This window comes from Muscardinus avellanarius, assembly GCF_963383645.1.
Source record: "Muscardinus avellanarius genome assembly, chromosome: 1".
Lineage (NCBI taxonomy): Eukaryota > Metazoa > Chordata > Mammalia > Rodentia > Gliridae > Muscardinus > Muscardinus avellanarius.
Window position 1 is genome coordinate 65,098,249 of NC_137786.1, and position 72,089 is coordinate 65,170,337.

At 38.8% G+C, this 72,089-nt stretch overlaps 1 pseudogene across 1 annotated transcript; it reads left to right on the forward strand.

Moving 5' to 3' along the window:
• The first annotated feature begins 22,704 nt into the window (after positions 1–22,704).
• Positions 22,705–54,759, forward strand: LOC308270037 (programmed cell death protein 7-like; annotated as a pseudogene). The gene is made up of 2 exons: positions 22,705–22,842; positions 53,886–54,759. The product of its transcript is annotated as a programmed cell death protein 7-like (transcript).
• Positions 54,760–72,089: the final 17,330 nt, after the last annotated feature.

The following is a 72,089-nucleotide window of genomic DNA, read 5'->3' on the forward strand; positions in this document are numbered from 1 at the left end:
GGGTTCCACACCCAGTACCATAAAAATAAATAAATAAATAAATAAACTAAAAAAAATAAGGCTGGGGGTGTAGCTCAGAGGTGCAATGCCCCTGAGTTCCATACCCAGTATCACACACAAAAAAATTATTGTCCAAATAGGAAATTTTTAAGACTAAAAAGTGACACTAGGGCAGATGTGGTGGAGCATACTTGTAATCCCAGCATTCGAGAGGTGGAGACCTGAGGATCACAGTGTGCAGACAGCCTCAGCTACTTAGTAAGACCTTCTGCCACTCAGTGAGACCCTGTTTCAAAAATAAAGAATAAAAAATTAGGGCTGGGAGTGTCACTCAGAGGTAGAATGCCCCTGGGTTCCATACCCAGTACTGCAAAAAAAAAAAAAAAAAAAAAAAAGTGACACTAGTTATATATTTGCTGGAGAAACACCCACAGAAATAAACAACATGATTACTTTAAGCTATCTCTAGATTACTTATAATACCTAATTCAAGTGCAATGTATTAGTTGTTATACTGTACTGTTTATGGAATGATAAGAAATAAGTAAGCATGTTCAATATAGATACCATTTTTCTTTTACTATTTCTACCCATAGTTGACTGAATTTATAGGTGTGGAACCCATGGTTATGAAGGGCCACTTGTATTCTTATCATTATTACATACATATAAATAGATATATGTATAGGTTACACGAAAATCCCTCCACAAAATATACAGAATAAAAACATACATATTTAATTGTGAGATATCAAAATTATTCCCACTAAAGTCAGAAAAAAGACAAATATTCCTATTAGTACCATTACCATTAAACTTTGTTCTATGGATTTGAATTAATTCAATAAGACAAGAAAAAGAAATACAAAAATAAATAGTAGGGGAGATTATAGTATTTATGAGTGGTATAATTATCTCATTAGAAAATCTCAGAGAAAGCCATTAGACTTTAAGTCTATTTGGCAGAGGGGCCAAATTTAAAATCTAATAGCAATCTTACACAGCAATAGGATCTAATTAAAAATGTAATTTTAAAGAGATTTATTCTTTGAGAGTTGTAGCATGGCAATCATCAAGAATACAAACAACAATATACTCTGGTGAGAATGTGGAGAAATAGAAACCTTTATACATTTTTTATGGGATTGCAAATTAGTGTAGCTATTATGGAGATTAGTGTGAAGATTCCTCAGAAATCTGGGACTGGAACCATAGGATCCAGCTATACCACTCCTAGGTATCTTTCCAAAGGAATCAAATCAGAACATTACAGTGATATATGCATGTCCATGTTAATAGCAGCACAATCCATAGTAGCTAAACCATGGATTTGGACATCAGCCTAGGAGTCCATCAACAGATGAGTGGATTATAAAATTATGAGATATACACATAATGAAATTTTACTCAGCCATAAAGAACAAAATTATGTCATTTGCAGGGAAAATGATGGGTCTAGAGAACATTATGCTAAGTGAGATTAGCCAATCACAGAAAGTGAAGGTTCATATGTTTTCTCTCATATATGGAAGCTAGGGAGAAATCAAGATGCGAGGGAATCCAGATAAAGGAGGAGAAAGCCCAGTGGAGCAATGAAGGGCATCTAGATGAGGGGGGATTAATGAAGGAAATACTTCCATTAACTCTATGTGCGTATACAAAAGTATCAATGCCAATCTTAAACATGTACAGGGAGAGAAGGAAGAAGGGTGGGAGCCAGGATGTAGCTCCCCACGTTCTGTGTATATGTATGACCCTATCACTCTGAACTTCATTAAGATGTGAAATTTCAATGCACCACTAAAAGTATATACTTTTTTAAAAAAGCTGGAGGTAGAGTTTGGAGGTTGGACATCCCTGGGTTCTATCTCCTGTACCACCAAGAAAGAAAGAAAGAAAAAGGAAGGAAGGAAGGAAGGAAGGAAGGAAGGAAGGAAGGAAGGAAGGAAGGTCAGTCAAGAAAAAGAACAATTAACGTAATAATAACAATCCTTAACAATAACATGACAAACAATCTTTAAGAAATTAGCCCTAAGAAGTCAGGTGTGGTGGTACATGCTTGTAATCCCAGCATTCGGGAGGCTGAGATGAGAGGATCGCAGTTCGCATGCAGCCTCAGCTACTTAGTGAGGCCCTCCGCAACTTAGTGAGACCCTGTTTCAAAATAAACAATAAAAGCCGGGCGTGGCGGCACACACTTGTAATCCCCGCACTTGGGTGGCTGGGACAGGAGGATCGCGCAGGTTCGAAGCCAGCCTCAGCTACTGAGTGAGGTTCTTAGCAACTTAGTGAGACCCTGTTTCCAAATAAAATATACAATAGGTCTGGGACTATAGCCCAAAAGTAAAAGGCCTCTGGGTTCCACCCCCAGCACCACAAAATAAAAAAACAAAACAAAATACACAATAAAAAAAATAGGGCAGGGGGTGTAGCTCGGAAATTGAATGCCCCTGGGTTCCATTCCCAGACCCACAAAAGAAGAAAGAAGAGGAGGAGGAGGAGGAGGAGGAGGAGGAGGAGGAGGAGGAGGAGGAGGAGAGAGGAGGGGGAGGAGGAGGAGGAGGAGAGAGGAGGGGGAGGCGGAGGAGGAGGAGAGAGGAGGAGGAGGAGGAGGAGGGGGAGAGAGGAGGGGGAGGCAGAGGAGAAGGAGGAGGAGGAGGAGGAGGAGGAGAGAGGAGGAGGAGGAGAGAGGAGGGGGAGGTAGAGGAGAAGGAGGAGGAGGAGGAGAGAGGAGGGGGAGGTAGAGGAGAAGGAGGAGGAGGAGGAGGAGGAGGGGGAGAGAGGAGGGGGAGGCAGAGGAGAAGGAGGAGGAGGAGGAGAGAGGATGAGGAGGAGAGAGGAGGGGGAGGCGGAGGAGAAGGAGGAGGAGGAGGAAGAAGAGGAGGAGAAGGAGAAGGAGAAGGAGAAGGAGAAGAAGAAGAAGAAGAAGAAGAAGAAGAAGAAGAAGAAGAAGAAGAAGAAGAAGAAGAAAAAGAAGAAGAAGGTGAAGAAGAAGAAGAAATTATCTTAAGAATTGCATGAGACAAGAGAAAAAAAAAAACCTATAACATTTTATCAAAAGATAAGGGGTAGGGAAAGACCTGAAAATGAGGTCTCTGCTTCTGAACAGGAATTTTTAAATGAATCTTTATATCAGTTCAAAAATTCAATTTTCTATGTCTATAGACACAGCTACTCAGGACTGATCCTAAAGTTCATCTGAAAAAAATAAATACAGTGACAGCAAGAAATATTGTCGAGAGTGTATGTGTAAAAGACTTACCCTAACATACCCTTAAATGGACAATAAAGTTGCTGTAACTTAAAAGTTTGGTATTGACCCAAGAATAAATAAATCAGTTGGTAGAAAGAATAGAGGCAGAGTCAGCTTCATGTAGGTATTGACATTATGGTAAAGTTAGCATCTCAGATCAGTTAGGAAGGAATTTAAAATTTAATGTGCATTAAATGGTCCTGGGACAATTAGGAGAGAAGCCTTTGCTTTGCTTTTCTGGCTTTTAGAGCTGGGTTCCTTGCCTTATGGTGTCTTCCTCCTCTCTTAAGATAGCAACATGATGTCTTCCTCTCTCTGCTCTGTCTTCCCTGTCTTCCTCCTCTCCTGTGTCAGATCTCCCTCTGCTTTCCTCATGTAAGAACACTTGCGATGACATTGAAGTCCCATTCAGATAATCCAGGGTAACCTTCCCATCTCAAACTCCTTAATTTAATCACATCTGCAAAGTCACATTCTCATTCACGTAAGGCGACATTGACATTTTCTGAGAATTAGGATTTAAACATACTTAGAGGCCATTTGTTCCATATTATAATCTCTAACTCACATAGTGCCAAAACTAAATTCTAAGTTGATTAAAAGTAAGCTATAAAAAATGGTTGAGTTTTAGGAAAACATTTCCTGGTTGAGGGGATCTCATGCTTGAGAATTAGAGTGAGAGAATCTCTCAGCATAATCCTAGGCTAAAAACAATAAACAAATATTTAGAACACAACACATTTCACATACTCAATTTTAGTTCCTTTACAGTTATGGAAATTATCTTCCTATATTTTAAATCTTAAAATAATTAAATTTTAAACTTTAAAATAAATTTAAATTCTATAGGTTAGTGAATCAGTAAAAACAAGAGGTTCGATTTTACACGCATTTTCTAAGTGTTCGTTTAATTTTATTATTTTTATTTATTTATTTTTTTTTTGCAGTACTAGGGATTGAATCCAGGGGCATTCTACCTCTGAGCTACACCCTCAGCTTTATTTTTTTTTTATTTGAAACAGGGTCTCACTAAGTTGCAAAGGGCCTCACGAAGTAGCTGAGGCTGTCTGCCAACCAAGATCCTCCTTTCTCAGCCTCCCAAATACTGGGATTACAAGCATGCACCACACGCCTGGCTAGTGTTCATTTTAATTTATAATAAGGAATAAAGCCACTCATATTTTTTAAAAAATATTTAAATTAGAGAGGTCAAGAAAAGAATACTGTAACCTCTAATAACAAGATTTTCTAACTTAATGAGATCTTAAAAAGTTTCATACTTCAAACAAGGTAGTTCAGTTGTGCTTACCACGATCTTACTGTCCATGACTCATACATCGGACTTCAAATTTGCCAAAATGGCCCACAACCACACAGTTGCATCCTTTATTTGTCCTGAGTTATTGCTTGACTTCATTTGCTCCTCTTCCTCTAGTTTATACCCTGCCCTACATTCTAGAGCCTCACCTTCCTGATGCTTATCCATCAAGCTCATTCCAACATGAGAGACCTTACATGCTAAAGTCTTTTCCAGGAACATTCTACAGATTGGGTCTTTAAAACTTTGGTCCCTTTAGTTTGATTGAAGCTTCATTCTATTCAGGCTTTAGCTCATATCTCACATCTTCAGAGAAATCTTCCTTGACCACCCAATCTAATGTGCCACCCCTTCCTGATTGAACCATACATTTGATTAGAAGAACAGCTTATCTTAGCCAGGTGTGGTGGCACACTCTTGTAATCCCAGCATTCAGGAGGCTGAGACAGGAGGATCATGATTTGTGGACAGCCTCAGCTACTTAGTGATGCCCTCCGCAACTTAGTGAGACCCTGTTTCAAAATAAAAATTAAAAAAAAAAGAGCAGCTTATCTGTCTTCTAGCTATGCATCACTCTCTGATACACATCACTCTGGAAGCTTTGCATTGCGTTAAAAAGGTTGATTTTCCCAGATAAAATATGAAGTTTATTTTACCAAATGAATATGGGTAACATGAATGTGTGCTTCCAATAAGAAACCCCATGATTTATAATTCTGGAATATGGACAACTATTCTGTAATGTAATTTATGCAATTATCCAAGCATTTAGAGATATTCATGCTTCAGGTTTTCTGAAATGGTATATGTCTATAAACTCACATTTAAAATGCCATGACTTAGCCAGGTGTGGTGGTACATGACTATAATCCTAGTATTGGGGAGGCTGAAATAGGGAGAATGGAAAGTTTTGAAAGTAGCATCAGCAATTCAGTAAAACCTTGTTTCTAAGTAAAAAAATAAAACAGGACTGGGGATATAAGTTGGAGGTCGGCCCTGGGTTCAAGTCCCATCAACACACACACACACACACACAAAAAGTCATGACTATGTTATTATATTTTATAATAATTGATGCAGATAAGGCAATGTGATCAACTCTACCTTAGGTCATGACTAATATTTATGTTAAATTAGGATTTACAATTATAGAGAGACTATCACTAAATATTACAAAGGAAACCATTTAGGCCATTGACAGTTCTCTTATTTAGGAACTTGGCCTTAATCTCCAAGGCAAAGACTGAAGTCATACAAAATGGTCTGGTCACACTTTTCTTCATATTCCTAATATTCTGAATATTTTTTTCAGTTCTCGGGTTTTGGAGAAGTTGAAATATCTAGGTAATGTGCCCAGTACAGTGAGATGCTGCTGAAGCATGGCCCTACTAGACACCTCATTTAGATTCATTTAGATCATTTAGATGATTAATTAATTAATTAATTAAATGATTATTTCATTTAGATGATTTTTTTTTTGCAGGTCTGGGGATGGAACCCAGGGGCATTTGACCTCCGAGCTACACCCCCTGCCCAATTTTTTATTCTTTATTTTGAAACCGGGTCTCACTGAGTTGCGGAGGGCCTAAGTAGCTGAGGCTGTCCACGAACTGCGATCCTCAGGTCTCAGCCTCCCGAATGCTGGGATTACAAGCGTGCGCCACCAAGCCCAGCTTAGATGATTCATTTAGATCATCTCTCCAGGTACATTATGACATCAGCAGAGACAGTTTTTATGTCCACCTTTCTTCTGCAGCAAGAATACCATCAGCCAGACTCAGGTCCAAACCAACCCCAGCATTATGCATGACATGGGCACGTATGACATTTCTGAGATGCAGAGGTTCAAAACAAAATTACTTGTTCTTGTGCTCACTGAAATACAACTCTTAGAGAAGAAAATAACACTTTTAGGATATTGCTCCAGGTAGAAATAAATGTTGTACTTCCATTTAATAAAATCTCTGGACTTACCCCCTAATTGCTGAAATTATAAAATCAGCCCTTGTAAATACCTCAGGAATCCAAAGTATGAGTGCGTGTGTGCATGTGAGAGAGAGGGGGAGGGGGAGGGAGGGAGGGAGGGGGGAGGGAAGAGAGAGGGGGGAGGGAGGGAGGGAGGGGGGAGGGAAGAGAGAGGGGGGGAGGGAGGGAGGGAGGGGGGAGGGAAGAGAGAGGGGGAGGGGGGGAGGGAGGGAAGAGAGAGAGAGAGAGAGGGAGGGGGAGAGGGGGAGGGAAGAGAAAGAGAGAGAGAGAGAGAGAGAGAGAGAGAGAGAGAGAGAGAATGAATGAGAATAGAATTCAGGGCCATTCTCCCTCTTAGCTACACCTCCAGCCCTATTTTATTTTGAACTAGGTCTCACTAAGTTGCTGCGGAATTCACTAAACTGCTGAGGCTGGCTATGAACTTATATTCCTCCTGTCTCAGGCTTCCAAATACTGAGATTACAGGAGTGTGTCACCATGCCCAGCTAGGAATCTGAATTACTAATTCAGTCAGCAAATACATAATGGCACTTGTTCCCTTTATGACACGTGCTGGAGATCATGCAGGTCACAAACTTGATGAAAACCCAGCTTTATCCTCAAACAGGATACAATAGTAAAGGATAATAATAAAAGAGATAGCCTTGTACATAAATAGGCACAACACTACCACAAGAGGCAGAAATGGTTGAAATATTTAAGGGCAATATATTAAAATGATTTTTTTCATTTTTCATGGATTATGTTAAATGATCCAAATATCATTTACTCATGTTCCATTGTTATTGCTCAATTATTTTTATCGGTGTCAGATACTCTTCTAACTGCACTGTATATATTAACTCAGTTAATCCTTTTTTTTTTTTTTTTTTTGGTACTGGGGATGGAACCGAGGAGTATTCTACCTCCAACCTACACCCCCAGCCCTATTTTTTATTTTGAAACAGGGTCTCACTGAGTTACAGAGGGCCTCACTAAGTAGCTGAGGCTGTCCGGGAACCGCGATCCTCTGGTCTCAGCCTCCAGAATGCTGGGATTACAAGCCTGCGCCACCACGCCCGGCTTGTTGCCGCGAGTCTTGCTGAGTTACTGAGACTGTCCTCAACTCTGTGCTGCTCCTGCCTCAGCCTCCCAAGTACTGGGATTCCAGGCATCTGCCGCCATGTATGGCTCTCTAGGCCTTCTCTTGCTTCCCTAGTAGCTGGGATTACAGGCATGTACTGCCTTGCTTGGCCAATGAAATACTTTAAAGATGTAAAATATGAGGGTTTTCATGTAATTGTACTTTTATTGCTTAACATTACCTTGATTAAAATTGTGTGACTAAAGAAAGAAATAAAGATGACATAGAAGGCAGTAACATTTGAGCTAGGTCTTAAAATATGGAAATGTTCATTGAAACAGGTAAATGAGGTGCATATAGACTGTAGACTAATGAGACAAGCGTAAGCATTTCTCACAGATTAGGAGACTGGAGTAATCCTCTATCTTAAGTGAATGTACATGTCTGAGGACTTAAAATTGAACAATATTGTTTTTGAGGTTACTAGCTAGAGAGAATCATAAAGCAGGTTCTATAAGAGTTAGAAATAAATCTTCATGGTACAATAAAAAAAAGTCCTAAGTCACTGGCACAGCACACTAATGTATTCAAATGTGCCCATGCAGCTGGAGCGGTTACTGCCACAACAGTTGGGATAATCACAGATGGAGAGATTATAATGGAAGTATAAAAGCAAAAGGGGATAAAGCAAAACTGAATGGCCTTAAATTAGGTGGTAAATCATTCCATTTTAAATCTTGTAGTTCAGAAAGGGCCTATGTTTGAGGAAACTAATAGAAAATTTAGTAGAAGTCATTCAAAAGGCACTGAAAAAGAACACTGCTTTTATAATGGGAAAATATTTCAAATCAGCTTAAAGTTCAATGTGTGCTATAAAGTTCAATGTGTGTTAGCAGAACAGTTCAGGAAATCATGGCACTTGAGGAAACATGAGTCATTAAATATTATAAACATGAAACATTTTTTGCTACTAGGGATTGAAACTGGGGGTGGGGAGTCCTACTTCTGAGCTACATTTCCAGTTCATTCTATTCTATTTATTTATTTATTTATCCATTTATTTATTTATTTGCAGTACTAGAGATGGAACTCAGAGCATTCTTCCTCCAAGCTACACCCCCAGCCCTATTTTTCTTCTTCTTCTTCTTTTTTTTTTTGAATCAGGGTCTCACTGAATTGCAAAGGGCCTCACTAAGTAGCTGAGGCTGTCTACAAACAACCGCGATCCTCCTGTCTCAGCCTCTCCAGTGCTGGGATTACAAGCATGCACCACCATGCCTGGCTTTTATTTTTTGTTTTGAAACAGGCTCTCATTAAGTTACTACTTGTTGAGGCTATCCTGGAACCTATGATCTTCCGGTCTCAGTTCCCCAAGTACTGAGATTACAGTTGTGTACCACCGCGCCTGCGTACATGAACATTATTTTATTAATCAGGACCCTTTTTGCTGCAAATGAAATAAAATTTCAAACCAACTTAGTGAACACTACATTAAAATAAAAAGTGTGAGGAAAGAGATTCACTTCATATGTGAGAGACAAAGGTCATGCTGCCCCCAGGGATGAAAGGACCAGAGCTGTTGGAGGATACCAGCAGGGTTTGCTCTCCATCTCTCAGATCTGCTTTCTACTATGTTGGTTTCATTTTCTTCAACTGCAGACAAGCTGAGGATATAGCTACAGGGAGTTTCAACCTTTTAACATCACAGTTTAGCAATCCTAATGAAGTGAAGTCTTTCTTCTAGCAAATTCCCAGGAAAAAGCTCTGACTGGTCCAACTTGGGTCACGTGCTTCACACTCAGACCAATCATTGTGCCTTCAGAGACAGACAATTATGCCCAGTCAGGCCTGGGTGGCTTATCCACACCTCTCGCAGAAGGAAGTTCTCCCAAATTAAATGATTAGGAAAAAGAAGACACCGTTCCTTAATGCAAAGTGTTCTGTTACTGAAAGGGGAAAGCAGGAATGCTAAGTAGGAAAAATTAATAGATGAATAGATGCCCATGTTACACAGCAGTGGTTCAAGTGCTTCTTAAAAGATTTCAAGTAAAAAGGAAAGAATAGAAATTGTAGTTATGCTGTGATTACAACTACATAAAAGTTTGAGTTCAAATTGACCTGAAGTAAAAGGAAAGCTAAAGCCAAGGGTGGTGGCACACACCTATAAAGTACTGAGACAGGAGGATGGCAGGTTTGAGGCCAGCCTCAACAACTTATCAAGAACGTCTTTCAAGATAAGCAACAACAACGACACCAATAACAACAACAACAACAACTACTACTACTACTACTACTACTACTACTACTACTACTACTACAAAATAGCTAGGGGTATGACTCAGAAGTAGAATCCCCCTAGACAAAAACAAAAACAAACACACAAAAAAAGGGAAAGCTAATAAATGAAAGAAGATTCACTACCAAAATAAAAATCATTTTTGCCATCCCACCAGGAACATTTGACATCTGGTGACATTTTTGGTTGTCACAAATGGAATGCTACTGGCATCTAATGGGTAGAATATAGTGATGCTGCCAAAATTCTACAATGTACAGGACAGCACCCCACCCTTGCAATTAAAAAAAAACTTACAAAGAATTAACTAGCCCAAAATGTCAGTAATACTGCTATTAAGAAACCCTGGCAGATAGGTAACAGGTATGAATTGTTTTCCTTAAGAAAAATCATAGGTTTAAGGGCAGCCTCAGCAACTAAGAGAGATCCTTAGCAACTTAATAAGATACTGTTTTAAAATAAAAAGATACTGTTTTAAAATAAAAAATAAAAAAGGGCTGGGGTATGGCTCAAGTATCATGAAAAAAAGTACAAAGAGTCTGTTAGCTTGGTGCAGTGGTGTATACCTATAGTCACAGTATTTGGGAGGCTCAGATAGGAAGATCGCAGGTTCAAGGCCGGCCTCAGCTACTTAGTGAGGCTCTCAGCAACTTAGTGAGACCCTGTTTCCAAATAAAATATAAAAAAGGTCTGGGAGTATAGCCCGGAGGTAGAAAGCCTCTGGGTTCTACCCCCAGTACCACCAAAAAAAAAAAAAAAAGAAGTAGATGCCTCTGAGTTCAATCCCCGGTAACACACACCACACACAAAATTATGCTGTGCCCCTATATGAAAGTATCACTGGCAATCCAGGTGTTATGTATGGGGAAGGGTGTGTAGCGGGATGATACCTGAATGGAATCATACCAAGACCTGTGTGCACATCTATTTGTATGAATGTGAACCTCATTAAGATGTATGGTTCCGTCGGGCGTAGTGGTGCACGCTTGTAATCCTAGCATTTGGGAGGCTGATACCTGAGGATCACAGTTCACGGATAGCCTCAGCTACTTAAAAATTAGGGCAAGGGGTATAGCTTGGAGGTCAAATGCCTCTGGGTTCCATCCCCAGACCCGCCAAAAAAAAAAAAAAAGGAAAAAAGAAAAGAAAAGAAAAAGGTCTACATACTGTATGATTCCAATTGCCTAAGATTCTTGAAAAGATAGTATAGAAATCAGTGGTTTCCAGGGTTAAGAGGGAAGGAAATATAAATAGGTGAAGAAGAGATTTCTAGGGTAGTGAAAATACTCTAGCTAATTCTACAATGACAGATACATTCCATTATACACTGCCTAAGCCCAAAGAATACAAAGCCAAGAATGAACCATAATATAAACTCTGAATTTTAGGTGATAATGATGTGTCCATGCAAGACCATCAGTTATAACAAATGTACATTTGTTATAACAAATAGTAGTAGTAGGGGAAGGTTTGTGCAGGGGGTGGGGACAGGGAGTATGGAACTCTCTGTACTTTCTATTTAATTTTAGACCTAAAACCGCTCTAAAAATTAAGTTACATGGCCAGGCATGGTGACGAACACTTGAGATCCCTGTGCTTGGGAGGCTGAGACAGGAGGATCGTGCAGGTTCGAAGCCAGCCTCAGCTACTTAGTGAGGCTCTCAGCAACTTAGTGAGACCCTGTTTCCAAGTAAAATATAAAATAGGTCTGGAGGTGTAGCATGGAGGTAGAAGGCCCCTGCGTTCCATTCCCAGTACCACAAAAAAAAGTAAAGTTAAATATACATATCAATACATGTAATTCACCACCTAATTTTTTTCAGAACTAAAATCATATAATTTTCTCAGGAAAAGTCTTTGACAACATTCAGCACTCATTAATAATAAAAAGGTCAAGAAATGAGGGGTTAAAAACTTACCCCAACATCATCAAATCTATACACGACAAACTCAAAGCCCTTCTTAAAGAGAAAACTGAAAGCATTTCCTCTAAAACCAGGAAAGATGTCAACTCTTACCATACTCCAATACTCCAATACAATGCTCCACAATACAATATTTGAAATTTTATCCAGAACAATTAGGCAAAAGAAGGAATAAAAAGGGTTACAAATAGGAAAGAAAAAAGTCTAATTATGCTTGTTTTTAGGTTATGTGATCTCATAAGAGCCTAAAAAGCCTCATCAGAAGACTTCTAGAGCTAATAAACTAGCAGAGTAGCAGGATACAAAATAAACATACAATAAAACAAAAGCTTTCCTATACATCAATAATAAATCTGCTGAAAAAGAAATCAGAAAAACAAATCCATTTACAATAGCCTCAAAAACATAAAAAATGCCTAAGAATAAATCTAACCAAGGAGGGGAAGAGATCTCTACAATAAAAATTAGAGAGCACTGAAGAAAAATATTAAAGATGACACTAGAAAATGGGAAGATTTTTCATGTTCATGGATAGGAAATAATACCCATATCACTAAAAGCAATCTACAGAGTCAATGCAGTCTATATCAAACTAACAATGACATTCTTTACAGAACTAGAAAAAGTCCTGAAATTCATATAGAAGAATAAGAGACTCACATACCAAAGCAATTATAAGTCAAAAGCAATGCTGGAGGCATCATAATACCTGATTTTAAATTTTTAAATTGTACTATCAAGCTATAGTAACACACACACACACAGAGGGAGAGAGGGAGGGAGAGAAAGAGAGAGAGAGAGAGAAAGAGAGAGAGAGAAAGAGAGAGAAAGAGAGAGAGAGAGAGAGAGAGAGAGAGAGAGAGAGAGAGAGAGAGAAAGGCAGTGCACAATGGAATAGAAGACACACAGACAAACCCATACAAATATAGTTATCTGATCCTTGACAAAAGTGCCCAAAATACATTGGAGAAATTCCATATGTAGAAGAATTCCATATGTAGAAGAATTCCATATGTAGAAATTCCATATGTAGAAATTCCATATGTAGAATTCCATATGTAGAAATTCCATATGTAGAAGAATAATACTACATCCCATCTTTCACCCTGCACAAAAGTCAACTCAAAATGGATGAAAGAAAACTAGGAATTAGAGTAAAAACATTGAAAGTGCTAAAAGAAAACATAGGAGCAACATTCCAACATATAGGCACAGGCAATGCCTTCCTCAATAGTACCTCTAGAGCTGGGGAAATAAATAAAGAATTAATAAACAGAATGACATCAAATGTAAAAGTTCCTGCAGAGCAAAGAATGATAAAGAGAGTGAAAGAGAAGCAGGTGATGGCACACATGTTCCAGGCCAGCCTCAGCAATTTAGCAAGATCCCTTTGTCTCAAAAATAAATAATAAATAAATATGACTGAGGGTGTAGCTCAGAGGTAGAATGCTTCTGGCTTCAATCACTAGTAGAAAGAAGAAGAAGAAGGAGAAAAAGGAGGAGGAGGAGGAGAATCACCTACAGAATGGGAGAAATTCTTTACCAGCTACTCTTCTGACAGAGGATTAATATCCAAAATATAAAATAATTTTAAAAAGCACAAATAACCCAATAGACAAATGGGCAAATGAACTAAATAGACATTTCGCAAAGAAAGAAATTCCAACGACCAGGAAAACATGAAAAATGTTCAATATCTTTGGTAATCAGGAAAATGCAAATCAAAACTAAGCTGAGATTTCATCTTACTCCAGTTAGAATGGCAACCATCAAGAATATAAATAATAATAAATGCTAGTGAGGGAGTGGGGCTAGGAATAATAATAATACACTGTTGATGAAATTCTAAATTAGTACAATCACTATGGAGATCAATATGAAGTTTCCTCAAAAGACTAGGAATGAGCCGGGCGTGGTGGCGCACGCTTGTAATCCCCACGCTTGGGAGGCGGAGACAGGAGGATCACTCAGGTTCGCAGCCCGCTGCGCTGGCTTAAGAGACCCTGTTTCCAAATAAAAATATAAAAATAGGTCTGGGAGTATAGCCCGGAGGTAGAAGATTTTTCCAGGAACTCCAGTACCACCAAAAAAAAAAAAAAAAAAAAAGACCAGGAAGACCAGGAATGAAACCACAATATGATCCAGTTATACCACTCCTCAGTATTTACCCAAAAGAAATAAAGTCAGCCGACGGAAGCAATATATGCATACCCATTGTCTAAAGCAGTATAACTCACGATAGCCAGATTATGGAACCAGCCTATGTGTTCATCAACAGATGACTGTATAAAGAAAATGTACTGTATTTACACAATGGAGTTTTATTTAGCCATAATGAAGAATGAAATTATGCCATCTGCAGGAAAATGGGTAGAACTAGAGAGCATTGTGTTAAGTGAAATAAGTCAGACTTAAAACATCAAGGGTGGCATTTTTTCTTAAATGTGGAACCTAGAGAGAAACAGGGGTTAGAAAGGGAGGGACCTCATAAAAGGGGAGAGACCAGTGGAGTAGAAGCAGGAGACTATGGGAAGAGAAGGAAAGGGGAGGTACTGGGGAATGAAATAGACCAAATAGCCAGGCGTAGTGGTACAAGCTTGTAATCCCAGCATTTGGGAGGCGGAGACCAGAGGATTGCAGTTTGTGACAGTCTCAGCTACTTAGCGAGGCTCTTTCCAACTCAGTGAGACCCTGTTTGAAAAAGTAAAAAGACTAAAAAATAGGACTGGGAGTGTAGCTCAGAGGTACAATGCCCCTGAGTTCTATCCCCAGTATGGCAAAAAAAAGAAAAAAGAAAGAAATAGACCAAATTATGTTGTATGTGTACAAATATGTAATAACAAATTGCATTATTATATATAATCATAGTGCACCAAAATTTAGTAGGTCATAAAAATAAATAAAAATAAAAAGTAAATTTTATTAAATTATTAAGACATATTTATATGTATGTAATGAAAATATGTTTCTGTGTTTATAAGAAAATGTCTAGCATAGGATTTTTTATCCATCTAAGGTATATGTGTATACTGCATATTTGTGGAAAACTTCTAGAACCATAAATGTTAAATGACTCAGTGTTTTCTCTGTGGCTGGATTTAGGAATAGAGTAGACTTACTTCCATGAGATACGTTGTTATATTTTTTTGCATTTCTGGTGTGTGAAAATATTAATTTCTAATAAAAATTTTGTGGCACTGGAAATTGAACCCAAGGGCAATCTACTCTGAGCTGCACCCTCAGTCTTTTTTACTTTTTGTTTTTGGTGTGTGTGTGTGTGTGTGTGTGTGTGTGTGTGTTACTGGGGGTGGAACCCAGGGGCTTTCTACCTCCAGGCTATACTCCCAGACCTATTTTATACTTTATTTGGAAACAGGGTCTCACTAAGTTGCTGAGAGCCTCACTAAGTAGCTGAGGCTGGCTTCGAACCTGCTCCATCCTCCTGTCTCAGCCTCCCAAGCGCGGGGATTACAAGCGTGCGCCACCACGCCCAGCTTTTACTTTGTGTTTTGAAACATGGTCTTGCTAGGGTGCTGAGAGTCTCCTACATTGCTGAAATTGTCCTTAAACCTGGGATCCTTTTGTCTCCTCACAAATACAGAAATTACAGCCATGTGCCACTCTGCCCAGCTAAAAATGCTAATGTTTTTAAAAAGTTAAAAAAAAAATAAGTTATCTTTGGAATATTATAGAAATCTGAATGTGGCTGGTATTTTAGGTGATAATACTAAATGTAAAGTCTAAAATATGTGGGAAGAGAGAGAAATTATGATAAATATTAATATTTGGTGAATGTAGGTGAAGAGTATACATGCTTTGTTTTCTTTTTTCAACTTTTCTATGTTTGAATTTTTTTATTTTTTATTTTTTATTTTTGGTGGTACCGGGGTTCCTGGAAGCCCTTCTACCTCTGGGATACACTCCCATGGGCTACACTCCCAGACCTATTTTTTACTTTTTTATGTGGAAACAGGGTCTCTTAAGCCAGCACAGCTAGCTTCGAACCTACGCAATCCTCCTGTCTCCGTCTCCCAAGCGCGGGGATTACAAGCGTGCGCCACCACGCCTGGCGCTTTTGAAATTTTATTTTAAAAAGCATTTTTAAAAGCCACATGCAAGCTGGGCATGGTGACACACACTTGTAATCCCAGCATTCGGGAGGCTGAGACAGGAGGATCACAGTTCACAGACAGCCTCAGCTGCTTAGTGAGGCCCTTTGCAACTCAGTGAGACCCTGTTTCAAAATAAAGAATAAAAAATAGGGCTGCGGGTGTAGCTCAGAGGTAAATGCCCCTGGGTTCCATCCCCAGTACCACACACAATAAATAAATAAATAAATAAGTAAATAAGTAAATAAATAAATAAACAAAAGCCACATGCAACATCCATCTCTAAGCTCAAGACTGTTAAGACTCTTAATGTTCTAAGCAACTTCTATGTTTCTCATTGCGATGAGACCGCAGTGTGAACATGGAGAGCTTCAGATGACCTTATTAACCCACGTAAACTGCTGATGCATGTGACCGCACATTACTTTGTAGAAGCCAGGCTCTAATAACATACATAAAGGAAATGGACTATTAACTTTCAATTAATGTGATAATAAAGGAAAGTTGGTAATTATGTAAGGCCTGATTACCAAGCAAACAAAAGAAACCAGAATGATACAGTTATAGCATATTTTCAGGAAATGATCTTACCCAATTATTTCCATGACTGATTTGGAAGGGAAAAAAAATCCTGCCTCCACACACCTCTCCCAAATTCAAGCGTTGAAAATCAAATGTCAAATGTCTTGGTTTAAGACAAGAAAGAAGGTAGGACAAATTTAAAAAAAAATTAATATAAAGATGTCATGATATTAACTACTTTCTTTATGTTAATATACAAAGATTATATCATTTTATAGTGTATCAAAATAATACTTTTTTATGGTACTGGGGGTGGAACCCAGAGGCTTTCTACCTCCGGGCTATACTCCCAGACCTTTTCTATATTTTATTTGGGAACAGGGTCTCACTAAGTTGCTGAAAGCCTCACTGAGTAGCTGAGGCTGGCTTCGAACCCGTGTGATCCTCCTGTCTCAGCCTCCCAAGCGTGGGGATTAAAAGCGTGTGCCACCACACCCGGCAAAAGAATACTTTTTTTTGTACATCATAGAAATACTAAGTTTTCCACATACAAGGCTGATAGGACAGTACATCAGCAGCACAGCATCCACTACTGTTTCAGCATTATTTGTTGTTCAGTATTATTATGAAGGAAGAAGCTGAGATTCTTGTGGTCCACGGATTCATATACCCCATCCTATTCAATTATATTAGATTTCTGCCAAGTCAAAGACATTGAGAGGCTAGACCTTAGCATAGCAGCTACAGCAATAAGTTGCAGCAAGTGGTAATCACACTACCATTTGAAATTCCATTTCAAACAGGATTTAAAATGATTTTTCAAGTTGCCCAAGTAAAGTATTCAGATAATTAGTTTTCACCTCTGGGAATCATTGGATTTTATTCTCCCTGCCAAAAGGTAACTAATATCACCTGCATTATTTTTTTTTAAAACAGGTATGTATCTCTTTACAAAGGTAAGAGATAGGGTGATTTTTAACATAACTCCAATACCACCCCCACCCACCCCACTGAATGAGTTTAATAAATTACAGGATCAAATGAATTCTATTGAGTCAATTTTAGCCCATCTACATCTAAATGTCTCAATTTAGATTACAACTTTTTCAAGGGTGGGGACTGTACCTTACACCTCAGTGATGTTTCTCTCTACCTAGTACAATGTCCTTCAGATTCAATAAAAAGATACTGGTGGGCCGGCATGGTGGTGCATGCTTGTAATCCCATTGCTTAGGAGGCTGAGACAGGAGGATCACACAGGTTAGAAGCCAGCCTCAGCTACTTAGTGAGACTCTTTCTAAATAAAGTGTAAAAAAATAGGTCTAGGAGTATAGCCCAGAGGTAGAAAAGCCCCTGGGTTCCACCCTCAGTACCACTGGAAAAAAAAAAAAAAAGCCAGGTGTGGTGGCACACACTTGTAATCCCCACACTTGGGAGGCAGAGACAGGAGGATCGCGCAGGTTCAAAACCAGCCTCGCTGGCTTAAGAGACCCTGTTTCCAAATATACATATATACATATATACATATATACATATATACATATATACATATATACATATATACATATATACATATATACATATATACATATATATATACATACACACACACACACACACACACACACACACACACATATATATATATATATATATATATATATATATATATATATATATCTGGGAGTGTAGCCAGAGGTAGAAGGTTTTCCAGGAACTCCAGTACCACCAAAAAAAAAAAAAAAAAAAAAAAGATACTGGTGGGACTGGATGCATGAGGGCCTGGGTTTTATCCCCACACCACCCATAAAAAAAAATCAACTTACTACTACAAATAAAAATATAAAATGTTAATGACAACTTCTTGGAATGAAAATAAAGAAACCTGCTCAATCGCTCACCCCCCAACAGAGATTTGGGAAGCTAATAAAATTCTTTGTAGTATTTTTTATATCGCCTGAATAAGATTCTATTGTCTGAAGAGTTTAACAAAGGTTATAACATTTAATTAACTCAGAAAGAGTGAAGAATACTTGAGATGATTTTATTTTCCTTTCATAATTGCAATCGATAGGATGAAATTTTCCTCAAGCAGTCTTTCCTGTCACATTAGCATATACAGTTAGTTTGAAGTCCCCAATGATATATTCTCCTGTAGACTGACTGTTAAGGTTAATAGAAAGGGCCTTCATTCATTAGAATAAAATTGTACTAAAAATATAATCTGACCCAATTAGTAAAAGAAGCTCTTGTCTGGTGTGAGTGGTAATTCCAGTTACAGGCAGCAGAGGTAGTTGTTTTCATAGAAAAACATAAAATATTCCTCATATTTGAGTTTTTCTCCTAATTTCGATTTTAAATGTTAAAATCTTGTAAATTATTGATCTTTTGTGTTCTAATTCTTTCCTACTCTCCTCTTCCCTTTCTTTAGCGAATATGTTTGAATATGGTTCACTCTACAGGGCTAACACTGTTGATTCTTCTGGGTCCGCTCAGTCTTTAACTCTCTCTCTCATAGTAACTGAGTCCTCAATTACTATGACAAACATAAATATCCCAGAGTGGACACTCCTATAATTATTCAATCTGAATAATCGGAATGTACTGTGGAAGGCCATATGGGAAAAATAAAGATGAACAAGTGTGTACGCAAGCAGAAGAGGTTTAAAACAAGAACCTGTGGATAATTAATACAAAAAACATTCACACCTGGAAACGATTTAATTCCAAATCCTCTAATGTACCTTTCTTAGAGCCGTGGTGTCCTGAGATGAGACTCCAGTGTGAAGATTCCAAAATAAAAGCACCGAGTCTGTGTTGACCTATTTGGTCTCTTCTTTCTCCCCTACTAATATGCCTGCTAGAGCGATCAGCTCTGTCTACTGCATGGGACTCTGGGTGAGTCACCTAACTACACTCAACTTTAGAATCTCTACCAGCAAAACAAAGATAATGGCACACACGTTAGAAGATTATAGTGATGACCAGATGAGGTACAGAATGTCAAACCATCGCTACAGTGCCTGGCACGTATGAGTGCTCAGTAAATATTAATTCTTTTTTTCTCTTTCTGACGGTCTCCCAGAGGCACATCTACTCATTTGGAATATCTAGACATTCTGGACCACAGGGGAATGCGGCAAAGATAACATCAAGCTGATGCCAGTGATAATTCTGGCGACTACGGTTATGATGCTGACTTCAAAGCTTGTGTCTATGTGCTGGGTAATTTCTTTTTCTATTTAATTCAAGTCCCCTGCTTCCCTCACTCCTCAACTCCTACGAACACTCTGAGACTCCCGACACCCTGAGGCACATTTCCCACTGACTACCCTCCATTTTCAAAGTTCAGCTGCCAGCTAAACCCAGGGGATATAACTTAGCAAAGGAGATACAAGATAGTAGCTGTTAGGAGACAGAACATAGCAAAGCATGCAACTATTAATAGAGGAGTAAAGAGCCTGAGAGCAAAAGCAGGAATAATAAGAACAATTTAGAACATTTCACTTTTCTGATATGTGAAAAATTGGACAAGATTCCTAAGAGAGAAGTCATTTTAATCACTTTAATTATAGTAAAGTATATATTAGGTGCTACTGGGGATATATTACATATTATATATATTAATATATAATATCTATTCTAGTCCATTTTTTAGTTTGAAACATCATCTCACTAAGTTGCTGAGGCTGGCTATGAACCTGCCATCCTTCTGTCTCAGCCTCCCAAGTACTGAGATTATAGGCATGTGCCACTGTGTCTGGTGTAAAAATCATTTTAACAAATTGACAAAGATGGTTATTGTGTCCTACTGAACTAAGATATATTTTTGTCATATCCAGGATAAAGTATAACACTTTTCTGCAATTAAATAGATATTAGTGTGTACTCTCTGTATATGTTTGAAGTCCTAAGTAATAAGAGTCAATTTTTATATACTTTTTAGTCAGAGGGAGAAAATAAATAATTAAATAATTCAACCAAAAACATGTCTGTTAGTTACACTAATTATGCACTCAGTTAAAAATAAATCTAGAAAAATCTCTGGAATATACAACACAAAAGCTCTATAGGGGCTAATATAAAGAAAACATGTTTTACTTTAAGAAAAAGAATTCTACAAAAATTGAAGTAGCAACTGCTAACATAACTATAATACTTTGGAATGTGTTTGCCAAAAAAAACATACTTTCCTTGGGTTTTTTCATTAAGTGTTTTTTTTTTTACTAGTAAGATAATATTTTACAATGCAAATATATTAAATTTTTTATTTTTGCTGCTGAACTCAAAGAATACAATTAAACCTATAAATTACTAGAGTTCAACAATATTAAAAGAGCTAAGAGAAAGTGATTTTGATTACTTATTCATGAACATTTAATTCTGATGATAAATTAACATTATTTAGCAAAGGACTTAATTTCATACAGAATAAAACTATCGTTTCCAATTATAAAGTCTTACTCCAAATAATTTTGTGTTTTGCTATATAGTAGCAGAAATTTATTTTCAAACGGTTAGAGGCAAAAAGTGAGGAACTAACTGTGCCCAGGAAGCCATAACATTTCAATATAATCTGATGAGCAGAGTGAATTGGTAATGCAGAATCATCGTCAAATGTCTGTTCTTCTCCCTGCTCCACAGTCAAGCACAGAGGTTGGAATCCTGAACATTTCAGGCAATGCCAAGGCAATTTAAATTTTTATTGCTACACTGAGTCCTTGGCTTTAAACAAGCCAAAAAGAGAACCCTCAGAAAAAGTAATTTACTAAATCATGATACCAATCGAATCATGAACAACCAAATTGCAATGTTTGGCTCTTCTTTTGGTTCATTTTGTGTTGCTAAGACATTAGGTAAGTCTGAGTGACAAGCAACATGTTGCAGAAAAGGAGTTCACGGCGCTCTCGGCAGGGCTCCGGGTAGGGTGTAGAGACAGGCTGTCTTCTGATTTTTTAACTAAGATGACTTTGCAGTGTTTCTTTCTTGCTTAAATTGCCCTTGGAGAGGTTGGCATGGGTTCCAATCTCCCAGTCCATGGGTGGATCAATTTGCTGAGGCTCCAGTAAACTTGTGAAGTAGCTTAGATCAATGACTGTCAAGAATTCTATGATTCCTTACATGAGCTATCATGAAACAAAATGTTGGTCATTACAGTAAAACACACACACACACACACACACACACACACACACACACAAGGAATATTCCTTAAGGGGTAGGGTCACACCTTACTCTTTCTTGTAGGGGTAGGGTGTATATAAAGATTAAATGGGTTGATGTAGACAAATAGCAAAATAGAACTTGGCACAGGGTAATACTCAGTAAATATTTTGCTATTGCTCCTCTTGTCTATATCCACTGTGTCTCTTATATAGCAAAGCAGAAAAGTAACTGTTATATAGTAAAGCAATATGTAGTAAAGCAATAAATACCTTTAATGAATTTTGAATGATTATAAATTTATTATTTTCTATCATATGTTAGATACTCATAGAAGATAAATATTTAAGATTTCAACTAAAAAAGGTTAAGCTATGTTTTATTTACAAATGTGTGTGTGTGTGTGTGTGTGTGTGTGTGTGTGTGTTTTGTGGTACTGGGGATGGGACCTAGAGACATTTTACCTCCAACCTATACCCCCTAGCCCTATTTTATTATTATTATTATTATTATTATTATTATTATTATTATTATTATTTGGTGATACTGGGGTTCCTGGAAGCCCTTCTACCTCCAGGCTACACTCCCAGACCTATTTTTACATTTTTATTTGGAAACAGGGTCTCCTAAGCCAGCGTGCACGGCTAGCTTCGAACCTGCACGATGCTCCTGTCTCTGCCTCCCAAGCGCGGGATTACAAGCGTGCGCCACCACACCCGGCCTATTTTATTTTTTTATTTTGAAACAAGGTCTCACTAAGTTCCTGAGGTTGGCCATGAACCTGTGATCCTCCTATCTCAGCCTCTCAAGTACTGGGATTACAAATGTGTGCCACCATGCCCAGCTTTATGCTATGTTTTAAAAAATGAAAATCCATTGCTGCAGAGGATGGAGAGTCAGCAAAGAGTACTGAAAAGAGAATAGTATAATTATATTTCATCTTAAAAAGGTATTTAAAATTATAGGTGATTTGAAAGAGTTAGACTTAAAGTAGAGAAACCAAATAGGAAACTCCAATGTCCAAGTAATGGGGACTAAAATGAGGTGAGATTAGAGAGATATCTGGAGCATGGATGTTAGGGAATTTAGTAATCAATTCTTTAGTGAGAGTGAAAAAGTCACAGAAGATAAATCACCTGTTTGTGATTTAGGGAACAGAATAGAGGATACCCTTAACCAAAATCGTCTGTCCATGATGAAGAGCAAGGTTAGTGAGAATAAAAGTTATATTTTATTCATGTTAAGTTAGAAATGCTGGTGGAACATTCAGGTACAATCTCTTCAAGGCAATAGGGTATAATAATCTGAAGATCAAGTTTGAGGTATGAGATGGGGGTAGATATTTAGAAATCATTGGCAAAAAGGTTGAAGCCAGAGATTAATGAGATCAACCAGGATTAAGGAAAATATACAATTAAAAGAGGCTTAGGGCATAGGCAGAGAAAGGCCGGGGATATAGCTCTGTGGTAAAGCTCCTGCTTAACAAGTGCAAGGCCCTAGATGTGATTTTTAGCAAAAACAAAAAAACAAAAAAACAACAAACAAACAAACAAACAACTTCCAAAAAATATAAAAAGAAAGTGAAGGGGGGTCGGGGGTCTTCGGGACCAATGAAGGGGGGTCGGCGCAGGAAAGACCCAAGGCCAGCCGTCGGAGATAAGCAAGCAAGCAAGCAAGCAAGCAAAATCTTTATCAAGACAGCCCAGCTCCCTTTTATGTCAGGCAGCTGGGAGGAGGGAGCTTCCGCTCACAGCGGAAGATCGCACAAAGTACCGGGCGTTTACTGATTGGGTAGCTCATACCCCAGTGGGTGTGTTATCAGGGGACTGATTGTTGGGCATCCCGTGGCCCCTTTGGCAAGCTATGAGGTAATCAGCACAATCTGGAAGAGGAGCCGGAGAGGCGCCATCTTTGGCATGACTGGGCTGCGTATCCTAACAGAAAGGAGTAGGGGGAGGAGAAGGGGATAGAAAAGACACTGCAAAACAAAAAGACAAAAATCGATAATGTTGCCAGGCATGGTGGCACACGCTTGTAATTCCAGAATTTAGGAGGCTGAGACAGAAAGATCACAGGTTCAAGGTCACAGAGCAGTAGCGAGACCTTGTTTCAAAATAAAAAATAAAATAAAATAGGGCTAGGGTGTAGCTCAAAGGCAGAATGCCCTAAATTCAATCCCCAGCACCAAAAAAGAAAAAGAAAGAAAGAAAGAACAAAAGGAAGAAAGAAAAGAAGAAAGAAAGGAAAAGAAACCCTGTGGAGGGAGGGAGAGAACAAAAAGAACAAGACCAAGAGAGCAAGAGATTCAGGAGAGAAATTTTCAAGAGGAAAAGAGAGATCAGTAGTATAAAATGCTACAAAGATCAAATAAACCATGAAACGAAGATAAACGTTATCAATTGGGCAGAGTAGGAATTTAATGATATTTGATAAATTGGATGCATAGCTACCATATATTAAAGCAGACCAGCTCTAATCTTGCCTCCAACCCAACTTCTTAGTGATCTATAACTAAGTATTTTCCCCCTAAATTTTTGTCCCTTGAAGATGAGAAATACACTGATATACTCACTTCCACAGGAATACCTTGGACCGTCCAAATCCTTGTGTTTTGTCTTACATCATTTCTCTGCTAGGCTACAACTAACGTTTTTCTCTGCTTGCTCCTAGCCCTCTGATCCCTTACCCCTAGATCAGATTCTAACTCCCCCATTCAGTATCCCATGATTTCCCCAAACAAGTGATCAACACCCCCATAAAGGACCACTTATTATCTAATGGTAATTTGTTAAGTGAATCATTTTTATTTATAACATTACAATGTTCTATTTGTTCTTGCTCATTGAACAAAACTTTTTGTCTTGTGTTACAATTTAAATTGGTAGGTGCCTGTATCTTTTCTGTTATCTAGATAGTACATTCATAGATAACAGGGATAATATAAATTTTCTGTTTCAAATATTTACCTAGTGCCAACAGCATATGAAGCTTTGATAAAATGATATTATTGTGCACGAGACAGGCTACATCCCACTCTCATGGAGTCTACATTCTGGCAAACTCCCTCAGCCTTCCTACCTATACTGCCAGACTAATATATCTTACTGTCCTTGGGCTTGGGAACCCAACATTCTTTATAACATCCTTTATAAATATTCCTTAATGTTACCTTTTCAACAGGACATATACTGAATTAAATCAAGGAAAATCTAATTGAGTTATAAGGAACATTATGACATGGGAGAAAAATGAGATAAGAATTTACAAATAGAGAAAAGACTGAGTCTCAAAAAAATAATAAACCACTGGAAGGCAGAAAAAAACAATTCATGTGCGTGTGTGCGTGTGTGTGTGTGTGTGTGTGTGTGTGTGTGTGTGTGTGTGTTACTGGGTATTGAACCCAGGGATATTCTATCTCTGAGATACATTCCTAGCCCTATTTTATTTTTAATATTTTGAAACAGAGTCTCACAATGTTACTTCACTGGCCTCAAGCCTGCAGTCATCCAGTCTCAGCTTCCCAAGTACAAGGATCATGGGCGTACGCCCCCTTGACCCTTGGCAGGACAAACAATTCTTGAGCAACCCAGCTCATATCCTTGCAACCCTGACCTGACCTGCAGCTTGCTATTGGCTGACAGAAAAGAATCAGAGGCACAAGATAACCACCAGGCATGGAGGAACTGCTCCTTTGGAGAGCATTCTCCTTAGAGACTGGAGACAGAGGAGTGGTCCTAGACTCATTCTAATAGTAAAATGGCACACCCTTGGTTGGAGATGTAAGGTGCTAATCAGACATGTGATGTATAAAGCAGCATAATTAGAACGCAAAAGGGTAACGTGCAAGTGCAAGGAAAACAGATGGAAAAGTGCATAACCCTGCCCTGACTGTACTTCTAGTTCAGCCCCCCAGCTACTATTCCTCTAAACAAGTTGGAAACCCAGACCAAGGGGGGTGACCTGCTCTCTGAGGTCACTCACACTCTCTTTTTCTTCAATGTGTACTTTTTACTTTCCAACAAAGTGTTCCCTTTTTGATCTTCTATCTCTTGCTTAATTTTTTTTTTTTCTGTGATGGAGTCAGGCTTTTGGAATCTGATAGATTTTAATTCAAGTCGTAGATCTGCCATTTACTAAATGGGTGACTTTTAACACAATCTTTAACTTTCCTGAACTTCAATTCTCTTGTTATTTGAATTATAATACCTATTGCCAGTGATTGTTGTAAACATCAAATTAAGTAATAGCTTAACTATTAAAAATATATGCTAAATCCGGGCATGGTGGCGCATGCTTGTAATCCCCTCACTTGGGAGGCGGAGACAGAAGGATCGCGAAGGTTCGAAGCCAGCTGCGCTAGCTTAAGAGACCCTGTTTCCAAAAATTAAAAAAAAAGTATGAAATAGGTCTAGTAGTATAGCCTGGAGGTAGAAGGGTGGAGGAACCCCAGTACCACCAAAAAAACAAAAAAACCCTCCCCCCCAAAAAATTTTTTTAAGTATAAAATAGGTCTGGGAGTGTAGCCCAGAGGTAGAAGGGTCTCCAGGAACCCCAGTACCATAATACCATAATATATATATATATATATATATATATATATATATATATATATACACACACACACACACATCTTGTTTAAGCTCCAATTAAGCATCTTGTTTTAAGCTCCAATTAGTACCTGATACAGGTTCCCAATCACTTTTTATCCTGAAATCCTCCTATGATTTGTAAGTTTACACAAGGAAAAACCAGTAAAATCTCCTCCTCTAGAAGAGAATAGAGTTTTCCTGAGGGAGAGGCCAGTGGTATAGGATTGGAGAAGAGGCTGTGTAGAAGCAGAAGTTATCATACCCATGTTAGAAGGAGAAAGAGTGAGTCCTCACGAAATTCCATCTAAGAAGTCCAGAGAAGGTTGTCTTGTGGCCAGACAAAACTCACAATGAGAAAAAAAATAATAATTTGGAGACTTTATTTGCAAAGGAGAAGTTGGGTTATAGAAGAATCACAAATACAGTGCAAGAAGCCCAGGTCTAGAAGCAACAGCATCTGTCATTTCTTCCCCAACAGCATGAGAGAAGAAAGTGAAAACTAGAACCTAGAAGAGAGATGCACTTAGACTCAGAATGAGTAGTGATATACAGTGCAGTGAAACACCCCCAGGCAAACTCCTGGAAAGGAAGCTGGGAAATAAATACTCTGACCTTGAGTTCCTCTCTTCTTCCTTCTTTTCCTGGGACTCCTCATGAGCCAAACCCAACAGGAAGCCAGAAAGCACACGAGTCCAATGATATAGTCCATGCAGATCATCTTTCTCAGGCAGAGGGCCATGATGATTAGATCTCCCACACAAAAGCTCACACTGGAAAGATTAAACTTATGCTGGTAAGACTTCTCTTTCTGACTGTTGGCCTGGTTGGCCAATTAGTAGAGGCAGCCAGAAAGGGAGAGAAAGAGGATAATAAAAACCTGGATGGCAAATCAATAATGACCCAAACAAGGACAAATAATAGAATTGCTATATAGTATCAAGACCTGAGCTTAAATCAGATGGAGAAAGAGGAAGGTAGGTAGGGGTCCTGGTGCAGGTTGAGTTCTTCAAGCAAAAAGAAGCCACCTGGAAAGCGAAGGCCTCAAAAGCAGCACTTAAGAGCCGGGTGTGTTGGCTCACACTTGTAATCCCAGCATTCAGGAGGCTGAGACAGGAGGATTGTGGTCCTCAGCTACTTATTGAGGCCCTTTGCAACTCTGTGAGACTCTTTCAAAATAAAGAACAAAAAATAGGGTAAGGGTATAGTTTGGAGGTAGGATGCCCCTGGGTTCCATCCCCAGTACCACAAAAAGAAAAAGAAAAGAAAAAAAGCAACACTTAGGAGACCACTTAAGACCAGGTATGCTTAGTCTGGAGGACATGAGACACTGCTGATGGGATAATAGTGTCTTTAGAGATCGTCAAAGGCTTCCAGGTTGAAAAAGGATTCTGACTTTTATCCATGGCTACAGTCAGGAGAATTAGGGCAAGTGAGTGAGATTTGAAAGAGAAAGGGATGCAATACTGAGAGCTCTCTAGCTATCGCAGGACTGGCTTGCCTTGACAAAGAGCTAAAGCCCTGGCACTTGCCTGTGGCAGTGGGCTGGGGTTAGGGGAGAGAGGAATCACATGAAGATGATAAGCATCAGAAGCACAATCCAACTATACAATGCTTGAGTCTACTCTAGTTGGGGGAATCTAAGATTAATTTTTACCTTAATAAAAATAACCATGATAGTCATCACAACCCAGAAGAGAAAATTAAATCTGGCTTATGATAAGTGAAATCCAATGAGAATGCAAAAATTTTGTCATTGCTTTAACATTCACTTTCTTTTTTCTGTCCTCTTTCATTTTCAGAAATGAATTCATATGAAGCAAATCTATAAAGGAGAGCAAGAGAGGTGAAAATATCACAGAAAAAGGCAAGCGGTCTGACTAGTAAACTCATTGGGCTGAGACAAGTGTGAAAACTCATTACAACTGAATTTCTCACACAGCTCAGTTTCTCCTTTCTCTTAAACTTTCTAATAGAAAAAGTTGAAATCACATTATTGGCACCTTCACCATTTGCCCTCATTTCTATCAATCAATAAATAAATTAGAGATACCTCCTTTTTTGGAGATACCTCCTTTTCCACATTTATTTTAATCTAAAATATTGTAGCCGGGTGTGGTGGCGCACACTTGTAATCCCTATGCTTGGGAGGCTGAGACAGGAGAATTGCACAGGTTCAAAGCCAGCCTCAGCTACTTAGTGAGGCTCTCAGCAACTTAGTGAGACCCTGCTTCCAAATAAAATATAAAATGGGTCTGGGAGTATAGCCCAGAAGTAGAAAGCCTCTGGGTTCCACCCCCAGTACCATAAAAAAAATCATAAATAAATAAAATATTGTGATCCCTCGGGATTTTTTTTTTTTTTCAGTACTGGTAATGGAACCTAGGAGCATTTTAACTTTGAGAAACACCCCAGCCCTATATTTATTTTCTTTCTTTCTTTCTTTCTTTCTTTCTTTCTTTCTTTCTTTCTTTCTTTCTTCCTTTTTGGTGGTACTGGGGTTCCTGGAAACCCTTCTACCTCCAGGCTACACCCCCAGACCTATTTTTCTACTTTTTTTAAACTTGGAAACAGGGTCTCTGAAGCCTGCACAGCTGGCTTTGAACCTGCACAATCCTCCTGTCTCCGCCTCCCAAGCACGGGGATTACAAGCGTGCACCACCATGTCTAGTTTATTCTTTATTTTGAAACAGGGTCTCTCACTGAGTTGCAAAGGACCTAAGTAGTAGCTGAGGCTGTCTACGAATCGCAATCCTCCTATCTCAGCCTCTCAAGTGCTGGGATTACAAGCGTACACCATCATGCCTGGTAGGATTTTTTTATGGTCTCTCAAAAGACCAAGTCCTGGAAATGACATTCTTAAACCCATGGAGAATATGTCTATTTCTACTTGATTTGGGCAGGTAAATTGAGAAGGAATGGGATTTGATTTAACACCTGTTAAATTTTGTAGACTATGTATTAAAGGTGTCGCAGAAACATAAATACTGCAATAAAGTTCTTTATTTCATATTGGAAGATAATGTTGCTGACTACTGTATTACTTATATACTAATGAAACTGAAAAAATTGTAAATGTATGCTTTCATCAATAGTATATTTTTCTTTCTCTAGTATAACAGTTTGCTAACTCCTTCAGGACAGATAAAGTCTTTTTTAAATCACTAAATCTCTAACAAATAATAGTGTCACTTGAGCACCTCTTTTGTGCCAGGCTCTTTACAGATATTTTCCCCCCTCTTCCTCCTCCTCCTCCTCCTCCTCCTCCTCCTCCTCCTCCTCCTCCTCCTCCTCCTCCTCCCCCCATACTGGGGATCTAACCCAGCGATGCTCTGCAACTGAACTACTTCCTCAGCACTTTGGTTTATTTTGAGTCAGGGTTTTACTAAATTGAGGAGGCTGACCTAACTCTTGTGATCCTCCTGCCTCAGCTTCCCGAGTAGCTGGCATTATAGGCATGTGTCACTGCACCCTGCTACACACATTTTCCTAACACCCCTTTTTATTTATAGATGAAAAATCTGATGCTTAGATAGTTTTACTTATTATCTTTCACAGTCTCACACTAATAGGTTTCAGGGGCTAGTCTGTATTTTGAAACAGGGTCTTGTGAAGTTATTGAGGTTCTCTCTAAGTTGCCGAGATTGGCCACTAACTGGAAATCCTCCTATTTCAGCCTACCAAGTACTAGGGTTACAGGCATGCAGCATCATGCCTAGCTATCATCGACAAAATTTTTTAAATTTTGAATTGATAACATATTCACCTGGTTCTGAAATTAAAACAATATTAAAAGATACATTTGCACAAATGGCATAATTTTGTTCTTTATGGCTGAGTAAAATTCCATTGTATGCATTTACCACAGTTTCACAATCTATGCATTAGTTGACAAACACCTAGGCTGGTTCCATAGTTTGACTACTGTGAATTGTGCTGCTAAAAACATGAATATGCATGTGTCCCTATAGTACTCTGATTTCAGTTCCTTTGGAAAGATCCCCAAGAGTGGTATAGCTGAGTCATATGTTGATATCATTCCCAGTCTGTTGCGGAACCTCCACATTAATTTCCATTTCAGAATCAGAGAATACTATGCTAAGTGAGATTAGCCAGTCTTGAAAAGGGAAAGGTCATACATTTTCACTCATGTAGAAGGTACAGAGGACCTGGGAAACAAAAGAGACTGCGGTTTAAACGAGGGGAGACACAGTAGAATAATAAAAGGACATTTGGAGAAGGAGGAAGAAAGGGGAAAGTCAATGAAAGACACAATTCAAATAATCTATGTTCATATATGGAGTTATCAACACCACTTTCAGTCTTGTGGACTGGGAGTGTGAAGGAGCAAGGTGGGATGTGAAGGGAAATAAATCAAGTGCTATCTGCAAGTTTGCTTCTATTATGGTGAACCTCATTATGATATATAAATACAATGCACCAATAAAAATAAATAGATAAAAATTTTAAAAAGACATAATTAGAAGTAATATGTACTTAAACATATTTGCTTAAACATATTTGCTTAAACATATTTGCTTAAACATAAGCAAAGCATGAAAAGGAGGGATGGGGAGGGCCTGGGGTGGGGACTGGGTAAAGGCTAATTGGGTGATGTGTGCATGTATATCTACACAAGTCTTTTATCCCATTAAGATGTATGATTACAATGCACCAATAAAAAAATTAAAAAAAGATAAAATCAATAAATAATAGTAGAATTTCCAATTCTTCAGGTACGTAAGGCAATATATCAATTTTTATTTATTTATAGAGCTTGACATGTAAATAACTGAGTGCATGGAATTCTGACTTTTTCTCTATTAAATGTTAACTAAATAAAAGAATAAGTTTTGGGGGTATAAAAAAAAAGAAGCAATACAAACAATACACTCCCTTTTTGCCCTTTTGCCCTCAAATTCTCTTCAACATTTGGAAGTCCTTTGGAGGTTCCTTTCTGCTTGTCTTATACAAAAGCTAAGGCAGGGTAATTCTTCTGTCCTTTGTTTCCTTTCAGTTAATACATCTCAAAACTCTTTCCTTAGTTCAGTAGAGTTTGTTTTCTTTTACTTTTTTTCTTTTTCTTTTTCTCTTTTCTCCTTTTTTTTTTTTTTTTTTTTTTTTTTGCAAGTCTGGGGATGGAACCCAGGGGCATTTGACCTCTGAGCTACACCCCCTGCCCTGTTTTTTATTTTTTATTTTTGAAACAGGGTCTCACTAAGTTGTGGAGGGCCTCACTAAGTAGCTGAGGCTGTCTGCGAACTGCAATCCTCCAGCCTCAGCTTCCCAAATGCTGGGATTACAAGCGTGCACTACCATGCCTGGCTTGTTTTCTTATTTTTAAGGGTACCCTTAAAAATATACCACTCTTGGGGAACTTTCCAAAGGAACTGAAATCAGAATACTAAAAGGATACATGCATATCCATGTTTTTAGCAGCACAATTCACAATAGTTCTATTTTTTGAGTGTGGCATAATTTATTTTAACCAGTCCTCTATTGTTGAATATATTGATTATTCCAAAATATTTTTGCTATTAAAATACTATTTCAAAAGATGATGTTTTAAAGAAATAATTATCATTTGATTCTAAGATTCTACTCCTAGGCATATGTCCAAGAAAATTGAAAACATATTCACACAAAAACTTGCATATAAGTGTCCACAGCAGCATTGTTGAAAATAGTGAAAAATTGGAACCAAGTCAATTCCACATTAGCTGATGAATGAATAAGCAAAATGTGGTATACCCATACAAAGTAATATCATTTGGTTATAAAAAGAATAAAGTACTAACACATCCTACACCATGAATGAGTCTTGAAATTATACTAGGCGAAATAAGCAAGACACAAAAGGCCACAAATTTCAATATTTCCTTTGTCTGAAATGTTCAGAATAGGCAAATCCATAAAGACAGAAAATAGATTAGTGGTTGCAAGGGACTGTGGGTGAAAAAATGATGAAACTGTTCTATAATTAGACTGTGGCAATGGTTGTATAACCTTGTGCAAATACTGTTAATCACTGAATTGTGCATTTTACAATGTGAAGTCTTATGGCATGTGAATTGTATTTCCTTTAAGAAAAAATATGTACATATCATTCAAAGTACGTATCATTTTATGTGCATACAGTTATTTTCATGGGATAAAGTCCCAGTTATTGAGTTGCTGGTTCAAAGGTCATATGCATTTTTAATTGTAATTTTTTAAGATTTTTGCAAGTTTCCCCCCAGATTGTGTATCAATTTATATCCATCAACATGTATGAGAGGGCTTATTTCTCCAGTTTTGCCAACAGAGTGTGTTGTCAAACAAATAGATAAAAAACCAAATGATATCTTGGTAGTTTTAATTAGCTGCTCTCTCAAGAGTAAAATTGAGCTTACCCCCCAAAAAAAAAATTCTTACAAAACAAATTTAATCAGCTGGAAATTCTCACTTGTATGGCCATATTTTATTGCACAGGGATCTGTAATTCTTATGGAAGGAAAGAGTTTGCTCTGTTTCCAGCCCTCTCAATCAACCCCAATTTCAGTTCTACCCTACAGTTCAGTATATAATTATTCAAATTTGCAATGAATCTCTTTGGCAACAAATTGAACCTCTGCAGAAAATGAACCAAGTGCCATAAAAAGAAAATAGAAGCTGAATTTTTAGCCTCTGAATCTAGCTTTTGAAAAACCAAACAAAAGCCTTCCACCTCTCCAAATTATTGATTACACAATAATCTCGGAATCTTGACATCTGATCCCCCTCCCAGGCTTAAGTTAATAACTTGTAGCTCTTTTATTCTGGCATGGAAAATCTACCATATAAACACTATTTATTCTTTAAATACATTTATTTGCATACTTCCATCCTTGAAGATTAATCTGCCATCTGTGCAATAATTTGGATCACAAGCGTACCCATTTTCTGGGTAGAAAAAGGGATTCTAAAGAGAATTCCTAAGTTGATATCAATTTGCAAATATCCCTGCCAATAACACAAGACTAGTTCAATTTTCAGTAGCAATACTTTAGACTCTACAGTTTCAAAACAAATATTTTAAATCTAATCTGACTATATTCAACTAAGTTCATTTCTAAGCACAGGTGTAACTTAATAGTTTTGTTGTGTTTCAAAGTTCCTCCTAATGGCATTTTCCCTACCCAGATTTGAAGTCTCAAGACTCTTAGAGTCTCAAGTGTTTTAGAGAGCTTGTTCAAGACAATAGAAACAACAAAAGCCAGAACTGGAAAAGTAGTGAGAGAAGACATTTCTGGAGCACATACTCTGGCCAGGCTCTACTTAAAGAACTTTCAGAATGTTAACTCATCTAACTTTCACAGCAACTTATGAGGGATGGATTATAAATATTTTCCTGTAGACAGGTGAAAACAAAGCATTGGGAAATTAAACTTGCCTAAGATCACCCACTTGAATACAGAGTTAAGACTCCAGCCAACAATGTTTGATTCCATTGACTCTGCTCTTTTTTTTCTTTATTATTTTGGTGGTACTGGGGTTCCTGGAAATCCTTCTACCTCTGGGCTATATTCCCAGACCTATTTTATATTTTTATTTGGAAACGGGGTCTCTTTAAGCCAGAGAGGCTGGCTTTGAACCAGCGCCATCCTCCTGTCTCCGCCTCCCAAGCGCAGGTATTACAGCATGTGCCACCACACCCAGCTTGACTCTGCTCTTAATCAACACTTTATATTAGAACTCTGGGACAATTTGATCTCGTGTGTGTGTGTGTGTGTGTGTGTGTGTGTGTGTGTAATTATTTTGGTGCTGGGGATTGAACTCGGGGCCTTGCACATGCCATGCAAGTACTCTGCCTCTGAGCTACACACCCAGCCTCCTAATATCTGTTATAGAAACAAACTTCCTGAGGCCCAGAGGTGTGACGTGCTCCATGTTCTGGGTACAATACTTCATAAGGAAGAATGGAAAAACAATCTTCATATCAAATATTACATGGAACTGGGAATGATGGCACATGCCTTTAATCTCAGTATTTGGGAGGCTGAGACAGGAGGATCACAGGTCCTACCAGCCTCAGCAACTTAGTGTGATCCTGTTTTAAAATAAAAAATAAAAAGGGTTGGGGGTATAGCTTGGAGGTGAAATGCCCCTGAGTTCATATCCAGTAACAAAAAAAACAAAAACAACAACAAAAGTCTTACATTGCCAGGTTTGGTGGTGCATGCTTGCGATCCCAGTACTTGGGAGGCTGAGACAGGAGGATTGTAGGGTTGGGACAACCTTAGCTACTTAGTCAGGCCCTTTGCAACTTAGTGAGACCTTGTTTCAAAATAAAGAATAAATAATAGGGTTGGGAGTGTAGTTTGGAGGTAGAATGTCCCTGGGTTCCACCTCCAGTAACATAAAAAACAAACAAAATTACATTTATTATGAATTGTCCCAGTCAGTTTAGCTGAATTTAGAGGAAGAGATAAAAAATTAGCATATTAACAAGTAATTATTTAGTACAAATATGTTCGATGCAGTATTTGGGATATATTTTTACTAAGAAATTATTTATTATCTGAACTTCAAATTTAATGGAGCATTTTGTATTTTATCTGGTAACTTTACATACATGAAAAAAGAAAATATAGTTTATCCAATTTGGTATCATTTAAAATATTTACAAGCCAGGCACAGTGGCACACACTTGTAATCCTAAAGATCGTAGGTTCCATGATAGCCTCAGTATTGTAGTGAGACTCACAGCAACCAAGTGAAACCTTGTTTCAAAGACAATAAATAAATAAATAAATAAATAAATAAATAAATAAATAAAATAAGATATTTACAGATACCAAGATTCTTAAAATCTTTTTCAAAACCTTCAGCAGAGCACAGCTTATTCCTATGGCTGAACCCGTCTTTGAGAAGAATAATAGGATTATTGTAATTTGCTGGATTTATCCCAGAGGAGTGAATATGTGAAAAAAATTGGGTTATGTTTATGGAAATAAATATTAAACACTAGCAATTATTATATACCAGGAACTGTTGTAAGAACTCCAAGTGAGTTAACTAATTTAATTCTCAAAACAGCCCTGGTAGGTGTATATTATTATTACAAATGACAAAATTTGAACAATAGCAATATTTAGTAATGTGCCCCAAACACTTTATAATTTGTTTGGTTTATCTAACCAAATTTAGTTATTTTAATTAAAATGAGATAAAATTCAGTTATAAAATGACAAGCTACATTTAAAATGCTGAATAGCCTCCTGTGGCTAGTGGCTACCATATTGGATATTGTCCTATTACTGCATATGGGATCAGCTTCAGGGGTGTGTGACCTGTGCACAGGTCTATTGCACAGGGTTCCAAGCTTAGACAGGTCCATGCTTGGTTTAATGCCTTACTGGTACTGTCTTAAAAGTCTTAGTAAGCCAGGCGTGGTGGCACACACTTGTAATCCCAGCATTCAGGAAGCTGAGACGAAAAGATAGTGGTTCAAAGCCAGCCTCAGCTACCTAGTGAGGCCCTTTGCAACTCAGTGAGACCTTGTTTCAAGAAAAAAAAAATAGGGCTATGGATGTAGATTGGAGGTTGAATGCTCCTGGGTTCCATCCCTAGTATGAAAAAAAAAAAGTCTTAGCTTTTTAACAAGGGGCCCTACATTTTATTTTGCACTTAGACTGGCAAGTTATGTAGCAGGTTCTGAGGGCAGAAAGGTTTATTGGCTAGCACTGTAGTGCATCAAAGAAGTAAAGAAGACATTCCTAACTTCAACATCATTAGCAATTAGAGAGATGCAATTTCTAACTCCAATTAGTATGGCAATTATTCAAAGCACAAACAACAACAAATGCTGGTGAGAATGTGGAGAAGTGGGAACTCTAATACATTGTTGATGCGATTGTGAATTAGTGCAACTACATTGGAAAACAGTATGGAGGTTCCTCAGAAGAATGAGAACAAACCTACCATATGATCCAACAATACTACTTTTGGGTATCTACCCCCAAAAATTGCAACCAAAGTACCAAACTAAGACATTTGTATCCATGTTCATAGCCACACAATTTGCAATTGCCAAACTATGAAACCAGCCAAGATGTTCACCAATAGATGAACGGATTACAAAACTATGGGATATGTACACAATGGAATTTTACTCAGCCATAAAGAAGAACAAAATATGCTGTATGCAGGGAAATAGATGGAACTGGAGAGCATTATGCTAAGTGAGATTAGTCAGTCACAAAAAGTAAAAAATTGGATGCTCTCCCTAATATGTGGAAGCTAGGAAAGAAAGGGGGTCATAGGAGGAACTCTAGACTAAGGAGAAACCATAGATGAGCCGATAAGGCAACTGAGGGGGATGGGAGGAGAAGAGGAAAATTCCCTAATGTATATGGATGTACATTCACAAACATACCAAAGTCAATCACTAAGCCAAACATGAGAAGGGGAAAGGGGGAAGGGAATGGGGTGGGAAATAGGGAAGGGCTAAATGAGTGATATGTGCATGTAAGTCTCTACTGTCTTGTACCCCATTAAGATGTATGACTACAATGCACCAATTAAAAAAATAAAAGAAGTAAAGGCAGCTGGGTATGGTAGCATATGCCTGTAATCCCAGTAATTGGGAAGGTAAAACAGAAGGATTGCAAGTTCCAGGATAGCCTCAGCAACTTAGAGAGACCCTGAGAACTTAGTGAGACTCTGTTTCAAAATAAAAAATAAAAGGGGAGTCTACTGGGAGTATAATTCAGAGGTAGGATGACCCTGGGTTCAATCCCCAGTTCTAACAGAAAAACAAAAAAGTAAAGAAGACAGATAATAATTGGAATAGACTTTACTGAAGAAGAACGACTTGTTTGTTTGTGCGGGTCTGGGGATGGAACCCAGGGGCATTTGACCTCTGAGCGACACCCCCTGCCCTGTTTTTTATTCTTAATTTTGAAACAGGGTCTCACTAAGATGCAGAGGCCTCACTAAGTAGCTGAGGCTGTCTGTGAACCATGAATCTTTGGTCTCAGCCTCCCGAAGGCTGGCGTTGCAAGCGTGTGCCGCCACACCAGGCTAAAGAAGGAGGATTTGAACTGCGCAGTGTTGCTGAGAGCTAGCTCCTCTTACCTAGAATGAAAACACCTTTTGTATCTTCCCTTCCCTTAAAGGGCCAGCAAAATACATTTTTAAACACAGGATTTGTATTCATATGCAGTATAGTTGAGGCCTGAGTCCCCTTAGAACTGCCCCTGGAGCTGACCAGCAGGTCCTATTCCACTCTATCCCCATGTCTGCCTTGGGACTGACCCTAGAGAAATATTTCTCAAAAGTCATATCTGAAAAACAAAATAAAACAAACCAAAAAACCCTCTAACATTGAAAATCAGTGAACAGTTTTCAAGTAGAAGTAATTCTCATGTGAACATAGTATTTGAACCTAGTCTGCACATTGCCTGAAAGTTCCCAGGTGAAGTGCTGAGCAGAGATGCAAGCCACTACCTAAATTCAAAGTTGCCCCATAAACGGCAACAGCCAAAACTTGCTGACTCATCTCAGCTGCACCATTTCTTAAATTTATCTTCCCAAAACATGTTGTCTTCACAATTAGAAGAAAGGTAGAAATGTGCTGTGTTTTCTCCTATCTTAAACACACAAATCCAATGATGCCTATTGCTTCCCTTAACAGTGTATGAAAGAAGCTTCCCACATTATGGTAACAATAACTCTTAGGGAGGCCTGGAGTAGCAGCCAGGTAAGGTCTTTCTAAGGTTTAGAGGTTAGGAAGCTATTTATCAAAGAGTACATAAGAGATTTCTAGATGTAAATCATCTGTGAATTTATCTCAAAGATTATTGGGGAGTGAATGATGAGACCAGCAGAAACCATGTGCCTGGGAGGAAAACTTCAAGACAATAATTACCAAGATCGTAATGAAAGCCAAGTGGTAATTACCTCCATTGGCTGGATAATTAAGTGAGCCAAAAATACTTTCAGAAAATAAAACTTCAGATATTTACTATTAAAGCATTTTTTACTGCAATTTCAGAATAGCCTTGAGAACATGAAAGTGTGGTTTAGAGAACAACTTTCTATATAATGGAAAGGTGGAAGCAGCAATTAATGATATAAAAAGCACATTAAAAACTGTGTAATTCATAGCTGGTCACAGTGGCACATGCCTGGAATCCCAGTACTTGGGAGGCCGAGGCAAGAGGATTGCAGGTTCAAGACCAGCCTCAGCAAATTAGTGAGGCACTCCACAACTTCGCAAGACCCAGTTTTTAAACAAAAAATAAAATAGAGCTGAGAGTATAGCTTGGAGTATAGCTTGAACACCCTTGGGTTCAATCCCTAATACCACAAAACAAACAAAAAACAACAAACCCGGTGCAATTTACAAGTCCACACTTTCGGTTAAGAATGCCAGCAGGTAGTCATGCTAATGTCAGAGTTGAGTCTTCATTAGAGTGTGTTCCTTTGAGTTCATGTGACTATTATGGAGCTTTGTCTGGAGTTGGCACAGAATATTTCCCCTCAAATTGTTGAAGCCTGTGCTGTTCATTATTACCCCAGCCCAAGGTGGGGGGCATCTTCTATTGAAATTATTTTGTATTTTCATAGTCATGCTTTCTTTATGAGAGTATCCATCCATCCATCCATCCATCCATCCATCCATCCATCCATCCATTGATTTGCTCATTCACCTGATGCCCACTTACTCTTTCCCAGGGACTGACCCAGGAGCAAGGGTTGTAAAAGCAAATAGCACAAGCTCCATCTTCAAGGAGCTTTTTTTAAAATTCTGGATAGAGGTGTTCCAGTAGTTGTTCCAGCTTTGGTGTAAGAGGTACAACGTTTGAAGTGGAGATGTTTGAAGTGGCAGTGGTAAAGGGGAATGGGTGAGCACAGAGAGGACCAAGTGGAGACCAAGTGGAGACCAAGTGGAGAGGAAGAGATGCTGGAGCTTTGTCCTTTTGTCACCTGTTTTCATTCTGTTCCCTCAGGAGGATCATAGGTTTGAAGACAGTCTCAGTAATTTATTTTATTTTTATTTTTATTTTTTTGTAGTACTATGATGGAACCCAGAGGCATTCTACCTCCAAGCTACACCCCCAGCCCTACTTTTTATTCTTTATTCGGAAACAGGGTCTCACTGAGTTGCAAAGGGCCTTACTAAGTAGCTGAGGCTGTCCTTGAACCACAATCCTCCTGTCTCAGCCTCCCGAATGCTGGGATTACAAGCGTGCACCACCACACCTGGCTCAGCAACTTAATGAGACCCTGTTTCAACATTAAAAAACAAACAAAACTAAACTAAAAAGGGCTGGGGGTGTAGCTCGGAGGTAAAATGTCCCTGTGTTCAGTCCCCATTAACCCCCCAAAGGCATATACATTGTCTTAAACAGATATACATGAATATATCTCAATTTTTTTAAATACAAAAATACAAAATCCCTAAACAGCAGAAATCTTTTATTACTGTTCTCATTATTTTTCTACTTAGAAGTAATATTTCTAACACTTCATATGTATGTTTTCAAAATTTTTTCTGTACATTTACCTGTATTCACATATATGCACATAACATACATGCATCTGTGTATATGTGTATATAAACATATAAATAAATAATTGTATAAAAATGATAAAATAAATATTGTTTGGTTTTTCACTTAGTTTTTTAGGAGTTGTTTCACTGTACTACTTATATATCAAAATTCAAAAATTGGGATTACCATATTTTAGCCAATTCCCTATGGATAGAAATTTACCCCCTCAATTTTCACTATTACAAGGACCAAAATGAATATCCATGAACATCTTTGTGTACATGTATATTTCTGTAGACTATATAATTAGGAGTGGAATAGCTAGTTTTAAAAAAAATCATGATAAGCCAGGCATGTTGGTGCACGCTTATAATCCCAGCATTCAGGAGGCTGAGACTGGATGATCGCGGTTCGCAGACAGCCTCAGCTACTTAGTGAGGGCCTCTGCAACTCAGTGAGAACTGGTTTCAAAATAAAGAATAAAAAATAGGGCAGGGGGTGTAGCTTGGAGGTCGAATGCCCCTGGGTTCCATCCCCAGACACACACACACACACACACACACACACACACACACACACACATCATGATAGTATCACAGGGTCTTTCAAAGCCCACATAACACTGTATACCCACCAATTTGGTAGAAGAATACCTGTGTCCCCATACCTATTGGTATAAAGAATACTGTAAATTAGTTTACATTTTGATGGTCAGTTGGTAGAAACGTATATTTATTTCTACTCCCCTTTCTGTGAGATTAAACGTCTTTCATATATTCCTTTGAATCTAATCTTAGAAGATGAATCAGAAGTTGACAGAGGCAAATGTGTGAACAAAGACATAGATCTATTATTTGTACAGTGCCAGAGTGTTTGGGAAGAACTGAAATTGCTTAGTTTAGGAGATGAGAGGGTGCTTTTAAGAAAAGTGAGGCTTAGTGAAGTAGATAGGTATCAGATGACAAAGAGCCCACTGTGCTGGTCATTTAGACTTTACCCTGTAATGGGGACCTATTCAAGGGTTTTAAAGCATAGCTGGGAAAGGGCCAGATTAACTTTGGGAAAAATAATCTTGCAGCCATGGGAAGAAAGCACAGAGACTGAAAAACAGGGGAGTACATTGACATAATTATAGTGGGTCCATGAAAGAGGGCAGTGGTATTGGCTCTGAGAGACAGATGAGGGAAGAGAGGAATTAGGAAGACAGGAGCCACGGCCCCTCCTGTGGATTGTCTGCCATGAGTGGGTAGTGGAAGGCTAATGTGACAGGCAGTTTTTCATCCAGAGTATTGGGGTAAATAGTTTTCAGAAGCTTTCTGCTCTCGCAAATGATCTTGAGGAGAGGTTCCATTTAAACTAATTACACCTAATTCCAGTGAGGGTTCTACAGAGATGGATATTTTTTTAAAAAATCAGGGGTGTAAAAGGGCACATTTACTTGAGAGAGAAAGAGATATTGATTGAAAAGAATTAATAATAAATGAATTTGCAAGGAAAAATAACCAGAAAGAAAAAAGAAGAGAGGATTTTTTAAAATGAGCAAATGAAAGAAAAAATAAAGCCAGGTGTGGTGGCACACACTTGTAATCCCAGCATTTGGGAGGCCGAGACAGGAGGATCCAGGTTCGTGGACAGCTTCAGCTACTTAGTGAGGCCTTTTGCAACTCAATGAAACTGTTTCAAAATAAAGAATAATAATAATTTAAAAATAGGTCTAGGGATGTGACTTAGAGGTAGAATGCCCCTGGGTTCATCCTCAGTACTGCAAATAAATAAATAAATAAATAATAAAAAAGAGAAAAAATAAAAGATAAAAAAAAGAAAGAAGAGAAAAAATAAGAGAAGGGTGAATGAGAATATAAAGAAAAGTGAGTGATTTTTCCATGTATGCCTTTATGCCTTTGTATTTCCTTTTCATTCATTTATATTATGTTTTGAAAATACGATACTGAGTATATAGATTGTTACTTCATGGAAGACATTCTGAGCCATGTGTGAGGTAACAGTTCTGCAGTGATCCTTACTGATTACACCCCTGTTCTTGATAATAATTCTCCATCTTAAGAACCTGAATTTCACTCTGCAGGACTCTCTTCATCTTCTGTTACTTACTCTAGAAATAAATCATGATACCCATTTTATAGAATATACTTAAGAAGCCTGAGATGGTGTGCTTGTTTATGTTACCAGTTAAATATTAGATCCTGTTACTTATCTAGCTGTTCTCTTTTTGACCTTCTTGTCCTTTATTTCACTCCTGGGATAATTTTCATGGGCATCTTGAAATCCTCTAACATTGTCTTTTCCTTGGACAAAGTTTGTCCCTGATAAGAGTCTTTTTCTTATATATAGTGATTATTGTTACCATTTCTTTAAATCATTCTATGCTAAACTTTAGACAGATAACAATCTTAGTCCATGATTCTTTCTTTCTTTCTTTCTTTCTTTCTTTCTTTCTTTCTTTCTTTCTTTCTTTCTTTCTTTCTTTCTGGTACTGGAGATGTAACCCATGGGCATTCTACCATTGAGAGGCACCCCAGCCCTATTTCTTACTCTTTATATTGAAACAGGGTCTCACTGAGTTGCAAAGAGCCTCACTAAGTAGCTGAGTCTGTCCTTTAACCACAATCCTCCTCTCTCAGCCTCTCAAATGCTGGGATTACAAGCGCACACCACCACTCCTGGCCCATGATACTTTTTAATGCACATTTACAGAAACCATTTTTTGGTTGTTAAGTTCTCTGCTTTACTTTACTGCTATCATCTTCATAAAACTTCTATGGAATAAACAAATGTTAATATAGAGGAAAAGAATAATGCTGATACTGGGTATCCTACAAACATAGGGTCATATGATTTACATAAATATATTAAGATTAAATTTACTTGAATTGAGCCAGGCGTGGTGGCGCACCTTTGTAATCCCAGCATTTGGGAGGCTGAGACAGGAGGATTGCGATTCGAGGACAGCCTCAACTGTTACTTAGTGAGGCCCTTTACAATTCAGTGAGACCCTGTTTCAAAATAAAGAATAAAAAATAGGGCTGGGGATATAGTTCAGAGGTAGACTGCCCCTGGGTTCCATTCTCAGTACCGCAAAAAAAAAAAAAAATTACTTGAATAAAAGAAAGGAAAATTGCAGAGAAACTGAAGGATCATTGAACTCTGAATAAATACTTCTCTACCAGGAGATATTATTTCCTAAAAAATTCTTTTTTGTTTTGTTTTGTTTTTTGTTTTGGTGGTACTGGGGTTCCTGGAAGCCCTTCTACCTCCAGGCTACACTACCAGATCTATTTTATATTTTTGAAACAGGGTCTCTTACCCAGCGCGGCTGGCTTCGAACCTGCGCGATCCTCCTGTCTCCGCCTCCCAAGCGCGGGGATTACAAGTGTGCGCCACCACGCCTGGCTTTCCTAAAGAATTCTAAATATGCTAAAAGTCTGGATTCACTGTGAATTTTTTTTTCTTTTTTTTCTTTTTTTTTTCTTTTTTCTTTTTTCTTTTTTTTTGCGGTACTGGGGATGGAACCCAGGGGCATTTGACCTCCAAGGTACATCCCCTGCCCTATTTTTTTTTTTAATTCTTTATTTTGAAACAAGGTCTCACTGAGTTGCAAAGGGCTTCACTAAGTAGCTGAGGCTGTCCGCAAACTGTGATCCTCCTGTCTCAGCCTCCCAAATGCTGGGATTACAAGCGTGTGCCGCCACGCCCAGCTTTTTTCTTTCTTTCTTTAATACACATTCGGATTGTATTTATCCCCAGTGACTGCCTACTTTGTGAGATGAGAAAAATCAACATTCTCACACTCCTGCTCATTTCTTCATCTTCTTCCCCCAGTTAAAAGCATTTACCTTTTATTTTTTAAATCATAATTAGCACAATTTTTAGCAGGCACAGATGATGTTTTAAACAGTTCTCTGAATATGCCCCTGCCATTTTCCATATTTTTTACATGAAAATAGTGGCTCCTAAGAATTCCCTTTGTCATCTGGAGGTGGTGGAGGACGAGGACAGCAGCATCTCAGGTTGGAGGTCAGAAACTGAGTAATCTCCTCAGCAACTTAGTGAGAACCTATTTCAAAACACAAATAAAATAAGTCTGGGAGTGTAAATCAGAGTTCAATTTCCAGTCTCCCCTCCCCCCCATACACAAAAACAACAACCCTTCTTTTTACTGTCAACTCCTAACCAAAACCTGTCACCATCACCCAGGGGTGGCAGCTCTAGGCTTCCTTCCTGCCTCCCCCATCTTTCTCATAAGGCCTTGGAGAAAGGCTAGTAGATAATACCTGGAGGATGACAGCTCCAGAATTTTACGGAGCTCCTGGAGACAGGGAAGGAAGCTGTGAATTCAGCTTGATACTAATAATTTTGATTCTCTGTGGTTTTTTTTTTATAACAATAGAATATTCTGGAATGATAGATATGAACAGTACACGCCACTGGCTTCTGGGAACTACTGAGGAAGTAGGGCAGAAGGTCGGGGAGAGTGGAGTCCAAGACAGGGAGCAGTGGAAAGCCATTGCCACCAGGGCTGGGGGCACAGCGGAGGGGCTGCCTTCAGGCAGTGCAGCCCGCTCCATCTCATCTCCCTGCTTCCTCTGTGTGTTGAACAGAAAGCCCAGTTTTTAGAGCTAAACATCTGGCTTGACAGCAGGGAGCATTCAGTTAATGGTAGTTCAGAGGAATTGCTGTGTTTGCAGCTGTTTCTTCTTGATAAAATAATTGTTGTTTCCAATGGGAAATTATTATGTAGAATCAGAATCAAATGAAAATGTAGTGTCTTGGCCTAGCTTGATTTAGTGATATATAAATAGGTTTTGGGAAAGGAAGGTATAGCATTAAAAAGCGCAATCTTTATAAATAGTAGATAAGCACTTTCCCAAAGAGCCAAAGGGAGCACTGCCAGGGAGATTTAACAGGACTGAATAGTCATGCGTCGCGTGTCAAATCAATGACTGCACATATCTTCTAACCCTATTTCATGAAAAGCATACATACTCTTAGCACTTGATATCCGGCCATCTGTTTTGCTTAAACCAAAAGCTCAGTTGCTACTGGTAGGCATAGACAAAGCGGTAGGAATAGCCATGTGTATGATTTTTAAATATTTTAAAGCTCTTAGGTCCAATGTCAAGCTGAAATTTTCCTGCAGTAACTATCAGTTGAGGAAATAAATATATAAATGAGTGGTAGCCGCTATTTCTTCTGCCTGTATCTGCAAAGGGCAATTGAGAGCACAGACCACTTGGGTCCTAGGGTGAGAAGGGGGTCTTGGGAAACTGAAAAGAGCAATAGCTGAGATAAAGAAGCAACGCCTAGAAAAGGGATTTCAGAATGTGCTCCCTGTCCTGATGCCTGAGGTTCTTTTTCTATGGCACCTGGTCCATACCTATGGTCCATTACCTGGTCTTACCTATGTAAAAATTAAACAAACAAAAACAGAGAGATCTCAAATAAATAAATAATATTCTAATGATGCATCTCAAGGTCTTAGCAAAAACAAGAACTAGCTAAACCCAAAATCATTAGAAGGAAATAAATATAACAATCAAAGCAGAAATTTAAAAAATAGAGACTAAAACAACAATACAAAACATCAATGAAACAAAAATTAGTTCTTTACAAAATAAACAACATGGAAAAACCCTTAATGAAAGTAGGAAAAGAAGCCGGGTGTGGTGGCACATGCTTGTAATCTCAGCATTTCGGAGGCCGAGACTGGAGGATCGCAGTTCGCGGACAGCCTCAGCTACTTAGTGAGGCCCTCCACTACTCAGTGAGACCCTGTTTCAAAATAAATAATAAAAAATTGGGCAGGGGGTGTAGCTCAGAGGTCAAATGCCTCTGGGAGCCGGCATCGGAGCCTGCCGTGAGGCAAGGCCAGTGCTGGGGCCTCCGAGGCCGGGATAAGAGCCTGCCAAGGGGTTAGGCCGGTGCTGGGGCCAGCGAGGCCGGCATCGGAGCCTGCCGTGAGGCAAGGCCGGTACTGGGGCCTCCGAGGCCAGGATAAGAGCCTGCCGAGGGGTTAGGCCGGTGCTGGGGCCAGCGAGGCCAGCATCGGAGCCTGCTGTAAGGCAAGGCCGGTGCTGGGGCCTCCGAGGCCAGGATCAGAGCCTGCCTTGAGGCAAAGCCGGTACTGGGGCATCCAAGGCTGGGATAAGAGCCTGCCGAGGGGTTAGGCTGGTGCTGGGGCCAGCGAGACCGGCATCAGAGCCTGCCATAAGGCAAGGCCGGTGCTGGGGCCTCCGAGGCCGGGATAAGAGCCTGCCGAGGGGTTAGGCCTGTGCTGGGGCCAGCGAGGCCGGCATCGGAGCCTGCCGTGAGACATGACCAGTGTTGGGGCCTCCTAACCCGGGAACGGAACCTGCTGAGGGGTTAGGCCGGTGCTGGGGCCAACATGGCCGGCATTGGAGCCTGCCGTGAGGCTAGGCTGGTGCTGGGGCCTCCAAGGCCGGGATTGGAATCCTGCCAAGGGGTTAGGCCGGTTCAGGGGCCAATGGCCAGCATCGGAGCCTGGCGTGAGGCAAGTTCACTCCTGCGGCCTCCAAGGCCGGGACCAAAGCCAGCTTAGGGGTTAGACCAGTGCAGGTGCCAGCGAGAACAGAACTGGGGCCTCCCATGAGGCAAGGCTGCTGCTTGAGCCAGCGAGGTCTGGATCAGTCCACTGAGTAGCCAGGCCACTACTGGGACCATCAAGAGTGGGATCGGTACTTGCAATGCAGCATGCACAGAGAAATATCGCAGAAAATATAAATCAGACACTTCTCTTAATCAGCAATAACTAGGAGGAAAAGGGCAACAGGAAGAGGTTGAGCTATAGAAAGGGCCCTATAGTGAAGCAACTAATGTGACCAATCAGAGGGTATGTAATACTGGAGGACGGAGCCTCTTTAAAACGCAGGAGGTACATAAACAAATGTATCAAAGTAAATCACCAAAGCATGGGATGGAGGGAGGGGGAGGGAATGGGATGGGGGCTGGAGGAGGGCTAATTGGATGATGTGTGCTTATATATCCTCTCAAGTCTTGTACTCCAATGTGATTGATATATGACTACAATGCACCAATTTAAAAAATAAATTAATAAAAAAAATGCCTCTGGGTTCCATCCCCAGACCCGCAAAATAAATAAATAAATAAATAAATAATAAAGTAGGAAAAGAAAGAGAGAGGTAAGACTTTAAAATAAAATTAGAATTGAAAAGAAAAAATTACATAATATAATGCTGAAAATCAAAGGATCATTGGAGAATATTTAGAAAAATTATAACTATAAATTGGAAAAATCTTGAAGAAATAGACAAATTTCTAAATTTATATGACCTACCAAAATGGAACCAAGAAGATATTTAAAAAACCTAAGTAGACTAACAAGTAATGATAAAGAAGCAGTGATAAAAGTTTCTCAGCAAAGACAAACTCAGGACCAGATAGATTCACTGCTGAATTTGCCAAATTTTAAAAGAAGAAGTGACACGAATGCTCCTCAAACTATTGCATAAAATAGAACAGGGAGGACTCCTAAACTCATTCTAAGAAGCCAGTATGTACCAGTATTGGGAAATGGCTTCAAAATGTACTTAAAAATAACTTTGGTATTAATGTGCCAGTATTGGGGAATGGCTGCAAATGTATTTGAAAATAGCTTTGGTATAAGAAAACCAGAGCTTGGGTGCGGGCAGGAAGGGACCTAACAGAGTTTCAGGCATCCAGCCGGGTAGGCACCAAGGGTGATTACCAAGAAAATATAGGGAACCCAGGAAGAAATTCAACATCCTTCATGATAAAATCCCTGAATAAATTAGGTATAAAAGGTTCATATCTCAACATAGCAAGGCTATATATGACAAACCCATACCCCACTTTAAAGACAAGCAAATTTCCCCAAGGATGTGGGGGGATGCCATAAGAAGGATGTAGGAGAATGCCACAAGCCTTCAAGAGATCTCTGAGTCCAATAATCAATTAACACATTTTGGGGAGGAACAAAAGGCTTGGGGTCTGTACCGAGACAGGGCAGGCCTACAGGAAGGAATCTCCACATCCAAAGACCTGCCCTGAGAAAGGGTGGATCTAGTTGGGCCAGAAGATTATTGGTATAAAACTGTTCTGTATCCAACAACTTCAGTGACTTATTTTCAAGTCCACTATGTCACTCTCTATGATGTAGTACTAAGTTCTGTTTCTATCTTTCTATCTTTGTAATAATAATAATATCGCTTAAGCTTACAGCCAAAAAAGAGGAGTTCTGGCCATTGTTTTCTACACATAGCTAAGAACAAGAACCCACGGCTACATCTTACTGTAACAAGCATTACCCTATTGCCAAAGCTTGATAACGACACAACAAAAGAAAGCAATAGACCAATATCTCTGATGAAGATAGATGCAAAATCTCTCAATAGAATACTTGCAAATCTAACTCAACAATACCTAAGAAGATAATAAACCAAGACCAAGATGGTTTTATTTAGAGATTTCCAGAATGATCCAACAATACACAAATCAATAAACCTTATAGAGCACATAAATAGAATCAAGGATAAAAATCACATGGTAATTTTCATATACATAGAAAACGTTTTGAAGAAATTCAACATCTCTTCATGATAAAATCCCTGAATAAATTAGGTATAGAAGGTTCATATGACAAACCCATAGCCCACAACATACTAAATGGGGAAAAACTGAAAACATTTCTTCTCATATCAGGGACAAGAAAGAGTGTCTACTCGTATTCAATATCATTCTAGAAATTATAACTAGAGCAATTAGGCAAGAGAAAGAAGTAAAAAGGGATACAGATAGGAAAAGAAAAAGTCAAATTATCCCTGTTTGTAGATTATATAAACCCTAAGACACCACCAAAAGACTGATGAACAGAACTGATAAACAAATTCAGCAAAGTACTAAGATAAAAAATTTTAATATATAAGATACATACAGTGGCACACACCTGTAAACCCAGTACTTGGGAGATTGAGACAGAATTTAGGTTCAAGGCTAACCTCAACAACTTAGTGAGACCATGTTTCAAAATAAAAAATTTAAAAGTCTGGGGGTATAGCTTAGATGTAGAATGCCCCTAGGTTCAATCCCCAGTACTGAAAAAAATCAATATATAAAATTCAGTAGTTTTTCTGTATATCAGTAATGAATTTTCTGAGAAAGAAATCAGAAAAGTAATCTCACTCACAATAGTCTCAAAAAATAAAATACTTAGGAATAGACCTAATTAAAGATGTGGAAAAACATCTATAATAAAATTTATAAAATACTAGCGGGGCATGGTGGCACACTCTTGTAATCCTAGTTTTTGAGAGGCTGAAACAGGAGGATCACAGATTCGTGGCCAGCCTCCCTACTTAGTGAGGCCCTCTGCAACTTACCGAGACCCTATTTCAAAATAAAGAATTGAAATTAGGGCTAAGGGTGTAGCTCAGAGGTAGAAAGACCTTGGGTTCAATCTCTAGTACTGAAAAAAAATTTACAAAACACAGAAGAAAGGAATTAAAGACGACACTAGAAGATAGAAATACCTCCATGTTCATGGACTGGAAAAAATAATAATGTTAAAATGGCCTCAAATAATCTATAGATTCAATGTAATTGCCATCAAAGTACCAATGACTTTCTTCACAGAAATTGAAAACACTTCTAAAATTGATATGGAAGCTCAAAAGATTCCAATAGCCAAAGCAGTCTTGATCAAAAAGAACAATGCTTTAGGTATCACAAGACCCAATTTCAAAACATACTGCAGAGATATAATAAAAACAGCATAGTGCCCAGTGGTGTGGTACATACCTGTAATCCCAGTACTTGGGAGGTTGAGACAGGAGTATTGTGGGTTTGTGGCCAGCTTCAGCTACTTAATGGGATACTCCACAACTTAATGAGATTCTGTTTCAAAATAAAGAATAAAAATAGGGCTGGGGTGTGGCTCAGAGGTAAAATGCCCCTGGATTTAATCCCCAGTACTAGAAAGAAAGAAAGAAAGAAAGAAAGAAAGAAAGAAAGAAAGAAAGAAAGACCCAACAAAATAGAATTAGAGGGCCTAGAAATAAATTCACACCTCTAGAGTTACTGATTACATAAATTGGAAAAAGCCTCTTCAACAAAATTGTACTGGGAAAACTGGATTATCAACATGTAGAAAATTGAAACCAGATCACTCTTATTCTGTATAAGAATCAACCCAATATGAATAAAAGACCTAAATAGAAGACCTTAAACTTTGAAACTACTAGAAAAAAAAGTAGGGGATACACTTTTAAGATATTGCCACAGACAAAAATTTCCTGGATATAACTCAATAGTTCAAGAAAATAAAAGTAAGAGTTGAAAAACAGAATTACATCACATTAAAAAGCTTCAACTGGTCTAGGGGTCTAGAGATAGAATGCCTCTGGATTCCCAGTACCGCAAAAAAAAAAAAAAAAAAAACACAAAAAAACAAAAAAACAAAAAAACAAAACAAAAAAAACAGCTTCAACTGGGTTGGTAGCAAATACCTGTAATCCTCAACACTTGGGAGGCTGAGATAGGATGATTGCAGGTTCAAGCCAAACTTAGCAAGACTTTCAACAGTTTAGCAAGGCCTGTTTCAAAACAATAAAAAGGTTGGGTGTGTAGCTGGGAGATGGAATGCTTCTAGGTTCAGTTCCCAGTAGTCTCCCTCCCAACACACACACACACACACACACACACACACACACACACACACACTCACACACACACACACACACACACACACACACACACACACACTCACACACACCACTCAGGCACACACACATTGACCTGAAAGTAGAAAGTAGAAGAGAGACTATTTATGGGAAAGGGACGGTAGGAAGGAGGGACAGAGGGAAGGCCTGACAGGGTAGAGGGAGGGTGGACGCAATCACTGCACTGATATATGCATGAATGGAAATGTCAAAACGAAATCCATTAATTTGTCTAACTAATATGTGTTAATAGAACAAACCTAGTTTGGATCAATAATTTTTTTTTTTTGGTGGCACTGGGGGTGGAACCCAGAGGCTTTCTACCTCCGGGCTATACTCCCAGACATATTTTCTATTTTATTAGAAACAGGGTCTCACTAAGTAGCTGAGGCTGGCTTTGAACCTGTGCGATCCTCCTGTCTCAGCCTCCCAAGCGCGGGGATTACAAGCGTGCGCCACCACGCCTGGCTTGGATCAATAATTTTAATAGTCTATGAAAACTTTGGTCCCACCCCCTTCCTTTGTGTTATTACAGGCACATAGATTACTTATTTATATATTATATTCTCATAATTATGAACATAATTTTATAATTTTATGTAATTGTCTATGTAATTTTCTCTTAAATCAGAAAAGAGTTACAGAAAATTCTATTTTTATATCTACCTATGTGGTTTTGTTTCTCCAGGTGAGTTTAAGTTACTGCATGGTGTTCTTTTCCTTTTGTTTCAGTACAGATTGCCTTTACAGTTCTTTACAAGGCAAATGTGCCAATGAGAAGTTTTCTTTCTTTTTTTTTAAACCTGGAAATGTAGGAAATTCTCATTTTTGAAGAAGAGTTTTGCTACATATATAATTCTATGTTGACAGCCTTTCTTTCAGCATTTTGAGTATGTCTTCTGCTGCCCTCTGGCCTCCATAGTTTCTAATGAGAAGTCAGTTGTAGATTTTGTTGTGTCTCTTATACTTTTGTTGTTTTCAGGAGTCTCTTGTCTTCATCTTTTGACTTTTTTTTGTAATGTGTCTTGTTTACATGTCTGAGTTTATTTGGAGTTCATTGAATTTCTTGTGTGTGTAGCTTAATGCTTTTTCACCAAATTTAGTTGGTTTTCAGCCATTATTTCTTTCTTTTTGTTCCTTTCTTCTTTCCATCCTTCCTACCTTCCTTTCTTTCTCCTTGTTCTTTAGGACTCTCATTAAATACATAGTGGTATGCTTGATGGTGCACCAAAGTCTCTTAAGATTTGTTTATTTTTCTTCATTCTCATTTCCCCCTATTTCTTAGTCTAGGTAATTTCAATTGACTGAATCATTCTTCATTCTTCTGCTAGCTCAAATCTGCCACTAAACTCATTAAACATAGTTAATATATTTTATTTTATAAAAATGTAACATATAAATACCAGATGAGCAGTAGATATTTACCCTTTTGACAATGACATAAAATATTTACCCCTAAAATGAATCATATTTTAAGTCAAAAGTAAAATGCTGCATAAAGTATAATTTTATTGGCTATATTCTTAGATCACAAAGTGCAGTAAATTATAATCACTTAGAAGTTTTAAAAAGAGCAGCTCTACTAAATAACTACTGGGTCAGAAAAACTAAAATGAAAATTATAGATCATTTGGACCTTAATGATAATGAGATAAAACACATGAGAGTGGCTCCTATATTTAGAGGCCAATTCTTAATGTAAATGCTTTTGTATTAGGAGAATTAAAAACAAAATCTAAGCATCTATCTTAAGAATCTTTAAAAATAATTGTAAAATAAACTTCAAATTAATAAAAGTTGTAGACATTAATGAATTATAAAAGATCAAAATAGCTTGTAATCCCAGCATTTGAGAGGCTGGGACAGGAGGATCATGGTTTGCGGACAGCCTCAGGTACTTAGTGAGGCCCGTTGCAACTCAATGATACCCTGTTTCAAAATAAAGACTAAAAATAGGGCTTGAGGTATAGCTTAGAGATAGAATTCTCATGGGCTCTATCTACAGTACCGCAAAAAAAAAAAAATTAAAATAATCTATAAATACAAAAATGTGCTTTCTAAAATTATTCTTATGATTTTGGTTTTGACAATAGTTCTTTATAAAGGTTAATAAAATGGACTTCCGGGAAGATGGTAAACGAGAGAAGCAGCATTTACGAGTCCTGCTAACACTTGATCTCTATTGCCACAAAATCAGTGCTTTTCATAGCTAGAAAACACTATCAGCAGAGAAATAAAAAATGTAAACACAAGGGACAGAGAAAAAGAGACTAGAAGAATAACCAAAGACCAGAAAAAAAAAAAAAGCCCGCATTGTGGTGGCAGAGCTGCACCGGCGCCATCTTCCCTCACAGCACCAGGCTCCAGGGAAGAAAGTTAAAAAAGGAGCTGAAGTGAGCAGCTGCAGATCATTCGGGTGTAATTCAGCAGTTCTTTCAGCACAAAGAACGTCTAAAACTCCCAGTGGTCAAGCTCATGACGCCTTCCAGGGACTCAGAACGGAGTTCAAAACCAGAAAAGAAATATGCCAGCCTCATGGCCGAGGGCATGGCAGCGGCACCATATGCCAGCAGCAGTGGCGAGTTCACCACGCCTACAACAGCTCCAGATCAGCATGCACAATAACTGTAAGTGAAATTGCGGCCCCTAGAGGAGAAATCCCAGCACTGCACCCATAGGGACTTGCGCAGCTTTGATAATCTCCCTGGGTCTGAGATTTTGCAGTTCAACCCAGTGAAGGAGTAGTGCTGGCAAAGATACCACACCCTAGTGGCAGCTCCCCGTGGGAAAACGCCCAGCTCGGCACCCTCACAGTCTCTCGTAGCATCGATTAACTCCCTGGGTCTGAGACTTTACGATACAACCCAGGAAAGGAGTAGTGGTGGCTGAGATTACCACAAACTCGAGATCCAGAGCACCATAAGTGAAGTCGTGGTGACCCAGGGAAGAACCCAGAGAAGACACAAACTTCTGAAAATATGGGAAAGAGGAACAACAATAGAGCAATGAACACCTATAACCCCATAATATCAGAACTGATAACACAGAAATTCAGAGATCTCCAGAAGATCAAATCAGGAATATAACTGTAGAAATAATACAGGACCTTTGAAAAGAATTTAGAGAGAGTCTAAAAGAAATAAAAGATGCAATCATTGAAGTAAAGGCATCAATTCAAGGTATAAACAACCGATTAGACCATTTGGAGAATAGAATCTCCCTTATAGAAGATGATCACTCCAAAAACGAATGCATAAATTATAACCAAAAAAAAAAAAATCCAACAGCAGGAATCTGACATTGAAGAAATATGGGCCCATTTTAAGAGAGCTAACCTAAGAATAATTGGAATAGAGGAGGGAAAAGAAGGTGAAACCAAAGGGATCAATAATATCTTCAAAGAAATAATAGCTGCAGCGATTGTGCGGCCTGGGTGAGGCCCTGCGGGAGGCCAAGGCTGTCGGCACAGCCTGGGCCCTACTGCATGCACAGGCCTGGTCACTGCACACCGAGCTGGTGGAGCAGTTAGTTGCAGCCACTGTCCCAGGCCGCCTATGTGGGCAAGGCTCGGTGGAGGCTGGAGAGGATCTGGTGCCGCCGACTGCGGGGAACACAAGGCCAAGCGGGAGGTGGAGGGGGGGGGCGGCAGGCGGCAGGAGATTGACCACTGGAGGGTCAAGTGCATGCAGGAGGTGGAGGAGAAGAAGCGGGAGCAGAAACTCAAGGCTGCTGCTGCTGGTGTCTTATCTGAAGTGAGGAAAAAACAAGAATGGTGGACATTCTTCCAGCTTTGGAAAAATTGAGGAAACTAAGGGAAGAGGCTGCGGCAAGGAAAGGGGTATGTCCTCCAGCCTCAGCAGATGAGACTTTTGAGAACCATCTTCAATGCCTAAGGAAGGTCATCAAAAAGCGCTCTGAACTGTATGAAGCTGAAGAGAGAGCCCTCAGAGTTATGTTGGAAGGAGAACAGGAAAAAGAGAAGAAAAGAGAAATGGAAAAGAAACAGAGAAAAGAAAAAGAGAAAATTTTACTTCAGAAATGTGAAATAGAATCCAAATTATTTGGGGAGCCAGACGAGTTCCCACTTGCTCACCTTTTGGAGCCTTTCTGGCAGTATTACCTCCAAGCTGAGCATTCCCTGCCAGCGCTCATCCAGATAAGGCATGATTGGAATCATTACCTGGTGCCATCTGATCATCCCAAAGGCAACTTCATTCCCCAAGGATGGGTCCTTCCCCTGCTCCCCAGCAACGACATCTGGGCGACCGCCATTAAGCTGTATTAGGAAAGTCGCTCCAGGAGATGGTCCAGCCAACGCTCTTTCCAGCTCTAAATATTAGCAACGGTGCCATCTTGTGCTGCAGATTAAGTCACAACTTCTAAACTGTATGTGGCATTGCCAGAGCCCGAAGTTATGCTTTCTTTTGTGTTCTGTCCTGGCCAGAGGTGCCTCTTGAATCAGGAGATTAATAGATTAATACGGTTCTTCAGAAAAGGACCTAGGTGAACTGAGGTTATTACCACAGGCAGTGGCCTTGGTTCACCAATTTGTCTCTGTTTTGAGGGGCTCGGTCCAGAGTGACATATTTAGTCCAGCTTCTCTTTATGTTGATGGGTAAGTATACTTAATACACTCAAATGCTCTCAGTACAGGTGTGCTCTGAGTAGCTTTAGTAGCCCTTCACCAGTACTGAGTGTAAAAGGAAGCTTGATGCAGAAACCTACATCCCTTCCTGTCCAGAGAGCCCCCTGACTCCCAGGAGTAAAAGTCAACACTGTCACTCTCAGTCTTGTTAATCCTAGTTTTGGTGCAGCTTGGAGGCTGCTTGTTAGGGAGATGGCAGTGGCTGTAGGCTGGGCTGCCAGAAAAGGCTGTAGCCTAGTCAGTGGTGATGTGGAGAACTTCAAAACTGAGTACCAGGACCCAGATTGGATCATGTTTTACTGGAGAATGGCTGTATTTTCCTCGTGTTCCCCATCCTAATGAAACCACCTGTTTTTGAAGTTCCTAAGAATCTAGTTCAGAACCTCCAAGTATAAAAATGTATTTCTCTATGGGGACAAGATCGTAATCTCCCTTTTCATGTTGTAGGAGCGACTGTAGCTGTGGAATTTTCTGAGGAACTCAAGCTTCCACAGACATCCATTTTGTCAAAGTTAGGGAAAAAGCAAATAAAAATGTTAAAGTTTATTTTTTATATTTATTAATAAATGCTATTGTACTTGGAGATGATCAGTCATATAACATGTTCATTTTTGTTTTATTTTGTTTTGTTTTGCCAATTTTGTTGTTTAATTTTTAAAAGCTAAATAAATATCTTTATTTTTTAGTTTGAAAAAAAAACAAAAACAAAGAAATAATAGCAGAAAATTTTCCAAACATAGAGCAAGAGGTCGATACACAGGTCCAGAAAACTTATAGAACTCCCTTTAGACAGGATTAGAGAAGAGGTTCCCCACGCCACATAACTGTCAAAATGACCAATGTGGAAGCCAAGCAGAGAATCTTAAAGGCAACAAAAACAAAAGGCCAAGTGACATTCAGAGGCAAACCAATTAGAATCACTCCAGACTTCCCAAACCAAGTCATAAAAGCCAGAAGGGCTTGGAGTAACATATTCCAAACTCTGAAAGAAAACAACTTCCAGCCAAAAATTTCCTATCCAGCAAAACTAACTATCAAATTAGATGGGGAAATAAGAAGCTTCCATGACAAACAGAAACTGAAGGAATTTATGTCTTCAAAACTAGCACTAGAGAAAATACTCAGAGATTAACTACAAAGAAGAAATAGATAATATGCACCAGAACCAGAAAAACAAGACTTTCCATCCAGCAGACAACTAAGCAAAGAAGAATAAACCGTATTTCAAACAGAAATAAAATCTTCACATGTTAGGAATTAAAAGTTATCTCTCAATAATCACACTGAATGTAATGGCCTCAATTCCCCAATAAAAAGACATAAAGTGGCAACATGGATTAAAAACCAGAATCCATCCATCTTCTGCTTATAAGAAACACACTTTACAAGTAAAGATAGTAACAAACTCAAGGTAAAGGACTGGAGCAAGGTAATTCATGTTAAGTAGCCATCCTAACAAAAGTGAAGTAGTATTTCACTATAGTTTTTATTTATATTTTCTTAAAGATTAGTTATATTATGATAATGATGAGTGATATTCATGTGTTTATTGGTCATAAAAATCTTTGGAGATTCATTATCTATTTTAGTCTTTTACCTATTTCTAAATTGTATTGTTTGCGTTTATTGTTGCTAATTTTTAGGATCTGTATTTGGAATATTAATATACCTTCAGATATAGCATTTGGAAATATTTTATCTCATTCCATCAGTAACTTTCAACTCTGTTTACATTGTCGTTGGATGTACAATTTTTTATTTTTTAGGAAGTTTGTTTATTCTTTTGTTACTTGTACCTTTGGAATCATATCCAAGAAATCACTTCCAATTTCAGTGTTGTGAAGTTTTATGACACAGATTTTCTTCTAAAAGTTTATAGTCTTAAGATTTACATTTAGGTGTTTTATCTATTTTGAGTTAATATTTGTATATAGTATTAGGTAAGGGTCCAATTTTATTCTTTTTCATGTAATTATTATTTTCAACAATATTTGGTGAAAAGATTATTATTTCCTTCACCAAATGTTCTTGGAAACCTTGTCAAAAATAACTTGACCATATATGGAAGAATTTATTTCTAGGCTTTTTATTTTACTCCACTGGTTTATATATCTGCCTTTATAGCAGTACTACACTGTTTCAATTATTATAGCTTTATAAGGCTTGAAATCAGAAAATATGTATCTTCTAGCTGTGTTCTTTTTCGAGATTGTTTTGGGTCTTTAGAGTTCATATTTCATGTTAGGATATATTTTTTCTGAAAATAAATAAATAAATAAATGTATAAAAAACAAAAATTAATCCTTCCCCCAAAAACAATTAAAAATAAAAAATTAAAATTAAAAAATGAAATTTTAATACTTAAATATTTATTTAAGATATGTGCATTAGACAAAGGTAGCATATTGAATCTGTATATTTTTATAGGTATTGGTAATGAATGGTTAAAATGGGCATTTAAATAAAAATAAGTTGACTTATTTTTTGTTTTGTTTTTTTTTGTGTGTGTGTGTTTTTTGGTGGTACTGGGGTTCCTGGAAGCCTTTCTATCTCCAGGCTACACTCCCAGACCTATTTTATATATTTTTTTATTTGGAAACAGGGTCTCTTAAGCCAGTGCGGCTGGCTTCGAACCTACGCAATCCTCCTGTCTCTGCCTCCCAAGTGTGGGGATTACAAGTGTGGGCCACCACGCCTGGCAAAATGAGTTGATTTAAAAAATCAATAAAATAAAATAAAATAAAATGGCCATTACCGTCAAAGTAACTATTTAGTCACATCTAGAGCCTTGCAGAGTCTCTACTACTATAATTCTCTCCTAATATAATAATGCTTAATGTTCAATAGTTTCCACTTGGTAACTTTCCTGCTTTATTTACACAGATATTGTTTGTGTAATTCATACAATATCCATGTGCCTCTATTTTTAGTCATCTCTATGGTAGAGGTATATTTATGAGTGTTTCTACTGAAGAACAGATTAAATAAAATATTATCAGAAAAGAGATATGTACTGTCTAAAATAAAATCACAAACATGTTTTTTTTACCTTACCCGGGATTTCTGGACTTTGGACTCTTTGTAGGATTAACTGAGCTTCTGGACAACTAAACCACCAGAGAATTCAACCAGCCAAGACTCAGCAGGAGCATAATCACACCCCAATGGAACTGGTACCTGAGTGAAATAGTCAAAGTTGAAAATCATTTCAGAAGGTGGTGAGTGGTTTCTGTACTCACAGAAGCTAGAATTTGTCCTGGAATCTGGAATCACTCTTCCCTTGCTTCTGGGTGTGGTTACTTTGGTGAACTGTTAAAACTGTGTTGTGGTAGACAAGTACCTGGCCATTGCATAGACACCCTGAACCCAATGAAGATGTTTATGATTGAATTGTTTAATCTGTTTAGCAATCCAAATTTTATTATGTATTTCTGGAATGAAGCCACTATAAAAGTAAAGGGAAACATATTTCCACTAATAATTCAAAAAGAATTGTTTTTGAGAGATAAATACCTTTTTATTCAGTTATTTCCTTACAGGAAATCATGAGACTAGGGCCAGAGGGGATCCGTAGGTCTAATTTCCTTCCCTGCTGTATACTGAAACAGAGGATATGAAAACAAATTACACTGGATGATTGCAGCCTACAATGGATAACGTGATTTCATTTATCACTGGCTGCGTATAAGTTAACAAAGTATACTGTCAACTACTGAGTTTCTTTTGTATAGGTTATGAAAACCAAAGAATTCCTTGGCATGAGGATGGATCTCTTCTGAAAAAAATGTAGACCCATTTTCCATTTCCTGGAGGAAGAAGCTTGAACTGGAGAAGGGGGCTCATTCTTTCTTGGTTGTTGCTGATGGTGGGACATGCCTGGATAGGGAGGGTGTGAAAGATACATGACTGGAAGATGATACTGATCATCTGTGACATACTAAGGGCTAAAGAGGGGAGTGTCTACAGGGAATCCTTGTGCTGGGAAAGGCTAATTGCCTCTAGGACAAATATTTATATTTCCATTTGGTAGGTTCTAATTTGCCTTTAATATTTTCAAGCTATCAATAAAAATTTAAGTGCTACAGTTTAAATCCCTGAATAGTAACTAATAATAAAATAACAATATTATTTCCTTCTCACATGTCTAATTTTTTTTTGTGGTACTGGGAATGGAACTCAGGGGCATTTTACCTCTGAGATACACCCCCAGCCCTATGTTTTATTCTTTATTTTGAAACAGGGTCTCACTGAGTTACAAAGGGCCTCACTAAGTAGCTAAGGCTGTCTGCAAACTGTGATCCTCTTGTCTCAGCCTCCCAAATGCTGGGATTACAAGCGTGTGCCACCATGCTCGGCTCACATATATCTAATATTGAGAAAAATACTAAAAAAGCAGAAAACTGAGACATGTTACACCAAATATAATAATAATAATAATAATAATAATAATAATAAGAAGAAGAAGAAGAAGAAGAAGAAGAAGAAGAAGAGGAAGAAAGAAAGAAAGAAAGAAAGAAAGAAAGAAAGAAAGAAAGTGAGAGAAAGAAAGAGAAAAAGAAAACAGATTTGAAATTAATTCGGCCTGTTTCCAATAGGACTTTTTATCCTATCATCTCTTTAACAAGATTGGAGGAATATGCTAGCCATCAAGACACATAGACAGCATAGACAGGCCCGGTGTGGTGGCGCACGCTTGTAATCCCTGCGCTTGGGAGGTGGAGACAGGAGGATCGCGCAGGTTCGAAGCCAGCCTTGCTGGCTTAAGAAACCCTGTTTCAATACACACACACACACACACACACACACACACACACACACACGTCTGGGAGTGTAGCCCAGAGGTAGAATGGTTTCCAGGATCCCCAGTACCACCAAAAAAAAAAAAAAAAAAAAAAAAGGCATAGACAAACATGTGTGTGTGTGTATATATATATATATATATATATATATATATATATATATATATATTTGTGTGTGTGTGTGTGTGTGGTACTGGGGTTCCTGGAAGCCCTTCTACCTCCGGGCTACACTCCCATACCTATTTTTACATTTTCATTTTGGAAACAGGGTCTCCTAAGCCAGCGCGCGCGGCTGGCTTCGAACCTGCGCGATCCTCCTGTCTCCGCCTCCCAAGCGCGGGGATTACAAGCGTGCGCCACCACGCCCGGCAACATGTATATGTTAAAAACAAATATTGTTTGGAAACTTTTTGTTTATCTGCCAAAGGTACAAATTCCTTCTGTTTTCTAGGACAATTCTAGAGCACTCAAGATTATTAATAACCCAATGTTTTCTGTAATTTTTTGGTATGTCAAGTTTCCTATTATGGTGCTTAATAGTCCTAAACGCATGCTGAGGGGATTATTTGCTTATTATAATAGCTCTATGGGGAACTGAAGTTGATTTGCAAAGCACTCCAGCTCTTCAAAGGTGTTCTAGAAATCTAAATGGAGATGGATAGAGGGGAGTACACATATATACAAATACATATATACATACACATATACCTGTACATATATATCCTATATAGAGTATGTTTAGCATCAGCTTTATCACAAAAATGTATTTTCGTTACTACCTCTATATGTAAAATATCTGTAAAATTTGACAAATGTAGATATGTAGATTCCTTTTTTTTTTTTTTTTTTTTTTTTTTTTGCAGTACTGGGGATGGAAGCCAGGGGAATGGCACCTCCAAGATACACCCCCAGTCCTATTTTTTAGTTTTTTTTTTTTTTTTTGAAACAGGGTCTCACTGAGTTTTGAAAGACCTCAGCTAAGTAGCTGAGGCTGGCTGCAAAATGTGATCCTCCAGTCTTAGCCTCCTGAATGCTGGGATTACAAGCTTGCACCACCACGCCTGGCACAGATTCCATTTTGGTTGGTAGAATATTGCAGCTTGTATTGACAAGACTATGAATTTCACATGCATTGCAACAAATTAGTGTACACTGTTGCTATTTATTTGTTTGTTTATTTATTTATTTTGCAGTACTGGGAATGGAATCCAGGGGCATTCTACCTCTGAGATACACCCCAGCCCTATTTTTTTATGCTTTATCTTAAAACAAGGTCTCACTAAGGTACTGTGTTTTGGATCTGAAATGTACCACAAAGGCCATAAGCTAAAGGCTTGGTTGACAGAATATGGCACTGTCAGGAGGTTGTAGAAGCTTTAGGGGCTGGGGTCTACTTGGAGAGGTCACCACAGGTGTGTTTTTTTAGGGAATATTTTGTCCCTGGACACTCTCTCTCTCTCTCTCTCCCTCTCTCTCTCTCTCTCTCTCTCTCTCTCTCTCTCTCTCTCTCTCTCTCTCTTCTCTTTCTCTCTCTCTCTCTCTTTCTCTTTGTCTCTGTCTCTGTCTCTCCTCTCCATCCTCTCTCTCTCTCTCTCTCTCTCTCTCTCTCTCTCTCTCTCTCTCTCTCTCCCTCCCTCCCTCCCTCCCTCCCTCCCTCTCTCTCTCTCTCTCCTGTCAGTCACCATGAGATACACATCTTTTCTCTGTCATAATGTTTAATGTTTGGCCTCCTCATAGGCCCAAAAACCATGGAGCCAAGTGACCATGGACCAAAATTCCTGAAATCATGAACCAGATTAAACATTTCCTCCCTTAAGTTGACTTATCTCAGGTATTTTGTCATAGTGACAAAGACCCAACACAGAGGCTTAGAGTACCATTAGAAAACGTTTACTGAGGGCTTTTTCTTTTTTAATTTAAAACCAATAAATTTATATTTAAGGCATTTCATGTGTTCTGATTTCTTCACTGTCCATCAAGGTTACACTAGCTCCTTCTAATGCTGTTCTAAATCTTCTTCCTAAAGTGAAACTTTATCTTTAAGCTAGCCCTAAAGAGAGGGGACTTTGGTTAAACTTTACGACATCACCGATCACAGATTACATCACCATTATGAGTAGATGACTTTTTTTTTTTATCTCTTCAGAAAAATATAGCACTGCTACATGACAACGGTGCCCTGTGGGGGCTTCCTCTTTGGTCGCTGCATTAAGAGCTCTTGGCTTCATAGTGCTGAGGGCTTTTTTTCAGCAAGATAATTGCCAGGCACGCAGTTTTTCCATCTTTAAAATATCTGTTCCAAACGATATGGGAGATTAAAGGTGATTTACCACATAAGCCATAGAATTGGGTCAGAAGAATTTATTCTAGATCTGTAAAGTCAGTTTTGTTAACTCTAAGCCCATGAAGATTTGGATTTTTAAAGATATACCAGTTGAGTCAAAACTAAGCTGTATTCTTTTTTCTGAACTTATTTTCCAGTTGTAGAAGTAATGGAGGGTAAATCAAAATAAATAGTTGGAAGTTAAAGTGGAAAGTGGCAAACAATTCATTATCTTCTTTCATAACTTTGGTTTTTGAAATGAACTTATGTCTCTACTCTTTATACTATACAACTTACCTTTTTTCCATTCATTATTGATTTAATCATTTGACTAGTTTCTTATGTCTCTCCCTCTCTCTCTCTCTCTCTCTCTCTCTCTCTCTCTCTCTCTCTCTCTCTCTCTCTCTTGTATTTTGATACTGGGATTGAACCCAGGGGCAGTCTACCTGACCTAGACCACCAGCCCTATTTTTTTCTTTATTTTGAAACAGAAACAAGGTCTTACTAAGTTTCCAAGGGCCTCACTAAGTAGCTGAAGCTGGCCACGAATCCGGACCTCCTGTCTCAGCCTCACAAGCACTGGGATTGCAAGCATGTGCCACCACGCCCAGCCCCTATGTTTTTCTCAAATAATGTTTATGTTTATTTTTTGCTGGGTAATACACCATAACGTCATTTCAAAATCTTTTCCTCAAATTTATGTTAGCTAATGGGGTAATCTAGAACCTTCTATCTAACAGATACTAGTTGCTTGTATAAGAAAACACATGTATTTACATATGGATGAAATTTAATAATTGAGTTCATTTTCTTATTTATAATTATCTTTACCTTGACAAATAGGAAACATTTATCATTATGTCCTATTTTTATGCTTTTTAAAAATGTGGTTCTGGGAATGAAATCCAGGGATATTCTACACCCAAGATACACCCCCGGCCCTATTTTTTATTCTTTATTTTGAAACAGAGTCTCACTGAGTTGCAAAGGGCCTAAGTAGCTGAGGCTGTCCTCGAACGGCGATCCTCCTGTCTCAGCCTCCCGAATGCTGGGATTACAAGCATGTGCCACCACTCCTGGCATTGTGTAGTTTGTTTTTCTTTTTTTAACTGTTGTTTCCTGGCAACTTAATCACTTGGCTCTTTTTTGCAAGGGGATCTCTCTATGTTTCCCAGGCTGGCCTCTAACTCCTGAGTTCAAGCAATCTTCCTGCCTCAGCCTCCCTAGTAGCTGAGACTATAGGCTTGCACTATCATGCCTGGATTCATTTGTATGTTTAGTGGAATTAAGTTTCCAGAAAGTTTACCCTTGGAGAGGAAACAAAAATCAGAGTTGTTCAGGAAAGGTCAGGGAACCTGGTGGGTTTGTCCTGAGGTGAGCTGTCACGTGGGTAGGGAATGAGAGGATGCCCTTTATTTTTTATTCTGCTACCTAGATAACATGAAGTGTGGTTAATCTCAGCTCTGCCTTCTAGCTGATGGCCTGAAGGTGGATGCCTCCACCTTCTCCTCTTGATGTTCTACTCTATCTCAGTAGAGTCCATCAGGACCACCCTCCTCTTCTACCCACAAGTGCCTTATGTAGCCCCCACTGGTTCAGCTGAAACTTTCTCTCCACTCTCCCAACACTGGCAAAGTTCTTCATTCTGAAATGAAGTATTTCTCTCCCCACCGAGGCAAAGCTGCCTGGTCTGAGTCCCTTGCTGTGCTTCAGTGGTCACAGCTCTTTGCTTAGCTTCCTCCTGAGTGCAGCTTTTCTCTCCCAAGGCATCTGGCCCAGCTTTCTGAGGACCGGTGGGAAGACAATCTGAGTGCTGTGGGTCACCTTACCTTCAGGGCTGCCCTTCCTCTCCAGCCTCAATCCCTGCCCAGAACAAGCCTGGGCACTCTACTCCCTCTTTGGGGATGGAACTCTTTCCCCACCAGCACATGCCTATGAGAAGGTAATGGAAGAATTTCTGTTCCCCAGTGGCTTTAGGTCCAGAGCCTCCCTAAAGGCTGGCTGTTGGCATCTCTCATTGCTCCTCCCATGATGCTCCTTGGCACTTACTTTGTTTTTTGTACTGGAGATTGAACCCAGTTACATTCTGCCTCTGAATTACACCCCCAACTCCATTTTATTTTCTTTTTTTCATTTTGAAACAGGGTCTCACTAAGTTGTGGAGGGCCCTGCTATTTGCTGAGACTGGCCTTGAACCTGTGATCCTCCTGTTTTAGTTTCCTAAGTACTGGGATTACAGGCTACTATGTGCTACTATGCCCAGCTTCCTCCACACTCTTAAAGTTATGCTATGGTAAGCTTGTCTACAGATCACCTTGACTCCTTTAGACCTGAATTCTCAACTTTGGTTCATGTTCTGGGACTCTCACTCTATTATTTTATATATAAAAAAACATTAGCCAGGCATGATAGTGCACACTTGTAATTCCAGCATTTCGGAGGCTGAGACAGAAGGATCATGGTTCGTGGACAGCCTCAGCTACTTAGTGAGGCCCTTTGCAACTCAGTGAGACCTTATTTCAAAAGAAAAAAATAAATAAAAAATAGGGCTGGGAGTGTAGCTTGTAGGTAGAATGCCTCTGAATTCCAGTCCCAGTGCCATAAATAAATAAATAAATAAATAAATAAATAAATAAATAAATATCATTGAACTTGATTCTTTTACAACATGAAGTATTTGTTTTGTTTTGTTTTGTTTTTGTGGTACTGGGGATGGAACCCTTCTACCTCCGGGCTACACTCGCAGACCTATTTTATATTTTTATTTGGAAACAGGATCTCTTAAGCCAGCATGGCTGGCTTCGAACCTGCGCGATCCCCCTGTCTCCGCCTCCCAAGCGCAGGGATTACAAGCGTGCGCCACCACGCCCGGCTACAACATCAAGTTTTAAAATCTCACATCTCTAAATCGCCATTGAGTTTATCTTTCAAATTCATTTGTGTACCAAATTATAATTTATTTAGGAAACCAGTCTAATGCCCTTCAAAATACAATTAATTTCTTTGGCACCTTGCTTAACAGAGTAGATGTTTCTGCTCTTATTTTATGATTGCTGATATTTTGGTGCCCTTCATGGTGAAAAGTCAGTAACAATACAAGCACAGAGAAGACAATTTATTTTCTAATTTATTTTTATACAAAATATCACTGTTCTTAAGAAATCGCTTTAGAAACATTTACTACAGCTTTTACGTTCTATAATAAGGCATAGCATTATATGGCAAAAATTCAGACCATATGGTAGGTGATAAGCACAATTAAGAGAGCAGGTTATAAAAAGAGGTTAGAAAAGCTGTTTGGTAAGTGCAAATCTTACATGAAAGAAAATTCTTTAATTCCTTCCCTCCATGCATGCAATCATTCAGTTTCTGTCTTATGTCAGAAGTTGTGGCGGGTGTCAAGGATGTAAATACAAAAGGAGACAGAGACACATCAGGAGATAGAAACACCTCCTGATGCTCCTCCCTATTACACTGAGTTAGGGCTGGCTGTGGTGGACAGTAATGGTGCAGGCTGATGGCTTCTCACTGCTAGTGCACAGAAGTTCTCATTGTATCTGCTTCAGGGCTTTCTTTGATGCTACTCAAATGCTGTGTGTGTGTGTGTGTGTGTGTGTGTGTGTGTGTGTGTGTGTGTGTGTAACATCGTATGTATGTGTAACACCTTCAGAAGGGAAACTTCAACCAATAGGGGATAAATATATCTGGTTCACCATTCTTCAAAAGATAATCTAAGGAACATTATGCGTGGTTTCTCAGCAGATTCCCGCTGGGATTGAGCTGTTGCAACCTGCTTACTATTTTCCCTTTTATTGACTTTCCTTTGCGGTCTTATTCTCCCTCCCTCCCTCCCTCCCACTCTGGTTTCCTGAAAACACTATCCAGAGAAACTGCTTGTAACCAACATTCTTTGTCACTTCACCCAAGCCCCTGCTTTTGAAAGAACCCAATTCTTGAATTACCAATACAAGATAATAATTTCTATAGATGTTAAAGATATAAACAGATCTCTGATTCTAAAGAAAAATGAGCAAATAAGTCTTTGCATAGATGTTATCAGGATAGACTATAGGCATATTGCAGGAGCCAAAGAAAATGAGAAATTTGGAATTGATCATGGAAAGATAGGCCTCTCCAATTTCTTTAACTGTAGCTCCAGATGAGGTAATAAATGCTAAAGGAAGATAAAGATGAGACTAATTTACGGGTACCCTGTTGTTGAATAAGTCATGGTTGTCTGAGGCTTATGGGCCTTCTAGAAGAGTCAATGATGAGAAAAGATGGAGCTAATATCCAGTCTTAGGAGTAAGCAGTTTATAGAACAAAAATAGAAAGAGATCTGTGCTCTGACTTCTGAAACCATCGCTTGGCCAGGGAGAATGCTTTGAGATGGGAAAATGTCAGGGTGCTCAGGTTTCACTTAGGAATAATTGTTGTGATCAGGGAGGAAAGGTCAGTTTGCTTGGAACACTGCAGGTAGCCTTTTACTGTCTTTGAACCAAGCTCCTAAGAGAGTTTGTGACAAGGTACCCGAGGAGGGGGATTGTAAAAATTTAGAGAGTGTTTTGAAAGAAAAACCTACATTTTTTCCAAGTGTAAAAAACTAAAAGAACTGGGCATGGTGGCTCACACCTGTAATCCCAACACTTGGGAGGCTGAGACAGGAGGATCTCAGGTTTGAAGCCAGTCTCAACAACTTAACAAGATCCGGTTTCAAAATAAATAAATAAATAAATAAATAAATAAATAAATAAATAAATAGGCTGACGATATAGCTTAGAGGTAGAATACCACTGAGTTTAATCTCTAGTACCAAAACAAAAACAACACACACTTAAGAAAAAAGACTTCCGGCAAAAGGCCCATCTCTCAACCAAACTCAATGCCTTCACTAAGGCCCATGGAGAATCTACTTGAGCAGATTTATTATGTTGTTCCTGGAAGAAGAGTGTCTAGCCTTGGGTCCAGGGCTTAACCATGCCAGTAGGTAGACAGAACTACAGAAGCTCCTGAGGCCATTAACGGAGGGAAACCAAGTGACTGCAGCCCCAAGGGCTGTTCAGATGAAGGGAGGTGATACAGGGAAGGTGGGGGAGAGATCCAGAGGTTCTGCACACACTTATGCACATCGCTGTTGCTGCTTCCTCCTCACTATCCAGTAGTCAGACATTGGGAAGCATTTCCAGTGGTGTGATTAAAGAACAATCAAGAATACACCATTTTTCTATAAAAGAAAAGGAAGGAAGGAAGGAAGGAAAGAAGGAGGAAACAAAGCAACACGGAATTCTGTATTTGGGAAACATAATAAAATCTAATGTAGAATGCAAGGACAGACAATATAAACCCCTAGATAGGAAGCCTCTTTCTCATAGTAACTCTCAGATTTACTTCACTTTCCTGTGTTCTCATTTTCTCATCTGTAAACTGAAGACCTCCCCCAAAAGTGTGTGGTTATATAAGAGGTCTTTTCAAGTCCCAGCACTTCGGTGCTGATGTATTCCAGAAATTTGAGAAATTTTAGTTCTCTCTGCTGTTTCCTTACATGAAGTAAAGAAGATAAGAGCCATTCTAAGTAAATATGATTTCTTTTTTTAGATGCTCAACATTACATAAGAAAGGAAGAACCTGAGAGTAAACTTTATTTCCTTAAAGAAATGATCAGATTAGTAAGTATTTCTATGGGGAAATCAGAAAATAGGTTAGATGTTATGACTGTTTCCTTGCTTACAAAAGTCCCCTGAATATTTATGTCTAATTTGTAATTTAAGAATTGTAAAATATCCTTTTTTGTAGACTTTTGTGAAATTGCACAGAAATCAGGTAATATCAAGTATGATTACATAATTTATGGTTCATAAAAAAACAAAATTCAGTTCTGTGAAACTGAATAAAATAATCTATATACAAATCCTTGGATAAAAATTACAGCAGTTCTCTTTCTGACTCTTCACATGTAGATCAAATGGAATATCTAAAGTAGTCCCAAGACTGTAATACTTTAAACTTATAGTAAATTAAATATTATCATTGGTAAATGCCTTCTTGATACTTAGGCGTGTATGTATATATATGTATAAACATACAGATGTCAATAATATCTTGCCATTTTGAAAAATGAAGATACCTTCACGATAAAGTTCTTATATGTAGACTATTCTATAAAGTAAAATTAACTCTTCAGTTATTGTTCTGGTCAGGATGCTATGTTCCTCAGAGTTCATATGTTGAAAATAATCCTCGATGCAATTGTATCAAGAGATGGGGCCTTAGGAAATAATTGATCAGGAGGGCTCTGAGGCCAGTTCAATTTAACACCTCATATGAGAATACAACCAGATGCCATCTATGCAGACGTCTATGATGCTTTCATCATAAAAATCATGAAAGTAAAATAGTTTCACATTTTCAGTTTAATCAAGGGGAAAAAGCTATCTATGAAGCAAAGAGTGAGTCCTCAGCTCACACCAAATCTATTAGCAACTTGAGCTTGGACTTCCCAGCCTCCAGAACCATGAGCAATACGTTTCTGTTTATAAACTAGCTGGTATGTGGGGCATGGCAGCACATGCTTGCACAGTCCTTGGGAGGCTGAGACAGGATCACAGGTTCATGGCCCACCTCAGCTTAGTGAGGTACTGACTTAGTGAGACCCTGTTTCAAAATAAAGAATAAAAAATCAGGCTGGGGGTGGAGCTGGGGGGTAGAATGCCATGCCCCAGAATCAATTCCCGGTCTCTCCTCTCCTCTTCCCTTCCCTTCCCTTCCCTTCCCCCCCCCCTCTCTCTGTCTCACACACACACACACACACACACACACACACACACACACACACACACCAATGTAAGCTAAGCACAGTGAGGCATGACTGTCATCCCAGTACTCGGGAAGTTGAAACAGGAGGGTTTGAGGCCAAGCCTCATAGCAAAAACCTTTTTTGAAAATAAAAAACAAGGCCGGGCGTGGTGGCGCAGGCTTGTAATCCCCGCGCTTGGGAGGCAGAGACAGGAGGATCGCGCAGGTTCGAAGCCAGCCGCGCGCTGTTTTAGGAGACCCTGTTTCCAAATTAAAATGTGAAAATAGATCTGGGAGTGTAGCTCGGAGGTAGAAGGGCTTCCAGGAACCTCAGTACCACCAAAAAATTAAAAAAAAAAAAAAACCCAAAAATGTCTGGAGGTGTAGCTCAGATGTAGAATGACCCTAAGTGCAATCCTCAGTACTAAAAATATTAAAATAAAAAATGGTCTGGGGGTGTAACTCAGAGTCCCTGAATTCAATTCCCAGTACCAAATAAATTGTGCAATGTAAGATTTTTGATATAGCAGCCAGAGTGGACTAAGTTAAGTTTCTTACATCTCATTGACTTGTACTGTTACTGGACAGAATTATTTCCTCTCAGGGGCAAGAGGCTAGGCTTTACCACTTGGTACACTTGGAACCAATTTTGGAGAAGGAAATATGTCTTTTATTTAAAGCCAGCTTTGACAGAATATAGAGGAAACTTCTATGTCCTATGTCTCAAATTACCATGTCCAGAGATTCAAGAGAACACACATCTTTTATACCAGAAGAAAAGCAAAATGTACAAAATCCAGAAAATACATGTTCTGCCCAGTAACAATTCTGTATTTTCTGTTCTTTTCTTTTCTTTTCTCTTCTTTTTTTCTTCTTTCTTTCTTTCTATTTTTTTTTTTTTTAGGTGGGGTCTTAATAGGTCAGTCAGGCTCATATCGAACTCCGGCTCACATGATTCTGCCTCCAATTTTGGGTAGTTGGGACTATAGAGCATACTGCTCTGCCAAGCATCCTCATGGTGTTGAAATATTCTTACAGTGTTTCAATGAAAACATAATTAGTTAGAATTTTAATCCAGAAGATATTATCATAACAGCTGCACAATTTGGTTTGTATTGACTTCTAAAATGGCTGATCATGATCTTGATTCTCTGACCAAAGCTGTTAAGTGGCAATCTCTTTTATTACCTAAAAGATCCTAACGATACACTGGACATTATGCTAGGCCCTATGAAGGCAGGCTATAAAGATAAAATGTCAGCTGGGAGTGGTGGAAATGCCTGTAACCTCAGTACGTAGGAAGCTGAGACAGGAGGCTTGTAGGTTTGAGGCCAGCCTCAACAACTTAATGAGATTCTCAGCAATTTAGTGAGACTCTGCTTCAAAATAAAATAGGACTGGGGTTGCAGCTCAGAGGTAGAAGGCCTCTGGGTTCAATTCCTCAGTATAAAAAAAAAAAAGGCCTCTGGGTGGTGCATGGTTGTAATCCCAGCATTCAGGTGGCTGAGACCAGAGGATTTCTCAGCTACTTAGTGAGGCCCTCCACAACTTAGTGAGACCATGTTTCCAAATAAAGAATAAAAATAGGGCAGGGGGTGTAGCTCGGAGGTCAAATGCCCCTGTGTTCCATCCTAGACCTTCGAAAACAAACAAAAAACAAAGAAAGAAACAACAAGATGAAATGTCTTTTTGCCTTCAGAAGCTCACACTGTGGAGAGAAGTAGAGGTAGAGACCTAGTTTCTAGCTCATAAATGTTAATTAGAGCTTGTCATAAATTAGCCCATAGGAATAACTTCATACCCATAGGACATGGGTCTATTAAAGATACAGAATTACCTGATACACTGTAGGGGAAGGTGAGACAAATTTGGATTAGAGGTATCTGGTAAGCAGTGATAAAGAACCTGGCATTTCAATTTGGCTATGAAGAATTGAATGGACTTGGAAATTGAGTGGGAGAAAGATTCTTGATAGAAGGGACAGTGTGGGCATGTATAGGTAAACAAAGACTCAAAATGCACATTTATTTTGGTTATGTTTATGCACATTTATTTTGGTTGTGTTCCTGTACTACTGAATGCTTTTATACATGAATTATTTTTGAAAAGGCAGCATGATGTAATTACCTGGTATGTACACAGACCATTCAGCCTCTTGAACAGCATATAATCACAAGGGAATGGGAGGCTACCTTAGACAACAGTCTGGGCTCAGGTTGGCTTAGGTGGTGAGCCTGGGAGGCAGTGAGCTAGATGGTGGTGGTGTGAGTCTGTGGCTTGTTCGTGGTCAACCCACTGACTTAAGGATAACAGATCAATCTATTGAAGCACCTGTGGAGAAAGGCAGAGAGCCTCCCCCATCGCTACCACCTCCTGCTGTCACTCCCATAATGATGGGCTGTGAGTGGTGAAAGTCCCACTCTCCTGTGCTCTCACACTTGGGCTTTTGCTCTTGCCTTTCCCCCACAGCCGCACTCCTTTGTCCTTTCCATGTTTCATGCTGATGCCAATGTCCCTGCACCTTCTAGGCCTCAATCAAATCCTCCTCTGTGAAGCCTGCCCAGCCTGCTCCTGGCCGCAGCCAACCCTCTTCTCTCTGAATGCTTCTGTGGGCTACTGTCCTTACCTCCTTCATCTGCCTTTATGCACTTTTAAATTTACTCTATTTCTTCAGTTATTTATCCTTTAGCTTAAATTCTTGAGTTATTATTTCTTAATCATGAGAGTTCCCATTTATTGAGTATTCTCTAATTTAATCCTTACAATTCTAGAAGGTAATATTTTACCCCTATTTGATAAACTCATGCACTCAACACATAGTTATGGGCCCCTACGATTATGAGGCTATCTCTGAACAAAACTGATGGAAACTCTTTTGTACAAGGAGGTTACATTATACTGGCAGCAGAAAATATGTAAAATGGTAAAAGGTACTCTAGAGAAATATATACCAGGGAGGGGAGGAAGAAGTGCTAGAGAGTAGAGGATGAAAATAGAATGTCTAAACTGGGCATGGTGATGGATGCTTGTAATCCCAGTACTCGGGAAGCTGAGAC